At 45.4% G+C, this 66,091-nt stretch overlaps 2 protein-coding genes across 2 annotated transcripts in view; one reads left to right on the top strand and one right to left on the bottom strand.

Annotated features, from left to right (window-relative positions):
- LOC139386968 (Krueppel-like factor 9) overlaps positions 1 to 2,784 on the bottom strand; it is a 5,730-nt gene extending 2,946 nt beyond the window's left edge. Inside the window, exons 1-2 of the mRNA XM_071132882.1 lie at positions 1,982 to 2,784; positions 1 to 350 (exon numbers count right to left, since the gene is read on the bottom strand). The exon at positions 1 to 350 is cut by the window's left edge and continues 2,946 nt beyond it. Coding sequence (XP_070988983.1) covers positions 97 to 350; positions 1,982 to 2,471 — 744 coding nt within the window. The 5' untranslated portion in view covers positions 2,472 to 2,784 and the 3' untranslated portion in view covers positions 1 to 96. The remainder of the gene's footprint in view (positions 351 to 1,981) is intronic.
- A 2,945-nt stretch (positions 2,785 to 5,729) lies between these two features.
- Positions 5,730 to 65,681, top strand: LOC139387560 (uncharacterized). Its single transcript, XM_071133885.1, has 69 exons — positions 5,730 to 5,745; positions 6,218 to 6,384; positions 6,648 to 6,718; positions 7,218 to 7,383; positions 7,746 to 7,883; positions 8,335 to 8,512; positions 8,931 to 9,073; positions 13,918 to 14,021; positions 14,696 to 14,861; positions 15,176 to 15,349; positions 15,628 to 15,780; positions 16,485 to 16,629; positions 19,651 to 19,809; positions 21,674 to 21,792; positions 21,984 to 22,244; positions 22,477 to 22,632; positions 22,933 to 23,117; positions 23,342 to 23,524; positions 23,739 to 23,830; positions 24,121 to 24,290; positions 24,704 to 24,857; positions 25,183 to 25,262; positions 25,469 to 25,649; positions 25,756 to 25,911; positions 26,017 to 26,150; positions 26,440 to 26,598; positions 27,017 to 27,197; positions 27,306 to 27,517; positions 27,720 to 27,908; positions 28,436 to 28,578; positions 28,731 to 28,890; positions 32,435 to 32,518; positions 32,776 to 32,913; positions 36,402 to 36,518; positions 36,870 to 37,093; positions 37,440 to 37,642; positions 37,885 to 38,133; positions 38,421 to 38,650; positions 38,955 to 39,119; positions 39,325 to 40,473; positions 42,606 to 42,956; positions 45,225 to 45,575; positions 46,296 to 46,661; positions 48,003 to 48,119; positions 48,375 to 48,489; positions 49,305 to 49,459; positions 54,911 to 55,048; positions 55,506 to 55,668; positions 55,908 to 56,023; positions 56,393 to 56,539; positions 56,697 to 56,810; positions 57,061 to 57,186; positions 57,406 to 57,564; positions 57,709 to 57,867; positions 58,091 to 58,253; positions 58,470 to 58,663; positions 58,785 to 58,877; positions 59,089 to 59,293; positions 59,571 to 59,758; positions 59,903 to 60,000; positions 60,199 to 60,389; positions 60,676 to 60,881; positions 60,996 to 61,158; positions 62,485 to 62,594; positions 62,706 to 62,831; positions 63,423 to 63,590; positions 63,856 to 63,929; positions 65,361 to 65,470; positions 65,625 to 65,681. The coding sequence occupies exons 1-69, from the start codon at positions 5,730 to 5,732 to the stop codon at positions 65,633 to 65,635; spliced, it is 11,931 nt and encodes a 3,976-aa protein (XP_070989986.1). The 3' UTR covers positions 65,636 to 65,681.
- Positions 65,682 to 66,091: the final 410 nt, after the last annotated feature.

Below are 66,091 nucleotides of genomic sequence, written 5' to 3'. Positions count from 1 at the left end.
TGGACAGGCTGGGGCCTGGCTCGTGGATCTGATTGCCCTGTGACCCTTGCTGATCCCAGCCCTAGATGTGGGAGTGAACCCCCTGACCCCTCCACACTACTGGCCCATGGCGGGGCTGGACACCCCCTGGCTCCCGGAGGACGAGCTCTTACGGCCCAGCATGGACGGCTGGAAGTCGGGGTGGCGGCGGGCGTGCTTGATGAGATGGTCGCTTCGCATGAAGCGCTTGTCGCACAGTGGGCACAGGAAGCGCTTCTCGCCCGTGTGGGTGCGCATGTGGCGAGCCAGCTCGTCAGAGCGGGCAAATTTCTTCTCACAGTCGGACCAGGTGCAGGGAAAGGGTCGTTCACCTGGTGAAGGAAGACAGAAAGAGTCTAGGTCTACACCAAACTTTTGAATTAAAATACTGAGTCCAGTCAGACTGGGGGTCAAGCATTGCCCTGCTTGTGCCAATCACTAACACAAGCCATTAAGGTAGAAACACATATAGAGGTTGGTAGTAAGGTCAATTCTTGGGAGACCCTTATATACACATCAATTTAGGTTTAAAAAAGTTCACAATATTATCAGCACCCTTTTTAATGCAAGGAAATCAACCTATTTTGAAAAGAAAAACTTTAATCTATCGGGTCATGGTTCATATGGGTAGTGAAGAGTGACATTTAGAAAAGTGAATGCAAAATGTAGACCGCAATAGATATTGACACTCATATGGTAGGCTACCTCCAACATATGGTGGGCGGCCATAGAAGAGGCCTCCCTCAACACCTCCACATGTCTCCTAGGAATGGCTCTAACTGGGTTCAGAAATGTGAAACCTTCAAAAGGGCTGCCTTGTTTCGAAAGTGATTAACTTGACACAAAGTTGTGAAATACCTTTGAATTATCCACATTAAAAGTGTGAAAATGTTCATTTAAAGCAGGCATTCCCAAACTACCATTTTCCACAAATGGGTAATAGCCAGGCTAATAACCTATAGTAAAATGGTTTGAGGGGTGAGGACACTTTTTACGTTGACTATTAACGTTAGTTAAAATGATAACCCCAAGGTGAAGTCTGTAAGGCTATTTCGTGGCCCTAGAACAGTGCTGTAATCGAGTAATAGGAGTCAAACGAGGGGGTGTCAGGGGCTATATTCAAGACCGCAAAGAAGACCAGCGTTTCGCAACACGCCCAACTCGGTCTGTGCTAGGCGGGATCCCTACCCCTCAACCCACTCCCGTTTTGTGGGCGTTCCCTGACGACTTGTTCTTTTCAATACGATTTCCTCTTCTAATCCATCTGCGCCTGTTATTTCACTGACCCTGAACCTCAAGACCGTGCGGACACCTGATGCATGTACACAAAGTAACAGCGCTAAACATACAACTTTGACGTGGAAAAACGATAACAGCCGTGGGTGGTTTCCAACAAAGAAAACGGCGTTTTTCTACAAAGACCTGACTCTCACCTAAATGGCCACATTGACGCGAGGTGGGATTAAACGATTTGGCAGCTCGAGCTAAAAGAACCACGGTGCCTGCGCAAACGCCCCCGAACGCTACGTTTCTCTCTCTCTCTCGAACTCACTCGTCGTATGCAAATCTAGCCTAGATGTAACATGTTCGTCACTAGTCACTATGCTTTTTCGTCCAGCCCCATTCTTTTGTTCGTTTACTTCTTTGTTATGAGCCCTCTGGTTGGGGAGTTTTTCCCTCTTTCGGGGAGTATTGTACAAACTCGCGGGTAAACGACAACCACCCCAATGTACAGTATATATCCCTGTGACGAAAAACACCTTTCTTCAGGGGGAAAATGTGATATATATATATAATATATATGTAGAGAGGAGAGTGACACTAAAAGGAGGAGTGTTTAGTGAGTATGGCCAAACTAGAAGTTCTGGAACAACTTGGATGGTAAAGGGTTGTTTGTTCAGATTACATGCCCAAAACATTTTTATTTTATTTTTTACAGTTAGCGCTAGCTACATAATTGTACCTGTATGGGTTCTGATATGGGCTTTCAGATGAGACGATTTCCCATAAACTCTGTCACAGCCGTCGAAAGTGCACTGGTGTCGTTTTACTGGGGACCGAGGCGCTCCTCCTCCCCACTGTTGCTGAGTGGCATTGTACTGTCCAGGAATTGGAGTAGCAGAGGGGGTCATGGTAGGGGTAGTTGAGTCAGACAACGTGGTGTAGCCGCTCTCCCCACACGAGGAGTTGCTGCTTTCCGAGTAGGCCGACATGGGCCTGAACTTACTGTGGAGGTCCGTGAGGATCCCGGCCACCTTCATCATGTTGGCCCCCTCGAGTCTCATTGTCTCGCGCACCTCCCTGTCCTCGTTCGACCCTTCAGGCTCCCCAGGAAGAAGGGCCTGGGGAGGGGGCTGGGCTGCAACTGGGGTGGGTCGGTGTAAGACGGGACCGCTAGATATCGACACCAGACATTCGGCGGCGAAGTAATCGGAATAGTCCATCATCGACATAATGTTTTACCGTTGACTTTAGCAAGTCCTTTATCTTGTAAAATTCCGTCTTGTTTTCAGAGTCGTTTTCGAAGCGGACGAGCCAGAGATGTCGACCTCGTTTTTAGCAGACTAACTCGTTGGACCGACCTTTCTAGCTATCCCTATACCGTCACAAACTCTGATAAGTATGCTCGAAAACATCCAATTATATAAAACAAAATAAGAATATATACTGCCCAAACTTGCCCGTGCCTTCAGCCCACATGCGTGCTTTACATCGTCCGACGGTTCATTGTGTCTGCCTCTAGAAAGCCGGTCAAACCTACGCCCCCCTGTACAGAGCACCACGCACAAACTTACGTTACGGACTGACGTGAACGGCGGGCGTGGTTGAAGCAAACGACCGATACAAACAGCGTGGAGTGGTGGCTGAGTTGATGGGGGAGCCATAGCCAGTGGCGGACTGGAACATGAATTCGGCCCTGGCATTTTATCCACACCAGCCCACATCATTGGGCACACCGCCAACTCACCCCCACCATCAGATGTACATTATAAAATCCAACATAATGACTTAGGCTTTATTGCAAATTAGGGCTTGTCATATTCCCCTGAATCATCACCTACCCTTGGTGTTCAAATCAAATTTTATTGGTCACATTACATGTTTAGCAGGTGTTATTGCGGGTGTAGCGAAATGCTTGTGTTTCTAGCTCCAACTTTGAAGTAATATCTAACAATTCACAATAATACACACAATACACACAAACCTAAAAGGAAAATAATGGAATTAAGGAATATATAAATATTAGGATGAGCAATGTCGGAGTGGCATTGACAAAAATACAGTAGAATAGAAACCAGTATATACGTATGAGATGAGTAGAGCAAAAATATGTAAACATTAAAGTGACTAGTGTTCCATTATTAAAGTGGCCAGTGATTTCAAGTCTATGTATATAGGCAGCAGCCTCTAAGGTGCAGGGTTACGTAACCGGGTGAAAGCCGCCTAGTGATGGCTATTTAACAGTCTGATGGCCTTAAGATAGAAGCTGTTTTTCAATCTCTCTGTCCTAGCTTTGATGCACCTGTACTGACCTCGCCTTCTGGATGATAGCGGGGTGAACAGGCAGTGGCTCGGGTGGTTGTTGTCCTTGATTATATTTTTGGCCTTCCTGTGACATCGGGTGCTGTAGGTGTCCTGGAGGGCAGGCAGTTTGCCCCCGGTGATGCGTTGTGCAGACAGTTGCCATACCAGGCGGTGATACTGCCGACAAGATGCTCTCAATTTTAGGTGCCAAGACAAATTTCTTCAACCTCCTGAGGCCTTGGGAGCGGGCTGCGTCGTTGACACTGTGTTATCCTTGAAGCGGGCGAAGAAGGTATTTAGCTTGTCTGGGAGCAAGATGTCGGTGTACACGAAGTGGCTGGTTTTCTCTTTGTTATCCGTGATTGTCTGTAGACCCTGCCACATACATCTCATGTCTGAGCCGTTGAATTGCGACTCCACTTTGTCTCTGTTTGAGGGGTGCTGAGGAGAATTTATGTCTGTAATAAAGCCCTTTTGTGTGGAGAAATGTCATCTGATTGGCTGTGGCTGGCTCCCCAATGGGTGGGCCTGTCCCCTTCCAGGCCCACCCATGGCTGCGCCCCATTGCCCAGTCATGTGAAATCCATACATTAGGGCCTAATGAATTTATTTAAATGGACTGTTTTGCTTCTATGAACTGCAACTCAGTAAAATCATTGAAATTGTTGCAAGTTGTGTCTATATTTTTGTTCAGTGTACATAGAGTACATGAAAAAAAATATCTATGATATTTCAACAACCATGAAAATGTATGATGCTTTTTTTTCTTAATTCCATCCATCGTAGATCATCATTTATACCCTGTCAAAAATAATCAATGTTTTCGGTTCCTCTTTCAATTCATCTGAGAATGTCCCTATTCTATTTGAGGTCCATTACCTAAGAGATGAGGCAAGACAAGGACACTAGATGTCCCTCTACTTCAGCCAATGACATCCTCCATGTACTGTATACTGTAGCTTCACATAACCCAGTCACAGCCCATGTTCTCTGGCTGTCTGTTTGTGAAGCCATCTGTCACACAATAATTACTCACTAAAAGCAAATCTGACCTCAATAATAGTGGATATCATGCTGTAATAGACTTATAATAGGGCATATAGGCAATAAGATTAATCAGATAGACCTTTATGTACAGCCCCCCCATCCTAATGAACCCCATAATAAACATGGGCAACCCTTGCTTACTTACAATGTAATGCGTGGGTTATGAGGACAAAAGTGCATTGCTGTAAGACTTGGGTCACAGAGAAGAAGTCTACTGTATCGTATTTGCAACACTTTGACAACCAAGTTGCCATAACATCGTTGATTCTCTGGTGAGAAATGGATACAGTAGACTTTTTCTCTGTGACCCAAGTCTTACAGCAATGCACTTTTGTCCTCATAACCCACGCATTACATTGTAAGTAAGCAAGGGTTGCCCATGTTTATTATGGGGTTCATTAGGATGGGGGGGGGGGGGGGGGGGGGGGGCTGTACATAAAGGTCTATCCGATTAATCTTATTGCCTATATGCCCTATTATAAGTATATTACAGCATGATATCCACTATTATTGAGGTCAGATTTGCTTTTAGTGAGTAATTATTGTGTGACAGATATAAAACGTTTAAATCCCAAAGTGTGTTGTGCTTTTCTGTCTGGAACCCTTCTTTCGCCATATGGGGGTTTATATACCATAGAGAGGCTTTGCATTGAGTGGGGGCCCAATGTTATGTCAAGTGATTGGCTCAGTGGTGTGTTTGTAGCTCCAGGCTGGAAGGTATTTCCTGATTGGATGTTTTGAGCAGTGCGGGTCACTGTGGCAGCAGGGACAGGCACAAGCATAGGCATTCACTGGCTGTGTGAGAACAGTGACTGTTCTTCAGCCCAACTACTTACATGTGGAGTCTTGGAAGCCTGGGCTGCTGCAGTGACTTGAGACTGCTATGGCCGTGCCCCAGCTTGGATTACTATTTTCTCTTATCTTCACAGCTCTCATTTCACTACACAGTAAGCTCTCTATGGTTTGTGACTGGATTTGTGATTTGACTTATTCACATAGTTGGTTCTCGTTTCAGACAGGGATAACTGACCGTGCTTTTCAGGTGAATAATGGACAGTAACTGATGGTCCTTTTTGAAAGCGGAGAACATGAGCGAATTCATTAGAAGTTAGACATTGGTATGGAGTGAATTAAAAGTTATGTTGGAGATTGTCAGTGAGTTTTCAGGCTTGTTTGAAGGGTTTTGTGTGTAGATGTTGCGATTTTGATGTGTTTCTGCAGTAGGTAATTGCCTTCAGATGGATCTACAACTCTGCCGCCCAGAATGCATTGGTGAGAGCAAATAATTGAGTGATAATTCCCTATCTTATTCCAAGCTGAAGTAAATGTATATTTTCTGATATAGTCACAATGTTTTCCCCTTGATAAATATTACCGTGGTTTATTTATGCGTTCACAGAAACATATTACATTTTGTGAATTGAATTTTAGAGCTACCTCTGTTGAGATTCAGTATCTGTTTTCCATGATTGGACAATAGATCAAAAGTCTTATTAATAAATAATTATGTCATGATATGTAAACCTTTATAATATAAATAATTTATAATGGCTTATACATGAAAGTTATTTTAAAGTGTTACCAGATAATGATTATTCAAAATAGGTATATGATTTGCTGGTTACAGCTTCCTCATCCCCTGACAAGTCGTACCAGAGAGGGGTGAGATACACGTACAGGTACAGCTCGACGATAACCACGACTCTACAAGGCTCTACCTCAGGCAGAAATGGACTGGCTCTCGACTGTGTGGTGGACATTGACGTGATTTCCAAGTGTCACCTTATGATGCAGGTCAGATATGCAGAAAAGTTACGCCACTATGATTTTTGTTGTTGTTGAAAAAAGTCAATCTGCAAATCCACCAATGTAAAATCCTTTGAATTCACCTTAAAATGCTATTTTAAAATGTTTACATGTAAAAAAAAATAATAACTTTAGGAACTCCTGTTCCCCCTGGTTCCTCCCCATTTCCAGCGTTTAATATAATTTTAAAAAATGGGAAATTAATATGATATGTGACTTTTTAGTGATGTTCTTTTCTATGCTCCCTGTAGATCAGGAATCCACAGATAAAACGTCTTTCTCCCCAGAAGGAACATTCTGTGCAACGCCTAAAGAGTTTGAGGTAATCTAAAATGACAGCATCAATATTGCTTTCATTGTGCGTTTTGTGTGTGTTTTATGTGTGTTTTGTGTGTATTTTTATTTTTTTTACATGTGTGTGATCTTTCTTTCCCTTGCTCATGTGCGGGTTTCTCCCCGATTTTCATGTGTTTTGCTTATTCTTCGTACCTTTTGCATCTTAGACCAAATTAAAGTTGGCATATTACAAAAAAGTTGGCATATTACAATGTGCACATCGATCATTTCTTAAGTGTTTCTGCTATCAAATCATGATTGATAATGCAGGATTTGAGTTACTAAAGCACAAATGATCCACAACAATGCATGATTTGATAGCACAATAGTGCAGAAATGATACAAGCACACTAGTCCCAGATCATTCCAGATGGTTATTCCTGAGAATGTGATACTCTGCTCCGACAACACCATTCATGTGTCTAGGGGTCCTGGGGGTCTTGGGGTCCTGGGGGTCTCATCTGGTGTTTTGGTTACTATCCCAGGGAGTCGCTGGAGAGGAGTCGCCTCAAGTTCTCCCTCCAGGGGGGAAAGGTCACGGCCCTCTGTCCACAGGAGGGGGAGCAGCTGTGGACTCTGAACATCAAGAGAGCTCTACTGAGCATGCTCCAGACCTCCCGCACCGCCGAGAAGCAGGAATTAGTGAAGGAGGTGAGGGGGGAATGATCCGTCTCCCAATATGAGTAATAGCAGGATAGGTCATGCATGATAGGCCATGCATTTGCAGTAGGAGGACGACATATTGCAGTGGTGTCCAAAGTCTGTTCTGCACGGCTACTGTGGGTGCAGGTTTTTGTTCCAGCCCAGCACTAACCCAGTTAACTAAGTAATTATGATCTGCATTGAATACCATGATTCATTAATCATTTGGATCAAGTGTGTCACAGCTGGGCTGGAACAAAAGCCTGCACATCCTGTAGCTCTCCAGAACCAAGTTTGGACACCAGGTCTTCATATCATATTGTACATTGGACAATCCTCTGTCTTTTTTCCTTCCCGTGTCAATTCTTCAGACGGATCTGTACGGGACCTGCACGAGTATGTATGAGAGGAGAGGGCCTCTACTGGTGAAGACGAGGAACCTCAGGCAGTGTCAACAGGACCGACTGGCTTACTTCTGGCCCAATTCCACCCCTCTGAGAGAGGACACGGTGAGATCTTCTACCATCCTCTCCCCCCCTCAACATGGAACAGTCAATGGTTACCATAGTCACAACCACACTGATGTCTTTCTCTTGCATTGATATTGGGACATGCAGTGCATAATGAAATCCAGAAGTGCTAGGGACTGATGCCCATTTCTGTGACTTGGAAACCTTCTAGTCAAAGTTTGGTTCGTAAAGGATCTGTTAGATTGTCAGTAGGTTTCAGATGGATCTAAAAATTGGTAGCCTGAGTCCCAGATCGTTTTGTGCTGTCTTGCCAACTCCATTGCTGTCATGGCGTGACAAAGACAGCACAAACAGATATGGGACTCAGGCTGAACCATTTGTGTCAAATAAGCAAAATGCCGTACCTTCCACCAGTATCTTGTGTAACCTCAATCCAGTTAACACTTCCACTTTTACCAAGGGGTGTTCCTATCTCTTATGTCCACTTCAGACAGTGGACTCCAAACTCCAATGTACCCAGCGGCATGGGACTACAGTGATGGAGGAGGTCAACTGCACAGAGATCATCTCCATGGTACCATTGTCAGGGTCAACAGGAGTGGTGAAGACCCAGACCGTCTCTACCCTTACGCTGCTCAGAGCCCAGAAAGGCACACCCTCGGGAGTGGGTGTGTATGCTTCTGATTCCCTCCTCAGGACTGGCTGAGTATAGGCTATACTGTAGTATACCTGAACGACTGTGTCACTGTGTACCCGTCTGACATCAAGGTGTTGTATGTAGTGTGTGTCTGTGTACAAGCTAATGCTACCAAAATAAACAATTACTACTACACTTCTATTAGCTAGGAAGCAATCATATTGATGTTACTTTCAGCACACTACTACGACTACTACTGCTAGTACCACTATGGCTGTTGTAAACCTTAAATACATTCTCAATCATTCTTTGAGAATGTAATTATCTCAGCCATTCAAATTAAGAGGCTGAAAGGTCTAACTTTTATTCAAATGAATTTAACTTGGCCACTTAGGCCCCACTCTCTCAATAATATGATATTCATTTCAATGATATTGTCCCTCCCTCAGATACACTGGGTCCAGGTGTCCTGAGTGACCTCCAGTTTGTGGAGGAGGGGGCTGAAGGCCAAGTCCGAGGCAGGACGTCCTCCCCCCAAGAGGCCACGGACACCGTGAGGAAGCTGTGTGGTCTTACCTCTGACCAGCAACAGGTAGGACCCCAATTTTCCAAGACATCATAAGGGAGTAATTCACGCTTATGACTAGTCTTACAATGCATTATAGTCAATCAATCAGATTTATTTATAAAGCCCTTTTTAAATCAGCAGATGTCACAAAGTGCTTATACAGAAACCCTAGGCTAGGAAAAACATCCTAGAAAAGGCAGTAACTCAGGAAGAAACCTAGAGAGGAACCAGGCTCTGAGGGGTGGCCAGTCCTCTTCTGGCTGTGCCATTACGGTCAGATTGTTCTTCAAGATGTTCAAACAGTCATAGATGACCAGCAGGGTCAAACAATAATCACCTTGGTTGTAGAGCAGTGGTCACCAACCTTTTCTAAGTCAAGATCACTTTCGCAGTCAAAAAGCACGCTAAGATCTACTGCTCAGATTATTATTTTTTTACCATTAACCTCACAGAAACAGTTTTGTAGGAATGAGGTTTGGGCTGTAGTCGTAATACACATCACAGCATATTGGCTCTATGATTGGCCTGCCAATATTGTTAATCAGACCATATTATATTTCAAAACTCGAGCTTTGATAACAAAATAGATCAGTTGGTTCAGCACTTGTGAGGCACTGTGGAGCATGAATTGAAATCGTTTGCTTTGATATTTTGCTGGACTGATGGTACCTGCATCTGATGGCCGGCGAGGTCAAATCGCCACGTCAGTGATCTTCAGGTCAAAAAGTCGGAAGAGTTTCCGACTTGGAATTCCGAGTTGGATGACCGTTCAAAACGTTTTTTTCCTTGAAGATCGACCAGTTGGAATAAATGTCAGGAATGTCAGTCAGGAATAAATGTCAGTTGGCTTAGCAAGCGTTCAGAGGCTGAGACACCAGGTGCGGTAGAGAGAGAGGGAGAGGGAGAGAGAGGGTCGGGGTTCCATAGCTGCAGGCAGAACAGTTGAAACTGGAGCAGCAGCAATACAAGGTAGCACGTCTGGTGAACAGGTCGGGGTTCCATAGCCACAGGCAAAACAGAAGAAACTGAATCAGCAGCACGACCAAGTGGACTGGGGACGGAGAAAGCCAGGAGTCCTGAGGCATAGTCCTAGGGCTCAGGTCCTCCGGGAGGGGAGCGAGAGAGATAGAGAGAGAGATGGGAGAATTAGAGGGAGCATACTTAAGTTCACACAGGACACCATATAAGACAGGAGAATTTCACCAGATAGGACAGACTGACCCTGGGCCCAGGCTCATAGACTATTGGAGCATAGACACTGGAGGCTGAGACAGGGGTGGTCGGGGGACACTGTGGCCCTGTTCGACGATACACCTGGACAGGGCCAACCAGGCAGGATATAACCCCACCCACTTTGCCAAAGCACAGCCCCCACACCACTAAAGGGATATCAACAGACCACCAACTTACTACGCTGAGACAAGGCTGAGATTAGCCCACAAAGATCTCCTCCACCGCACGAGTCCGACGCGGCGCAAAAGCAGACAGGAAGATCACGTCAGTGACTCAATCCCTCCTAGGGACGGCATGGAAAAGCACTAGTGAAACAGGGTCTCAGAGGCAGAGAAACCCAGTGCAGAGAGGGGAGCCGGCCAGGCCAGGCAGAGACACCAAGGGCGGTTCGTCACTCCGGTGCCTTGCCATTCACCTTCACACCCCCGGGCCAGACTACACTCAATCATAGGACCTACTGAAGAGATGACTCTTCAGTAAAGACTTAAAGGTCGAGACCAAGTTTGCGTCTCTCACATGGATATGCAGACCATTCCATAAAAATTGAGCTCTATAGGAGAAAGCCCTGCCTCCAGCTTGTTTGCTTAGAAATTGTAGAGACAATAAGGAGGCCTGCGTCTTGTGAACGTAGCGTACGTGTATTTACAGCATGTACCACAGGACAAAATCGGAGAGATAGGAGCAAGTCCATCTAAGGCTTTGTAGGTTCGCAGTAAAACCTTGAAATCAGCCCTAGCCTTTACAGGAAGCCAGTGTAGAGAGGCTAGCATTGGAGTAAAATGATTGAAATGGTTCTAGTCAAGATTCTAGCACTTAATTGAAGTTAATTTAGTGCTTTATCCGGGTAGCCTGAGAATAGAGCATTGCTGTAGTCTAATCTAGAAGTGACAAAAGCCTGGATTAGCTTTTCTGCATTACTTTTGGACAAAAAGTTTCGGATTTTTCGCAATGTTACAAAGATAGAAAAATGCTGCCATTGAAATATTCTTGATATGTTCGTCAAAAGAGAGATCAGAGTCCAGAGTACCGCTGAGGTCCTTCACAGTTTTATTTGAGACGACTGTACAACCATCAGATTAATTGTCAGATCAAACAGCAGATCTCTAGGGACCTAGAACTAGCATCTCTGTTTTGTCAGAGTTTAAAAGCAAAACATTTTCCGCCATCCACTTCCTTATGTCTGAAACACAGGCTTCCAAGGGTAGGCAAATTTGGGGCTTCCCCATGTTTCATCAAAATGTACAGCTGTGTGTTGTCCGCATAGCAGTGAAAGTTGACATTGTTTTACCGAATGACATCACCAAGAGATAGAATAAGTAGTGAAAACAATAGTGGTCCTAAAACGGAACCCCGAAACGTACAATTGATTTGTCAGATGACAAACCATCCACAGAGACTAAATGATATCTTTCCGACGAACTGATATCTTTCCGACAGATAAGATCTAAACCAGGCAAGAACTTTTCCATGTAGAGTAGACCAATTAGGGTTTCTAATCTCTCCAAAAGAATGTGGTGATCGGTGGTGTCAAAAGCGGCACTAAGGCCTAGGAGCACGAGGACAGATGCAGAGCCTTGGTCTGACGCCATTAAAAGATAATTTACTACCTTCACGAGTGCAGTCTCAGTACTATGATGGGGTCTAAAACCAGACCAGAGTGTTTCGTATACATTATCTGTCTTCAGGAAGACAGTGAGTTGCTGTGCTTTTTCAACACCAAAAAATGGAGGAAAGGGAGATTCGATTTAGGTGATAGTTTGGTTTTTTCAGGAGAGGCTTTCTTACTGCCACTTTTAGTGAGTTTGGTACACATTCGGAGGATAGGGAGCCATTTATTGTGTTCAACATAGGATGGGCAAGCACAGGAAGTAGCAATTTCAGTAGTTTAGTTGGAATAAGGTCCAGTAGACAGCTGGAAGATTTAGATGCCATGACTATTTTCGTGAATGTGTCAAGAGATACAGGATTACAAAACTTGAGTGTCTCCATTGATCCTAGGTTCTCACAGTTCGGTGCAGACTCAGGACAAGTGAGTTTTGGAGAAATACGCAGATTCAAAGAGGAGTCCTTCATTTGCTTTCTAATGACCATGATCTTTTCGTTGAAGAAGTTTGTGAATTCATCACTGCTGAAGTGAAGGCCATCCTTACTTGTGGAATGCTGCTTTTATAGTTAGCTTTGCGACAGTATACATTTTGGGGGGGGATTGTTTTATTCTCCTCAATCAGGTTGGGAAAGTAGGCTGACCAAGCAGCCGTGAGGGCTCTTTGATTTTGCACGGTACTGTCTTTCCAAGCTAGTCGGGAAGACTTCCAGTTTGGCGGAGCGCCATTTTACGTTCCAATTTACGGATATTTTCTGTATACCAGTGAACTCATTTCTTGATTTTTGTTTTTAGAGGTGTAACTGCATCTAGGGTATTACGCAATGTTACATTTAGATCCTCGGTTAGGTGGTTAACTGATTTTTGTACTCTGAAGTCCTTGGGCAGGTGGAGGGAGTCTGTCAGGGCATCTAGGAGTCTTTTAGTTGTCCAAGAATTTATTTTGCGGCTTTTGATAAGTCTTGGTTGGGGTTTTGTGCAGATTATTTGTTGCGATTTCAAACGTAATAAGATGATGGTATGATAGTCCAGGATTATGAGGAAAAACATTTAGAACTAAACAACATCATAAATCATTATTATACCATTATTTGTCTTCATTGAGTAAAGATATATACGTTCCCCTGTAAGGAACCTATGAGCGATGGTTTCATACAACGTTTCATACAAACATCTGTATTTATTTACCACAAAGTCACTAATGCTTACGCCATATGTGGTGAGGCAAGAATGACAGCTGGTCCCAAAGATAGAAGGATACACTTGTTTTCATTGATTAAATACTCTCTTTACTTTAACATTTTGGGTTACATTTATCATAAAATTGTGGCAATGCCAACACTGTAGCGATGTAATAAACCAAATGTAATACATATAATTAAGTACTCCAAGGTCATATTTACCTGCATAAAGGTGAAAAATCCCTTCCCAAGGTCAGAGGTCTTTCCTTCAGTAGTGTGTTCGCTGCCAAACCAAATTTGGCTTGTTTGTGTTTGTGTGCTGTGGTTTGGCTCTCCCTGGGACCTTTCCCTCTTTTTCCTCAGCTCTTACACAGGAGCTCAGTCAAACCCAATCTGGCAATCGTCGTGACTACCTGTTTAGATAGGGGGGGGGGGGGGGGGGGGGGGGGGCATTTAAAAAGCATTTAAAAAGGGGCCAACCTGGCATCCTGTCAGCCCCTCTCTCTCTCTTTGAAATTATGATGACTTTTTGGCTGTCAGATGATTGATAAGGTTCTGTTTTGGGTCTGTCGCTGTCCCGCTCTTATGACATCATAACTCTGGCTGCAGCTTTCCAAATGTAGGCATGTTAATTGGAAGTTCCCTGTCGTATGGTCTTTCAGTTTCAAAAAGTTGTATTTTCACGAGATTTAGCACAAAGAAATTTAAAGGAAGGAGGGATTTTTGACATGTATTAGGATTAGGATGCTACATTTATGTCAATAATGCTCCAGACAATTCTTTAAGTTCAGGAAAAACATTATTATTCAGGAAAAACATTTCATATTTCATATTGTCTTCCCTGTATGTAGCTGTCGGAGCTGTTCCTGCACTTGGCCTTTCAACTGAGAGCCCTGTCCCTGCCTCAGCTCAGAACACTGTGGCACGACGCCTCCTTCAAGTGCCGTAACGACTGGTCAGTTCCCTTCAGCCACTGTTCTCTCCTAAATGTATCCTGGGTTGTGTTATGTAGGGCACACTATAAAAAAAAATGCTTTGCCGTGTAAAATGTACATATGTGTTCTTCATGGACAGTACCTCCCGTTTTCATTCTGTTTCAAAACGTTTCCTTCCTACTGAACACGGCCCTAAAATATACTGACTGGGCTGATTCTTGTCAAGCCTTGTACCAGAATTTAAATGTAAAAGAGGTAGAGGAACGCTTGTTTATGGTTCCCCTAATGAGAAAAATACACAGCTCTGGGGCAGGGTATGGACAGAGAGGAGTCTGTCTGTGGGACAGCAGCCATCTTTGCATCTATAGCTCCTCCCTGAAACAACTTGCTAGTCATCCCCAGGTTGATTGAAACTACAGGCAAAATCAAAACGGTGTCCTCTCTGCCATATTCTTCGCTGTAGCTGAGATGAGTTTTATTGTTCATTAGCCACGAAGCGCTTCCGTTATGACTCACCCAAAGACACTGGACATATCGTGTATATCGCTGAAATGACGCTTTTGATGAATCATTATTTAGAATGCTTTGACACATTGTTTTTTATAAGAGTCGTCCTGAAGTGGGACAATGTGACCGAATCGGTGCTGTCCATTCCCGGCAGTTGATTACTCTGTTGACTGTGCTGTCGTTGCAGGCAGCCTCTCTTGGACGGCCTACCAGCGTGTGGCTCAGAGGAATGCATCGCCCTCTTAACAGACCTCATCCGGGACGAGGAGATAGAGCAGGAGCGGGCCCACTCTTTTCTCACCACCATCGCCCTCATCCCTCACCCCTCACCACACATCGTCGGCTCCGTCAACGTACGTAGGTCTGAAGGGACGTTCTGTGGGGATATTGACTTTGGGTTGAACAAAAACACAGGTTTAGATGCTGTACCTATTTTATTCGCCATCTCAATTGAATTACATGGCTGAGAATGTTCAATGTAGGTCTACATATGATTCAAAATCCTCGCAGGAAACTCAACCGACACCTTTACTCCGCGACACTGTTGAGGTCACATCCAACCACGCATGCTTCGGCGTCACCCATTAAACACATAATCAGAGATAAACATACAAATACAATGGGTCCATAATATAAGGCTGTTGTTTTTCCCCTCCTTTTCTCTCAGGCGTTGCTGAAGACACCTGAGGTGTGGACCAAGGCCCTGTTGACTGGTTCTTCCCTGGTCCACCTGCTATGTCGGAGGAGCCAGTCTCCCTGCAGTCTCATCCCCCAGGTCCAGAGCTTCATACAGGCACTGAAAGACACCCTGGGAGAGGGCTGTGGAGGAGACAAAACAGAGGTACCTAGACACAGAATTAGATCCGACTCCATATACACAGATTATGATGGCGTGCTGGTATTGGAGTTTTTATCACCGTCTGGTGATTGTGCTGTATTTAAAATGTGATATTACAGTGTGTATTGTGTGGTTCATACTTGACCTGACTCCTGAACCTGAGCATCTCAATGGCTGCTGCTGCTGCTGATGATGATAAAGATAGCAGCAACAAGCAGGGTGATAATGATGATGATGATGATGATGATGATGATGATGTAAAGTGATGATTCCTCCTACAGCTGCTCTACGCATTGAAAGCAGTGGGAAATGCGGGCTTGGCTGCTTCAGCTCTCATCCCTCAGCTAAACCTCTGTATACAGAGCCATTCCACCCCTCTGGAGCTGAGACTCACTGCCCTACAAGCTTTCAGACGCATCCCCTGCAATGCTGACGTGAGTAGGATGGCAGATAATGGTCACGTTTCTAGGGATAACCTCTGGGATTGAACTGAACTTTAAAACAAAGAACTGTTTTCCCTCAGTTCAAGGTTTAGAAATAGGATTTTGTTTTCTTCTGGAGCCTGGTTTGTGTTTAATTGGAATAAGCTGAGAAACCGTGTCTCACGGAATAAAGCCTTGATTGATTTAATAATTTCAAGTAGCAGAGGTCCCATGGAAGGGATACGATACAGGACAATACGTTACTGTCCAAGAGGACGTTACAGTTCAAACATGATTTGACTTGAATACATTTGACTTGAATACATTTGACTTGAATACATTTGACTTGAATACATTTGACTTGAATACATTTGACTTGAATTGTGTGAAATATCCTGTTGTACTAAAACAAGTCAGTCGGTATACTGTTCATACCACAGGAGGTTGGTGGCACCTTAATTTGTGAGAATGGGCCCGTGGTAATGACTGGAGGGAAGTAAGTGGAATGGTATCAAATACATATTTTTTGTGTGTTTGGTGCCATTCCATTTGCGCCGTTCCGGACATTACTTTGAGCCGTCCTCCCCTCAGCAGCCTCCTGTGGTTCATTCTGTAATCAGAAGGATCTCTTCACGTGGATTCATGCTGACGTTGTGGGGATATTGAGGTGACCTTGGGGCGAGGGGTCTGTGACTGACAGCTCTTTGCTTCTCCAGAGGGGGTCTGTGCTGCGGCTCTACCGTGACCACCAGGAGGAGGTGGAGGTCAGGATCGCTGCATACCAGCAGATAATGCACTGCCCCGACCCCGAAGTGCTTCGAGCAGTGAAGACGACTCTGAGCCATGAGACCTCCAGCCAAGGTTTGGAAAAAAAGGGTTCCAAAAGGGTTCTTCGGCGCTCCCCCATAGGGACTTTTTGGTTCCACGTAGAACCCTTTAGGGTTCCATGTAGAATCCTCATACGATTCTATTTTAGGTCCTAGATTGCACCAGTGCTTAATTTGTAAATTGCAAGGTGCCGGAACAAAACGTGAGCCAGAGAGGAGAGTGACTTAGGAGACTCTGTGGTCCTGGAAAGTATGAAAAATAAATCCCCTTTATAATAAAGCATTGCATGGATTATCATTGCGTTTGCATACTAGCATAGAGGAGAAGCATAGAGGCGCTTGCAGAAGTTGCACACATGAGGAACATTTTTTTGTAGCCTATGTTCCGGGAAAACGGTTGCCTTTTATAAACGCATTTCATGCAATTCATTTCATGCGAGGTCCTCTGGTATCACGGCTCTTGCAGCATGAACTGACATGTTGTCCACCCAATCAAAGGATCAGACAATGAATCTAGTACTGAAAGCACAAGCTACAGCTAGCCCTGCAGTGCAGCAAATCTGTTGAGTAGTTGACTCAAAGAGAGAGAAAGACAATAGTTGAACCGTTTTGAATGAATTTCTTCAAAAATGAAGGTGAAGCGAGAGAGAGAGAGAGATAGCTATATATATATATATATATATTTTGTAATGGAAGTGAAAGTATATATATATATCCATTACAAAACAGATTGAAGTTTTGAAACTGCAGTATAAGTGAATGCTATGTTACCTAGTTGGCTCTGGCTATCCAACAGGAACTCTTCCAAGTCAAGGTAAGCTTTTGGCTTTATTAATTGATTGCCACTGGGGCCCGCCAGTGTAACTGCTACAATCATGCACTTGCATGACTGTAGCTAGTGGGTTTACTAATGCGTTCGTTCTAGTAGCTATGTGTACTGACGTTAGATAATATGGTGACAACAATGTAGGCTGTGTGTTATGATAGGAAGGTTTGGCTTGGAAAGTTTTTTTTCGCCTGGTCACAGATAGCTAATGTGTTGTGCACTGAAGTCCACAAGCGAAGGGAAAAAGTGAGAGGAGGAGAGCACGTAGATGCGAGAAGGAATTATACAGTGCTCAAAGTGATCATGCTGTTTGTATGTGGCTGCTATGAAAGTAAACAATGTTTGCGTGTGATCAGGGGTGTATTCATTCAGCAAATTCTGTTGAAAAACCTTTCTTTAACAGAAGCAAACTGAATGAAACAGGGTTAAACATACCTGAATTTGTCCGATAGAAACTCTCGTTGGACGAATAATTGGACTAATAGAAACTGTTGGACTAATAATTACACCATATGCACAAAAACCTTTCTTCTTTACCAAGATCATCTATCCACCTGACAGGAGTGGCATATCAAGAAGCTGATTAACCCTAAGGTCGATGTCAGTGCCCCCCCGTAAATCTAATTAACATGACAAAAACATATTTTTAGGCTAATAGCACTAAGGCCAAATAACATTTTTCATCAAACATTTTTTTTTTAGATCTTCTTTTGATATGGCTGTTGTTGTCTCCAGCACAAGGGCTCCCGCTGGAGAAGTGTGCTCTTCACAGAATTCCGGATTCAGCTGTACCGGGCAGATGGCAGACAGTGTAGTATGTATGGCGTCGTGTACGGCGTCGTGTATGGCGTTGTGTGGGTGAGCGGTTAGCTGATGTCAATATTGTCAACAGAGTACCCTATGGCAGGCATAAGCAGGCATAAGCCACGGACAATGAACACAATTGCCTTTTATTGATGGCAATTTGAATGCATAGAGATACCGGGGTGAGATCCCGAGGCCCAGTGTTGTGCCATTCATCCACCGTCGCTCATGTCTGTCAGAGCAGAGAGAGGGAGAGGGAGAGAGAGGGAGAGGGAGAGGGAGAGAGAGGGAGAGAGAGGGAGAGGGAGAGGGAGAGAGAGGGAGAGGGAGAGAGAGGGAGAGGGAGAGAGAGGGAGAGGGAGGGAGAGGGAGAGAGAGGGAGAGGGAGGGAGAGGGAGAGAGAGGGAGAGGGAGAGGGAGAGGGAGAGGGAGAGAGAGGGAGAGGGAGGGAGAGGGAGAGGGAGAGGGAGAGGGAGAGGGAGAGGGAGAGGGAGAGAGAGGGAGAGGGAGAGGGAGAGAGAGGGAGAGAGAGGGAGAGGGAGAGAGAGGGAGAGGGAGGGAGAGGGAGAGAGAGGGAGAGGGAGAGAGAGGGAGAGGGAGAGGGAGAGGGAGAGAGAGGGAGAGGGAGAGGGAGAGAGAGGGAGAGGGAGAGGGAGAGAGAGGGAGAGAGAGGGAGAGGGAGAGAGAGGGAGAGGGAGAGAGAGGGAGAGGGAGAGAGAGGGAGAGGGAGAGAGAGGGAGAGAGAGAGAGAGATCATAGAAAGTGAACCACGTTCTAGCTCTGTGAGAGATACAGGCGCGCTTCGCTCTCTCTCCACAGTAATGGCCACTCGTCGGTCTATATGGGCTACAATGTTGACCAAACCATAAACCCTGGGCGGGCCCAACACTAATCAATTCTTATAATATCAGGCACATTTTCACATTACATTTTTTAGGGAGCAGCCAAGAGAGGAGTCAACTTGAATGAACTCTGATTGCTTTTATTCAAATTGTTACATTGCAAAAAGTTAAGATAATTGTTCATGCCACAAGAGGTACCGGATTCTGGAAAATGGGTTCCTGAACTAAACAGTCCAAAACTGAGAGGTGCCAGATCCCGTTCTGGCAGGATGCTGCTCAAATTAAGTACTGGATAGCACATTTTTTTCTAAAAGTGTAGTCTAGGCCCTTCAGTTTTTGCAGATCTGTAAGGTGGAAGCAATATGTTAAAAGCTCCACCTCTACACTGCTTATACCTATCCAGACCCTTCAGAACCACAAACATTGATGGTTTAGGGCCAAAGAGCAGAGATAGGGAGCAAATTGGGATCAGTCATACAGGTTCACTACTCTGAGAGATTCCAAATGACTCCACCTACACATCCAACAAGTAAGATGTTATGCTGATTGATATATTGATGATTGCTCTGAATTTCATTCTCAGTGGGCTCTTTTGTGTGGAGTCACCTGACCCAGGTCCTGAGAACTGAGGACCCCATGAAGCAGGCCTTGATGGAGGCACTGCCTGATGACATCATTACCAAAGACTTTGAGGCTGAACCCTGGAAATACTCCTCTTATTCAGACTACACTGCAGACTCAGGTAATTTACATTAAGTTCCTTTTATACAGTGCCTTCAGAAAGTATTCACACCCTTGACTTTCTCCACATTTTGTTGTGTTACAGCCTGAATTTAAAATGTGTTAAATTGAGATTTTGTGTCACTGGCCTACAAACAATATCCCATAATGTCAAAGGGGAATTTTGTTTTTAGAAATATTTACAAATGAATAAAAAATGTAAAGCTGAAATGTCTTGAGTCAATAAGTATTCAACCTCTTTGCCTTGGCAAGCCTAAATACATCCAGGAGTACAATTTTGCAAGTCACAACAAGTCACATAATAAGTTGCATGGACTCACTCTGTGTGCAATAATAGTATTTAACATGATGAATGACTACCTCATCTCTGTAATCCACACATGCAATTATCTGTAAGGTGCCTCAGTTGAGCAGCGGATTTCAAACACAGATTCAACCACAAAGACCAGGGAGGTTTTCCAATGCCTCACAAAGAAGGGCACCTATTGGTAGATGGGTATAAAAAAAGCAGGCATTGGATATCCCGTTGAGCATGGTGAAGTTATTAACTACACTTGGGTATGGATGGTGTATCAATACACCCAGTCACTACAAAAGATATAGACGTCCTCCCTAACTCAGTTGTCGGAGAGGAAGGAAACCACTCAGGGATTTCACCATGAGGTCAATGGTGACTTTAAATACAGTTACAGAGTTTAATGGCTGTGATAGGAGAACATGGAGGATGGATCAACAACATTGTAGTTACTCCACAATACCAAACTAAATGGCAGAGTGACAAGAAGGAAGCCTGTACAGAATAAGAATATTCCAAAACATGCATCCTGTTTGCAACAAGGCACTAAAGTAAAACTGCAAAAAATATGGCGAACAAATTAACTTTATGTCCTGGATCCAAAGCGTTACGTTTGGGGCAAGTACAACACAATACTTCACTGAGTACCAATCTTCATATTTTCAACATAGTGGTGGCTGTATCATGTTATGGGTATGCTTGTCATGGGCAAGGACTAGGGAGTTATTTAGGATAAAAATAAATGGAATAGAGCTAAGCAAAGGCAAAATCCTAGTGGAAAACCTGGTTCAGTCTGCTTTCCAACAGACACTGGGAGACAAATTCACCTTTCAGAAAGACAATAACCTAAGACACAAGGCCAAATATACACTGGGGTTGCTTACCAAGACGGCATTGAATGTTCCTGAGTGGCCTAGTTACAGTTTTGACATAAATCAGCTTGAAAATCTATGGCAAGACATGAAAATGGTTGTCTAGCAATGATCAACAATCAATTTGACAGAGTTTGAAGAATGTTTTAAAGAATAATGTGAAAATATTGTATAATCCAGGTGTGCAAAGCTGTTAGAAATGTACCCAGAAAGACTCACAGCTGTAATCACTGCCAAAGGTGATTCTAACATGTATAGAGATAAAATAGAGATATTTCTCTATTTCATTTTCAATAAATTTGCAAAAATGTCTAAAAACATGATTTCACTTTGTGATTATGGGGCATTGTGTGTAGATGGGTGAGAATATTTATGTATATATATTTTTTTAAATCCATTTTGAATTCAGGCTGTAACACAACAAAATGTGAATTAGGTCGAGGGGTATGAATACATTCTGAAGGCACTGTGCCTGTGTGGTAACATCAACAACATTGGATGAATGTGCTAATATGGTTCACACATATGTTATAACGTACAGCAAGTTACCCGTGAAAGGGTAGCTTTGTCTTTTTAGGATAACCCTCTTCAGTAACTTGCAGTGATAGTTGTTTCAGAAGTGATTACATTTTGCACTTGGTTGTCCTTTGAAGAGCAAAAGAATACAGTAAGTGTTTTTGTGTGTGTGTGTGTCTCAGGATTTGGAGTTGCAAACATGGAGGGAGCCTTGGTTTTCTCTTCCAAGTCCTTTGTGCCGCGCTATGCCATGGCTAACCTGACCGTCTACATCCACGGAAGAGCTTTCAATCTGCTTGAGGTGAGTAGCTCGATCACATCTCATTGTTTTCATTCTGTGAGCAACTGAATGCGTTTTTGAGGGAATCTTCTGCTTTTCCTCAATGCTCGGAAGCGTTGAGTTACCGAGAGAGCACATCTGAGGACCAGGCGCTGTATGTGAATCAAATCAAATGGACAACGGGAAATCCAATTGCCTGCTCCCCTCCACAGGTCGATCTTCGTGTGGAAAACATTGAACCTCTTCTGAAACACATTTTTGGCCACAAATCAACTTCTCCTGATGAGGAGCCTACAACTCGGGAGGAAGAGGAGGATGGAAAGAAGTCTCCGAGGAAGGAGAGAAGACGAAGAAAAGCAGGGGAAGGAAATAAAGGACAGATAAAGGAGCGGAGAAGGAGAAAAGCTGGGGAAAGAGACAGCTCTGGTTGTTCACCTAGTAACTACGGTTACCTCAGCCAGGCCAGGACTATGGTGAGACTTTCACAGCAATGTTTAACCATTGCTACATTCATTAGCCTGTCTAAGCCTAGCTAGCCTATGTGCCAATTCTATTTTTGCACGTGTAAGTTAGAGAATTACATTAGGAGATGACCAACATCTGATGGTTTCATAGTGTAGCCTAAATAATGGGTCACTTCCCTCCGATTGTAGATGTAAATAGCTTTTCAATGACCATGGATGATGATTGATGTTTTTATTGTAGTTCTCAGGAGGGAGACTGGAGGAGGCCAGACCACGTTGTTGGCTTGGTGTCAAAGTGTTTGGGAATGAGTTGAGCGTGGTGACCTGTGCTGACCTCTACTCTCAGATAAAGGAGCTGTCACTCAGTATGGCTGGGCTTGCTGTCAGACTGCTGAAGGTATGTGATTGTGACCTCTGACCTCTGCGATAGTGGTGCTGTGGGACTCATACAGGATATGACTCCATATGATAATCTCAGAGGAATGTAGTTTGATGAAATCCTTTGTAATATCTTTCTAGTCTGTTACCTTTAAGCAAATCTCATACACATTAGTTTCATGTTTTCCTCTTCTTGGTATAATGTTGTATCGAGAAAGAATGGATGGGCTAATGTGAGTCTCTCTCTCTCTCTCTCTCTCTCTCTCTCTCTCTCTCTCTCTCTCTCTCTCTCTCTCCCCCCTCACCCCCGCCCAATCAGGGTCAGGAGGTGCAGCTCCACCACAGGGCAGTGTTGATGACAGAGGAGTTGGTCCTGCCCTCTCTGTCAGGCTTACCCATTAGACTGGGCATCAACATGACCTCCCTCCTCTCCCTGCACCTCAAGGGCAGTGCCAACTACAGAGACTGGTCCCACTTCTCACTGGCAGGTCACATCAAGGCCAAGTAAGTCGGTATCCATTTTGGATCTGACGGCCTCTTCATTTTCTTATCCCTGGTTCGTGTTTCACCAATGACTGTGTTTCAGCCAAACAGCGGTCACCACTTAGTGGCATACTAAGTATTTGAAATATTAATGTCATTTTTGTGAAGATCTCTGTACTTTTTGCACACTGTGGGAATGTCCCTCAGTTTCTTTCCCATATAATGGTATTTTTCTCTTCCCACAGTGCCTATGTGGGCCTGTCAGCCCGGATGGGGGTGGATGGGGGCCTGGGTCGGGCTGGGGTGGAGTGGGCCACAGAGCTCAGGACCTCCAGCAGTCTGGATGGGAGTGTGCATCTCCAGGAGGGCCACGGCCTGAGAGTGGCCCTCAACACACCTGAAGACCTCATGGATATAGTCTCTCTCAGGTGAGAGGAGCTTTGACTAGTGTCTCATACACTGCTGTTATTTTACATTTTCATTTTTAGACAAGCACACACATTATCTTCAGTAAATGTACCTTTTCTAGTTGTATTCGTTGGTTAGGTAACTAGGTTGGGGCCAAAAGCACATTCCATTTAGCCAATTGAAATTCCAATTCAATGACTTGATTGATTTTCAATGTCTCCCTGCGTGCCACAGCTCCAGAATGTACCATGTAAACGGAGACCACCGAGAGGAGATGAGAGGCTCCAAGAGTCGTGTGGAGAGGACCACCTGCACGCCAAAGACCTGTGAGTTCATCCCAGCAAAGCTCAAGGGCGGTATCTAAGGTCAAGTCTGGAAATGTCCAAGTCCTTACTGGAAATAATTGTGTGTAATTAGACTATTTGTGCAAAGATTCTAGTGTCATGCCGTATGTGGATGTAAAGTAAGTTCCTTTCGGATGAAATAACTAAACGATATTAGTTGATCTGAGACCAGTATTTATCGCCAATGCTTGCCTAGATTCTATCTTAAAGATGTCCAGTATTTTGTATATTGAAGTAAGAGGATGAGCAGCCATTTTGTAATTCTCTCCCAGGGTCTAAGATGGTGGGGTGGCAGCTGTGCTCCAATGTCTCCTACCCTTTATCCTCTACGGGGCTTACCTTCCTCCCTCCCGGCCCTGTGCACCTCTCCCTCAGGCTACTGAAGCTAGACAGAGGCCTTCATCAGTACCTACTAGAGGCAGCATACTCTCTGTTGACGCAGGTACTGTCAATCCAACCTATTAACCTGCTAAACGTCCTGCTAATTGTCCTGCTCTGTTAAAAGAGGCTATCTAATAACACTTTGTTAACCTTTGGCACGGGTGCCATGAAAATTACACAGACCTGTGTTCAAATAGTATTTGAGATTTCAATATGTGCTTTATTGAGCTTGCCTGGCACAAGGGAACAAATGGAGTAGTCCCAAAAGTAGAAACCTAGCCTATCTGACCCACTCAAATGCAAAATATTATTTGAACCCAGGTCTGCAATTACTATACATTATTACACCACATTATTACACCACATTATTACACCATATTATTCCAACACATTATTACCACAAATTATAGCATATGTAATGGAAAGGCAATTAATATAAGTGATGAATGATCATGTTGTTCCTCTATGTTTCAGAGTGGCTCCTGGCTCCCCAGAGAGGCCTCCCTCCACCTCCTCCTGGCCACCCCCCAGTCCTCCATCCCCAGGGACATGTCTCTGGACTTGGCCCTCAGCCCCCACAGGCTGCTCCTCAAGATGACACACCCACTTAAGACCCTCACCATCCAGGGTAGAGAACTAGATTCAGCGTATTTAAACAGAATATTGCTATTTCATCCTCTTCCAGGGTCAACCGTAGGGAACTAGTTCAGACCTGAGTTTAAGTAGTATTTGAAATATTTCAAGTACTTCAGCTTTGCTTGTTTGGCACAATCAAACTCGTAGAATGGTCGCAAAAGTGCAAATTATACCCATCTGGCAGGCTCAAGCAAACGATTAAAGTATGCAAAACATTTCCATTTCTATTTGAACCCAGTTCTGAACTAGATACAATGATATTAAACTGACTTGACTTGCGATTGCAAAACTTGACACCAATGGGGTTGTTTTGTCAGGGCAACTTGACCAAGTGAGGAACATATGGACCGGTCAACTTGAGCTTCTGATAGACAACGTTCATCAGTATTACATCATGGTAAGGAGGAGGCTGGGAGATTTTGTTGTCTTGTGGCGCATCCTGAATCAACCATTAAAATTTTTCAAGTTTCAATTTTTAATGTAATGGGCACGAGTGCAGTGAAATGCCTTGCAAGCTCTAAACCCAACAGTGCAGGTATCAAAGTAAACAATGCGGTTGTCACTATCAATGTTTATATCACATGGTACATTTGGTTTCCACAGGGACTGATTGACTCCCAGACCCTGCTCTCAGAGCAAAGGCTGCGTTATCATCTAGAGGCCAAAGTGGGTGCGGAAAGCCTTCCCATGATCCTCTCTGCTAATGTCACTCGTGGACTGGGCAGAAAGACCAGCCTGTCTGCCACTCTGAAGAATGTGTTCAGAGAAGCTGCCTCCTTCTCAGGTTATAGACTATTGAATACTTGATCCAATACTGTCTATTGACTGTTTTATAAGCCTGTTACTGTAAAGTCATAGTAAAGCCATCATTATTGGTTGGCTATCCACAGTGGTTTTGGAGAGGAGACTGGATGATGGGCGGAGACAGTACTCAGTGGAGGCGGAGCTCCTTCTGCCTGGAGTGGTGGGCAGCAGGATTCTAGGGCTGATGGAGCAGAAAGGCCCACTGTGGAGCTCTGCACTGAGGCTCAAATATGGCCTGCGAGGTGAGTGGTACTTTGCCACGCAGCCTCTCTAAGGCACACGGTGGAGCTCCGCTCTGAAGCCACTATCTGTCACTTTGGGGTTTGCTGAACTTTGACCTTCCACAGAGGACTCCCGACACTTGCGTCAGGAGTGCCACACGTCCCAGAGCCTGAGGAGTGAGAGAGAGCCCAACCAGACGTACCGCATGAGGGCTGAACACGAGTTCTACTGCTCTACCACAGCCCACATCAACCACAAGGTAACCATTGGTAACCACAAGGACATGTTTAATATCATACCGTGTTTTAGGTTTGTTCGAATTGTTACCTCATAGGCTTACAGTACCTGGTTGGGCAGGACTCAAATGTTTAGGCGCTTTCATTCACTATCTGTTGTTAATGGTGTTGCAAACATTATGCTCTGACCGAGCTATTGGAGCCATGCACCATCTACTCACTAGTTACTCAAGTTGTCAAAGGATAGGAATAGAATAGACTAGAATATAATCCTTTCCTCTCACCACTCATCCCATCCCTCTATTCTTCCAGGTACAGCTGAGACACGAGGAGAGTCCCAGCCACACCAAGTCCAATGTGGATGTGAGCTATGGGAAACACTGGGACGAGATCAACAACAAGCACCGCCTCCTCCTCAGCCAGTCCTTCAGGAACCAGTCCAGACACAACCTTACCAGCTATGCCCTGGAGGTACACACCACAGGTTTATCTCTATTGATCTACTATCTAGTACGTCTAGTTCTATGACCGTGGTATAGGATCTTGTGATATGATATCTTCAGGTTTACCATAATGAATACAGCAAGTAACATACTGCATTGTTTGCGCCCTGGAGATAGAAATAGTGATAATAGAAGCTGTGCTATCTCTATCTATCGTATCTATCATCTCTTTTTCTCTACCTCCAATATTAATCATCAGGGGACAATTTAACGCAATTAATGACAATTGAGAGTTTCTGCCATCTAGAGTAGTCGAGTGATAAATGCCTCATGTTTTTGGTGTGTTTGTACTTTGAGATTATGAGCTGCTTGTCCTTGTCCTTGGGCAATAACAAACAAAAATGTAATTCACCACTATACAATATGCCACCCAACCTTTCCTCCAGTTCAGTCTGCAGGTCCCTGACAAGCGGCTGAACTACAAGACCCAGCTCATGCACTCTCACCTGAGGCAGAGGGGGGCCGAGAGCAGCACCCACCTCAAAGTGAACTACAACGACCAGATGCCTCTGGTGGCTGGACTACACTGGAAAGACACCTCCAAAGACATGTTCAGAAATTGGGAAGGTAATGAAAGATCGAAGGGCATTATTTGCTGTCGTATGCAATGTCGTGTGTGTGTGTGTCTCTATGCGTGGCCATCCGCACGTGTAACTGTGAGTGTGCTGTCTCCAGGTATGTTCAACATGGACACTCCCTGGCTCTACATGTACACCACGCACAAGCTGAGTCAGCCCCAGCGTCACACCTACCAGTTGACCTCTGAACTCACTGCCCGCAAATGGCTGACTGTCCGTAGCCTCGTGCTGGAGGGCTATTACAGAGACAGAAGCAAGGACAGAGAGGCCCGTCTACACCTCTACGCACCCGCTGTCACATACCTCAAAGTATGAAGCTTCCTGCTAGTCTTTGACATTTTCAACAATGGCATTTATATCAAAGCAAGGGATACCTTACTGGACTGGCTACATCTCTAGACACAGTCATCAAGTTTGGGGCATACCTGTATTCACCAGTTCTTGTGGGAAAAGGTTCCATGTAGAACCCATACCCTAAGAGCGATTTTGTGCCGGTTCTGTTGTGTTCCAGGCAGTTGGCTGGGTTATGGTGGCTAAACAGGGTCTGAAGGCCTCCTGCACCATCAGCTCTGTGTGGAGCCCTGCCCTGAGGGCAGACCTCTCCCTGGAGAACAGCAAGCAGGGCAGGACCCTGCAGCTGGCCTCCAGCTATGGCAAACACAACCTCAGCCTCACCGCAGGACTCACTACCCTGGACAAGGTAGGCGGAGAGGATGAAGTGTGAGGATTAGCATGTCCTAAAATGTGCACCGTGCGTACAGTAAGTGAGTAAAGCTCGATAGTGTCATGCTAATTTGTTTTTGGCAGTTATCAACCATTCATATTTTTTGGGCAATGATTTGTTGATTTATGGTTGACGATTCAGGAGGGCAAAGGAGGCTGGTGGGCGGAGCTATAGGAGGACGGGCTCATTGTAGTGGCTGGAATGGAATGGTATCAAACACATCAAACATATGGAAACCACATTTGACCCCGCCCCCTTTATTTCATTCCAGACATTACAATGAGGACGTCCTCCTATAGCTCCTCCCACCAGCCTCCACTGAATGAGGGGTGAGGCTTGAGGCTCAGGGTGTCCTAAAAGGAACACCGTATCACAGGGATTGAGTTAGCTAGCGTCCTACAAGAAGAATTGACCGTCATCAACCACTCATCTTTTTTGGCAATCTTTTTTTCAGCTACAGTTGTTTTTTTTGCATGTCTAACATAGCATATGACTCATTGCAGAATTTAAGGAAGAGGATGGTGATGATGAAGATGATCTTATCAGAGCCCAAAAGCCCCTCTATGGAGTTGGAGTTAGAGGGTGGAGTGGAGGAGCTCAGGAAGGACAAACAGATTTATCAGAAGAGAGCGTTGCTACTCCTTCGGTATGTATTCACTTACTGGTGCTCTTTATGACTGTGATTGAATATAACTTGATGATAAGAATGGTGATGAGGATGAAGAATGATGGTTAAATTGCATTGTAAATCCTGACAAAAAAATAAAGTTATAATTCCCCCTCCCATCCCGTTAACAGACAGCCGTTCCAGAACTTTCTACAGAGCTTCCTTCTCCAGGAGACTTTCACCGTCGACCTCCACAAGGGCCTTTACATCCTGGAATCCAAAGCCCATCTCTATAGCAACAGAGACATCATTCATACTCTCACCCTGGGATACCAGCAACCCAGTCCTTTTGTGAGTCCAGGACCACTTGTGTTTCTGGGCCCATATTCACAAAGGTCTCAGAGTAGGAGTGCTGATCAAGGATCAGGTCCTACTAATGTCAATGTAATAATATGGTCGTTCCTGAATTTGTAGTTATTTAAATGTATTTAGGTACACCTTCCCATTCTAAATCAACCAATATTAATATTAATGACTTTAAATAATTTGGACCTTTATGATAACATTGTGTCACCAGTAAGAGTAGTAACACAAATGATGGTAACACCCATGAGAAATGTTAGGTTATTGAGGATTTTCTTAAGTGGAGGCCACAGATGGTCAAATGTAAGTGTAACAGTATAGCTTCCGTCCCTCTCCTCGCCTCAACCTGGGCTTGAACCAGGGACCCTCTGCACACATCAACTGACACCCACGAAGCATCATTACCCATCGCGCCACAAAAGCCACGGCCCTTGCAGAGCAAGGGGAACAACTACTTCAAGGCCTCAGAGCGAGTGACGTCACCGATTGAAACGCTATTAGCGCGCACCACCGCTAACTAGCTAGCCATTTCACATCAGTTACATAAGGTCATTAACCTTTTTGAAAATGATTTACTAAAGTGACATGATTAATCATTTTGCTCACATTGTTATTTCCCTTCATTTAAATTGAGCAACACGAAAGTGACACTTTGGATTTAGACACCAAATGATCAATGGAATCCTCAATTTGAAGACATACTAAAAGGGTGTGATTAGCTAATCATTTTATTGAACATATACCCCTCCCCCGATAACAGTTTTCCACTGGAGGGAATGCTCGAGGTACTTGTATATCACTGTAATAAGTGATTTTCAAGGCGTTGACACCGATGACATAAAACTGAGGGACAGACATTATACTAGTAAAAAATAAGTATTTTAATAGCCTTCTTTGTTTCTATTGATTTATACAATATATTAAATCATTTTGTTCACTTTCTAGCCTTCAAAGTAATAAACACGGTCAGGTCCAAAATTATTGGCACTCATGATAAAGATGAGCAGAAGAGACTGTATAAAATAAATCATACAAATACTGAGGTATATTGTATGTAAAAAAAAAAAAAATTGTATCGAGGACTTTTTAATAACTGACCGCCCACAGAGGGTCCCCATGAATGGGGCCCTCGCTGATGAACTGACCCTGAACACAGGGGTGTGTTCCAGGGGTGTGTCCTTTCACCGTTGTTGTTCTCTATCTACACTAACGAGATGAAGAGCAGAGGAAACAATGTAAGCCTTTTTAAGTACGCGGATGACATGGCTCTGGTAGGAATCTTTTTAAAAGATGCTACGTCAGATGGGGACTAAACAGACCAACAACGTTCCAGAATGGTGCCCGGTCAAGTTTCCTCCCCATCATCGTGGAAAAGACAAAGGCGCTGATCATCAATGGCAACAACTGTCCGCAACCGCTCTCTCTGAACGACCAACCAGTAGAGGTGGTTGAGTGTTTTAAATACCTAGGGACATAACATGATAACAGGCTGAGTTTTACAGAGAATGCAGAGTGTATATTTTAAAAAGCAAGGCAAAGTCTGTTCTTAATCAGGAAATTAAAAGGGTTTGGGGTCAACCAGGATGTTCTGGAGAGGGTGTACAGCAGCTTGGTGGGGAGCATCCTCATCCTCAATATGACAGTCTGGTAATCTGAGTGTGAGGAGCAAAAGCAAACTGACCAGAATAGTAAGCACAGCCGGCAAAGTAATTGGTCGACCACAGGCACATTTGAGCATTCTGTTCCACGAGGCAACCAAAAAGAAGACACTGGCCCTCTACACCCTCAGTTGGAGAGGCCTCTATCTGGCCGGCGCTTCAGAATGCCCATGGCCAAGAATAACGTGTTAAAACATTCATTCATTCCTTGTGCTGTTGGACTACTAAATGCAAGGTAAATTGTATCGGTATATGTACTAATCCATCTAGTGCAGTTGAGACTGTGTTCGTTTGTGAGTGAATGTATTAATGTCCTCTATGTTGTTAGAGTATGCAACATGATGGACTGACTGGTTTAAATGTGTATGATGTGAGAAGGTATGTGTATGGGATTATTTTAATGGAAGGTGATGCCAAAACAATATGTCCTTCCTGGATAGACAATGACGTTTTATTCTATTCTATTATTTTATACTAATATAATTGCTCAGACAAAGAGATAATATATTTTTAAAGATAGGGGTCAAAATTATTGGCTCCCCTGTTTCAATATCTTTCAATACCTCAACTTGCGAGGATAACAGCACTGAGCCTTTTTTCTTAGATGTTTTATGAGATGAGAGAACACATTGGGGAGGGTTCTTGTACCGTTCTTCCATACAGAATTTCTCCAGATCCTTGATGTCCTTCGTTTGTGCTTACAGTCTACCCTCTTTAATTCGAACCGCATGTTTTCAATGGAGGGTCATGTCCGGAGACTTGCTGAAATGTTGATCATGTGGTCAGTTAACTTACGGCTGGCTTAGTTTCAGCCTCCTGACAGAGGCAACTTGTCCTGGTACTGGGTAAAGTTCATAATGCCGTTGACCTTAGCAAGGGCCCCAGGACCAGTGGATGGCCCCAGGACCAGTGGATGCAAAATATTGAAACAGGTGTGCCAATAATCTTGACCCCTATCTTTTTGAGAATTTTGTTCTATTACTTGTTAAATAAAATATATTTCTCTGAGCAATTGTATTAGCATAAAATAATAGAATTTCCCCTCTTTTGGGGGGAATACAATGCAGCTGTAAGGATCGACGCTGGTAGAGACGAGAAGCAGGTACAGGGAGTGAACATATAATTATCAACGGACATGGAACAGGACAGGATAGCGTCTGGCCATCAACACATAATGACATTAATGCAGATACAGGGAACAGACGGGGGAGCAGACAGTTATAGACAGGACAATCGACAAAGGGAAGGAGTCCATGTGAGTCCAAAGAGCGCTGCTGCGCGTAATGATGGTGACAGGTGCGCGTAATGAAGGGCAGCCCGGTGCCCTCCAGCGCCAGAGAGGGAGAGCGGGAGCAGGCGTGACAGGCGCTCAGTATTTGTATTATTTATTTTATACAAACTTTCTTGCTCATCTTTATCAAATGTGCAAATAATTGACTGACTGACTGTAGATATCTCTAAATCCCCAAAATATCACTGTAACTCTACACATTACTACTGGGACAAGCCAATTTGCCTACCCTAACAACTGCATAAACATAAAGTGTTGCAGTATAACCAACTTGGATTATTGTCATTGGTAAACAGTTCAATACAAACAGAAACATGTATGATGTGTAACTATTTGCTATTTTAAAGTGTTTTTTCATGGTTGCAAAGGCAAGGCAAGGCAAAATGCCGGCGCAATTCAAGAACGACCCTTACTCATTATGATCTAAAAATCTAAACGGATTCTGGATCAGCACCCCTAGTCTGAGACGCTCTTTGAATACAAGCCCTGAATTGCTATAGGAAAGGTTAATACAACAGTCATTAGTCAATCTTTCTCAGTGATGTTGTCTTCTATTGGTATCTTCTATTTGTATCTTCTGCAGGTGTGTTCCTCCTTGACCCACCCGTTCAGCTATGACGTCATCCCTCCAGACTCTGAAGTGTGTGTCACAATGTTTAGCAATCAGGTAGGGTGATTGATACCCATCACATTTCATGATATCAACACAAAACCTCTGGTACAGTCTGTTTTGATAAAAACAATGGTACGTTAAATGACTAAATTGAATTTCAGTCTAACAAAACAGGCTTGTAGCAGAGCACATGTGGAGAATGAGTTGGTAGCACTGTACTTGAGTCCAATTTTATGTCTGCTATACCCATAGAGATCCTGTGGGTGAAAAAGTTCTCTATAAAATCCTATGGCCGCCATATTTCTCTACAGACGCAGAGAGAAGTGCGAGGGAGTGTTCGGATCGGGAAGAAGGACAGGCTGACGTTCCTTGGACAAATTCAGTTGAACCCCTCAAATTTACCTCAGCACAGGGTCAAAGTTCGAGCCAACCTCACCCACCTACTCCAGGTAAGGCAGATTCTATCAGAGGGACATTAAATAATATAAAGAGTATAATATATAATTATAAAATAATATACAGTACCAGTCAAAGTTTGGACACACCTACTCATTCAAGAGGTTTTCTTCATTTTTACTATTTTATATATTGTAGAATAATAGTGAAGACATCAACACTATGAAATAACACATATGGAATCAGGTAGTAACCAAAAAAGTGTTAAACAAATCAAAATATATTTTAGATTCTTCAAATTAGCCCCCCTTTGCCTTGATGACAGCTTGGTTACTGCATGATTCCATATGTGTTATTTCATAGTGTTGATGCCTTCACTATTATTCTACAATGTAGATAATAGTAAAAAAATAAAGAAAAACCCTTGAATGAGTAGGTGTGTCCAAATGTTTGACTGGTACTGTGTTCCATTGAGCAGTGTTATTAATGGCTCTATTTTAACAAACCTAACGCAATGGTAATATCTAAGTGCAGGCGATTGCGTTATGGGTTCAGGGGTGTGTCAGACATATTTTTCATTTTTCACAATTATTGCCGCACTTGTTGGCGCGAAAAGGCTAGGTTTTGATGAATAAAGAAGTTGTTGGGGTGTCCAGGCTTGGCCACTCACTGGCCAATCAGAACGTGCTCCATTGCCAGATATGTGGTTGCTTCAACTGTCTTTTTATGTATTGCCGTGAATCAACTCCAATTCCAATTTTAGTCTGTTATAGTTTGTTAAATAGCTTACAGAAACGAAAGAACAAAATGTAGACCTATCTTTGCGAAATAGGTTAGCTTGAACCCATTTGCAGTCCACAATGCTCTGAGTAAATGCATGGCTTCAATAGCATTCACACTGAAATAGGGGCAAGGCCTACTGTAAATTGCATTATGGCTGAGCATGGACATGCCAAACATGGTCAATAAGCAAGATTAAAGTAATTATTGATAAGCCCTAAAAAGAGAATGAATCATTCTAATGAAATGCTAAACAACAACAACAACTTGGCTATGTCACACCCTATTTTTATTATTGGGGGAGGGTAGTTTAATATTCCAGATAGATTGTGATACATTTCCAATCACTCATATGTGTTTTGTAAAGAAAAAATAAACAAATATATATACAGTACCAGTCAAAAGTTTGGACACACTTACTCATTCAAGGGTTTTTCTTTATTTTTACTATGCTCTACATTGTAGAATAATAAATGAAGACATCAAAACGATAAAATAGCACACCAATAAAGTGTTAAACAAATCAAAATAGATTTTAGATTCTTCAAAGTAGCCACCCTTTGCCTTGATGACAGCTTTGCACACGCTTGGCATTCTCTCAACCAGCTTCACCTGGAATGCCTTGCCAACAGTCTTGAAGGAGTTCCCACATATGCTGAGCACTTGTTGCCTGCCTGTTCTTCACCCTGTGGTCCAACTCATCCCAAACCATCTCAATTGGGTTGAGGTCGGGTGATTGTGGAGGCCAGGCCATCTGATGCAGCACTCCATCACACTCCTTCTTGGTCAAATAGCCCTTACACAGCCTGGATGTGTATTGGGTCATTGTCCTGTTGAAGAAAAAATGATAGTCCCACTAAGCTCAAACTAGATGGGATGGTGTATTTCTGCGGAATGCTGTGGTAGCCATGCTGGTAAAGTGTGCCTTGAATTCTAAATAAATCACAGACAGTGTCACCAGCAAAGCCGCCCCACACATCGCACCTCCTCCTCCATGATTCACAGTGGGAACCACACATACAGAGATCATCCGTTCACCTACTCTGCGTCTCACGAAGACACAGCGGTTGGAACCAAAAATCTAAAATATGAACTCATTAGACCAAAGGACAGATTTCCACTGTTCTAATGTCCATTGTTCGTGTTTCTTGGCCAAAGCAAAAATCTTCTTCTTTTTGGTGTCCTTAAGTAGTGGTTTCTTTGCAGCAGTTCGACCACCTGAAATATTTCCACCCCACCAGTTTTCACATGACGAAATTGCAAACTAATGTCTTTTGACACGAGTGCCGCCTTAACACCAGCCCAAAATAGAGCCCTATACAGAGCATTCTGAAAGTATTCAGACCCCTTGACCTTTTCCACATTTTGTGTTACGTTACAGCCTTATTCTTAAATCTACACACAATACCCTATAACTACATTTTTGCAAATGTATAAAAAAAAATGCAAATATCACATTATTCAGACCCTTTACTCAGTATTTTGTTGAAGCACCTTTGGCAGCGATTACAGCCTTGAGTCTTCTTGGGTATGACGCTACAAGCTTGACACACCTGTATTTAGGGAGTTTCTCCCATTCTTCTCTGCAGATCCTCTCAAGCTCTGTCAGGTTGGATGGGGAGCGTCGTTGCACAGCTATTTTTCAGGTCTCTGGCTGGGCCACAAAAGGACATTCAGAGACTTGTCCCGAAGCCACTGTCTAGGCTGTGTGTTTTGGGTCATTGTTCTGTTGGAAGGTGAACCTTTGCCCCAGTCTGAGGTCCTCACCCTTCTGGAGCAAGTTTCCATCAATGACCTCTCTGTAGTTTACTCCATTCACCGTTCATCTTTCTCTCGATCCAGACCCTGCTGCTAAAAAACTTCCCAACAGCATGATGCTGCTGCCACCACCATGTTTCCCCGTAGGGATGGTGCCAGGTTTCCTCCAGACATGACATTTGGCATTCAGGCTAATTAATTCAATCTTGGTTTCATCAGACCAGAAAATATTTTTTTCTTATGGTCTGAGAGTCCTTTAGGTACCTCTTGCTTGGCAAACTCCAATCGGGCTGTCATGTGCCTTTTACTGAGGAATGGCTACCGCCTGGCCACTCTACCAGAAAAGGGGACGTTAAATGCGGCAGAATTGTTTTGGTACCCTTCCCCCGATCTGTGCCTCAACACAATCCTGTCTCGGAGCTCAACAGACAATTGCGTCAACCTCATGGCTTGGTTTTTGCTCTGACATGCACTGTCAACTGTGGGACCTTATATAGACAGGTGTGTGCCTTTCCAAATCATGTCCAATCAATTGAATTTACCACAGGATGCACCTGATCTCAATTTTGAGTTTCATAGCAAAGGGTCTGAATACTTATAAGGTATTTCTGTTTTTTTATTTTTAAATCATTTGCAAAAGTGTCTAAAAATCGGTTTTCGCTTTGTCATTATGGGTTATTGTGTGTAGATTGATGAGGATGTTTATTTATTGAAATAATTTTAGAATTAGGCTGTAACGTAAAAACATTTGGAAAAGGGGAAGGGGTCTGAATACTTTCCGAATGCACTGTTTGTGTTGACATTACCAGAAAGGAAGTGTGGAGTTTCATCCCAATAGTGTGAAAAGACTTCTTCATCTTGTCACGTGTGCAGTGATGTGATAAAAACGATAGGGGAATATGATGGATGTCCACTGGGAATTTGATTTCACCTTTCCAAGGAAGGGAGACAAGGAGAGGAAAAAACTATTGTGATGGACCCATGACTTTCTTAGCTATTTCAGTTGAAGCTCCCTTCGTCGGCCATACTGGAAGGAGATGTGTCCTGGACTCCTAACAATAACAGTGTGTTTGATTACCTAGTGAGAGGCAAAGTAGGAATCAACCGACAGGAGTGTCAGGTAAGAGTAACTATTCATTCACAACTTAAATAAAAAATATTGCTTATTTATGATTACAGCACTTATCAATCATTAACAATGTGGGTTTTTTTCTCCATCAGTTTTCTGTTCATCTGAATGGCTCATCAGACAGAATTGGTCTGTATTCCTCGCTCACACATCCCTTCCAATCCAAGATCCTTAAAACATTGGAGGTGGGTTGCTAATGTGCTTTTTCAAAGGTTGACAATTGAATCCCTTAATTGACGAGGTATATAAAATTTTAAAAAACATGTCGCTTTTTAGTTTTTTGGTCAGCGTATCTCGTGGTTTCTAATGGGTTTAGTAACTTTACTCTTTTGTATTCTCCAGGCCCGGCTCACTGCATACACATCTATGGTGGACGGCAGAGTGAGCAGCTCTCTGTGTGTGAGGGCTGATGGGAAGGACAGAGCCCTGCTGGAGGCCCAGCTCTCCCACTCCCTACATAGAGACACCAGAGCCCTGAGTCTACATCTGACCCTGCTCCAGACTTTACTACCTACTACAGCCACGCAGCTGCACCTCAACATGTCTGCCAACATGTCCTCAGATAGGTGAGTGCATTCTCACTAAATCAAATCAAATGTTATTGGCCACATACACATGGTTAACAGATGTTACTGCAGGTAACATCGGAGCTTGTGCTTCTAGCTCGGACAGTGCAGTAATATCTAACAATATATACCCAATACACACAAATCTAAGTATAGGAATGGAATTAAGAATATTTAAATACTAGTCTATCAAGTGGCTACATACAGTGTGTACTTAGGACAGGTCTGTCTGTCTTAGCCACAGTTTTGCTGTATCCCTCCCCATGCGTTCTCACTCTGTATCCTAATTGTAATCGTTCATAGTACCTCCATACCTTCTCATCTCTCCCTGTCTATCTCCTTCCAGACTCTCCATGCATGGTGCCTATGACCAGGGAGGGGAGGTCCTGCAGGCCCAGGTGGCTGGCTCATTGGAGCACTCCCCTGGTTCCCCGTGGCTCCGGATGGCTGTCAACGGCGGCCTGAGGCACTCCTTACCCAGCCTCACTGCTCTGCCTCCTGCCCTGAGTCTGGAAGGAGCCCTGGGGCAGTCAGACTGGCTCACTGAAGGTATGGATCTATTTGACTTAAGAAGTGATTGAGACTCATTCATCTGGTCTTGTCTTGAGAAGTGCCATGGCGAACCCAGGTTTGTGTATTTTCCATGTTAATGCTGTATAAATGGTGAAACACACACACACGCACGCACACACGCACACACACACACACACACACACACACACACACACACACACACACACACACACACAAATGTGTTATTCAGTACTATGAAGTGTACATGTGTGTTGCAGGGCAGCTGAGAGTGACAGTGAGTAAGGCTGTGTACAGTGTGGAGCTGAGTCATCAACAGGACCAAGGAGACACCTGGGAGGAAGAGGATGGCATGCTGGGGAAAGAGCCTGACGCGGCCAGTGATTGGTTGTGCGCTCGGGCAGGGGAGGAGTCTCTGTGTGTGAATGTGAGCCGCCGATTGGGCAGTCAGCCGAGGGGTGGAGTCAACGCACAGCTCGCTCACTCCTCCAGCTGGCTCCACACTGCAGGTGACCCCCTCCATCTGTCACATACTATAGTTACTTTGAGTCTCTACTCCCCCATTCCCTCTTCCCTCTCCTCAGATGTCCTCCTTCTATGCTCCTTTCTCCTCCACACTTTCTGTCTCCTTAGATATCCTCAATAAATATGATAATATGAAACCGTAATCTGTTGTAAAAAATAATGTGTCACATGCCCTGTTTATCATAAGTCTTACATACCCTTTCAAGTAATGTTAAATTACAGAAATCCGCACACATACATTGTGTACCATTGTCTTTCATCAATGTTTTAGGTATACCAGGTAACAGCAGTGCCCAGGTGAGCTGGACCCAGGAGGAGGGCAGGCTCTCAGTGCTGGCAGAACTACAGACCGGAGCTCATGGCCTGAAGGCTGAGTTTGAGAGGGCCAGGACTGGCGGGGCCTCCCCACGATGGGAGCTCCAAACCAGGGTACAGCACCAAAGCAAGGCCCTGGTCCAAAGAGGCCTGCCTAGCTCCATCCAGGCTACAGGGCACTATCAGGTGCAGCTTCATCCTCTTCTTCCTCATCCTTTCTCTTCTTTCTCGCTACTCTATTGTTGTTAAGAATGCTGCGTTGAACTTGATTTTGGACATACTCCTGGAGATAACCTATCAAGATATCGAAGAAGATGTATCAACGATGCTTCAAGCTAAGGCTTTTATAAATATAAGAATAGAAATTAATTTGATTGTCAGGTTTCAAGTCATGAAAGACATTCATAATTCAGTCTTTACTTCTATGTATTGCAGTATTTTCAGTTGAATATTTACTGAGCAAAATTATTTTCATGACCTCTGACTGTAGGAGGAGACAGAGCGTTTGAGTGCAGGGCTGACCATAGCAGTTGACGAACAGAAGAAGGTGGACGTCCTAGTGGAAGCCGGCAAGGGGAACACCGCCGCCAACCTGACTGTGTCTCTATTGCACCACCTGAGGCAACTCAAAGGAATGATACCTACATCATTGCAGGTGACTAACACATTTGTACATTGGAAAATCGCTCAAAAACACATTTACAACAAGACTCTGATATCACAGTTGTTTTCACTCCAAAGAAGAATAGGAACCGTGTCCAACTCATGTGCCATACTGTCTGTGTTAAATTCCTCCATCTTCTCCCACTGCTCCCCCTTTAATAAACAAACTGTGTCGACGGGGGTCTCTGTTTTCACAGATGAGCTGCACGGGGTACGCCACCAACGGTGCCGCTAATGACCGCCTCTCGGCCCAGTGCTCCGGAAGCGTCGCCGGTCGACCTGTGGAGGTACGCGCCTTTCGCTCCGAGAGACCACACAGCAGCAGGCTCTGCTACGGCCTAGCGTTAGCCTACCCTAGCATCACCGCACAGGCCAAAGGCTGCTACAGCCCCATGGGTCAGGCCGAGCTCAGGGCTAACCTCACCCACTCCTCCCGGCTACTGCAGCTCTCCCTGGGGCTACCCTCCCACTCTAGCCTCAGGCTTCTGCTCCGGCCTGGGCCTAAGCGATGGGGCCTGGGGTTCGGGTCGGTGGTTGGCCCCTGGAGGGTGGACCTTAGTGAGGAGCTGAGGCAGGAGGCGGCAGGGCTCTATGCATGGCACGGCCTGGTTGAGTATGGGACTCCTCATGTCACACACAAGACCGAGGTTAGAGGTCGTGTTAGGGCAGAGCGGTGGTGTTACCTCTGGGTGGAAGTGAGCGGGGTGTGTGACTCGGTCAGATCCAGCCTGGTGGTGTCGACACAGTGCGGGGGAGAGGTGCGGGTGGCCTGGGTGCGGATCACTGAAGGGGAAGGGGCACTAGCACCAAGCAGGACATCTATGACCATAATAGGAAGCGCTGTGAAAGACGGCCTCAGGGGTACTGTGGATCTTGAAAACAACCAGGATTCTCTCCACTGCCTGTTATCCTTGCTACTGAGAGAAAGCCAGGCTGAGCTGGGCTGGACCCTCCACCACCAATGGGCCACTCTCTCCGCCTCCTCCATCCCAGAAAGTGTTGACCTGCACGGGTCAGCCCAGCTCCGACGCGCCTCCCTCTCCGGGAACGCCCGGGTTTCCTTGGACGCCCACTCGGCCAACCTGGACGTCACGGCAACTTGGGAGCCCCTCGGCCAATCCCCAAACGCCGCCCTCAGGGCCGTCCTCCAACATGACCTTGCCACCCTAAAGCATGCTGGAATACCAGAGGGCGCCACCCTGAGCGTGTTTGCGGGGTCCACTCAGGCACAGGTGGAGCTGGAGAGTGATACGTGTTCCATGCTGACCCACTGGACTAGTCTACATAGAGGGGAACACAGAAGGACATGGACCCTGGTTGTCCGTCAGCGCTGTAACCTACTTAAGGTAGAGACATAGAAATATAATTACTAGAACGGGGATACCCATTCTAATCAATGTCATTCTATTTCTATGAGTAGAGCGGTGGAAACATGGCGGGAACAGGAAATCAATCAATCAAATTGATTTTTACAAGTGACCTCAAACATGTTTCCCAGCAACAGAAAGCAGGAAGTGAGGAATCTTCACCAGAAAGATGAGCCTCCGCGTTCCTTTACAGCATGGCATATCGCTGACACATGGGGTAATGCTGTCTCACATTTAGAACCCAGGTCCAATCAAATCAAATCACATTTTATTTGTCACATGCGCCCGAATACAGCAGGTGTAGGTAGACCAAACTGTGAAATGCTTATTTACAAACCCTTAACCAACAATGCAGTTCAAGAAATAGTTAAGAAAATACTTACTGAATAAACTAAAGTAAAAATCTAATCAAAAGTAACACAATAAGATAACGATAATGAGGCTATATACAGGTGTGTGATGTTGATGATGATGTGTCAGCTCATATGTATCTTTTATAATTATTTGATTTCAGCACAAAAACTCACACAAAATTAGACAGCCTGTATGCTATTGCAAATTTGACTGTCTTATTTAGCCATGAAGTGCTTTGAAAGGCTGGTAATGGCTCACATCAACACCATTATCCCAGAAACCCAAGACCCACTCAAATTGCATACCGCCCCAACAGATCCACAGATGATGCAATCTCTATTGCACTCCACACTGCCCTTTCCCACCTGGACAAAAGGAACACCTACGTGAGAATGCTATTCATTGACTACAGCTCAGCGTTCAACACCATAGTACCCTCAAAGCTCATCACTAAACTAAGGATCCTGGGACTAAACACCTCCCTCTGCAATTGGATCCTGGACTTCCTGACGGGCCGCCCCCAGGTGGTGAGGATAGGTAGCAACACATCTGCCACGCTCATCCTCAACACTGGAGCCCCCTAGGGGTGTGTGCTCAGTCCCCTCCTGTACTCCCTGTTCACCCACGACTGCATGGCCAGGCACAACTCCAACACCATCATTAAGTTTGCAGACGACACAACAGTGGTAGGCCTGATCACCGACAACGACGAGACAGCCTATAGGGAGGAGGTCAGAGACCTTGCCGGGTGGTGCCAGAATAACAACCTATCCCTCAACGTAACCAAGACTAAGGAGATGATTGTGGACTACAGGAAAAGGAGGACCGAGCACGCCCCCATTCTCATCGACGGGGCTGTAGTGGAGCAGGTTGAGAGCTTCAAGTTCCTTGGTGTCCACATCACCAACAAACTAGATTGGTCCTAACACAAGAAGACAGTCGTGAAGAGGGCACGACAAAGCCTATTTCCCCTCAGGAAACTAAAAAGATTTGGCATAGGTCCTCAGATCCTCAAAAGGTTCTACAGCTGCAACATCGAGAGCATCCTGACTGGTTGCATCACTGCCTGGTACGGCAATTGCTCTGCCTCGAACCGCAAGGCACTACAGAGGGTTGTGCGTACGGCCCAGTATATCACAGGGGCCAAGCTTCCTGCCATCCAGGACCTCTACACCAGGCGGTTTCAGAGGAAGGCCCTAAAAATTGTCAAATACCCACCACAGTCATAGACTGTTCTCTCTACTACCGCATGGCAAGCGGTACCGGAGTGCCAAGTCTAGGACAAAAAGGCTTCTCAACAGTATTTAACCCCCAAGCCCTACGATTCCTGAACAGGTAATCAAATGGCTACCCGGACTATTTGCATTGTGTGCCCCCTCCCCGACCCCTCTTTTACACTGCTGCTACTCTCTGTTTATCATATACGCATAGTCACTTTAACCATATCTACATGCACATACTACCTCAATCAGTCTGACTAACCGGTGCCTGTATATGGCCGCACTACTGTTGTAGCCTCGCTACTGTATATAGCCTCGCTACTGTTATTTTTCACTGGTCTTTTTACTGTTGTTTTTATTTCTTTACTTACCTATTGTTCACTTAATACCTTTTTTGCACTGTTGGTTAGAGCCTGTAAGTCAGCATTTCACTGTAAGGTGACAGGTACCTGTTGTATTCGGCGCACATGACAAATAAACTTTGATTTGATTTGATGTATTGGTTGTTGTTGCTGACTTTTGGTTTCCCCTCCACAGACTCTCCTCCCTCCGTACTTCTCAGTGAACGGCTCCTTGGTCCGCTCCGGCTGCACCACGCGCCTGGACACACACCTCCACACCGGGGGAGAGGAGAGGGGGGCCGCCAGCCTGGCCTTATCCTCCTGCCTCCCCCAGCTCAGCCTCAGGAGCTCCATCCGTCACTCCCTGGCGGGGCTCCATGCCCTGGGCCTCCCCCCTCGCAGTGCCCTGGTCCTGGGTATCTCGACTGGTGAACGCCCTGGGGTAGGGGTGGAGCTGGAGCTGGGGCAGTGCCGGATCAGGGCTGATTCGGGGGAGAATAAGGCTAACTGGGTCGTCAATGTGACCCACTACTGCCCAGAACTACAGGTAAAGAACACACTGGCCAGGAGAGCACAAACAAATCTGATTCCGCTTACCGATCAGTGGAATCTGATGTGTTAGTGCTGGGCTAAGTTCCATTGTGAGTGCCTGCATGTTTCTGCCTTGGCCAGCTTTTGGGGAAATGGGAAGCCTAGTCAGTTGCACAACGGAATGCATTCATCCAAAATGTGTCTTCCGCATTTAACCCAACCCCTCTGAATCAGAGAGGTGCGGGGGGCTGCCTTAATCAACATACGCCAGGAGCAGTTGATATTGGGGGTTAACTACATTACAAGAACAGAACAGCGGATTTCTTCCACTTTGCCGGCTCTGGTATTTGAACCAGCAACCATTCTTTTACTGGCTCGACGTTCTTAACCACTCAGCTACCTACTGCAGAGTCGAGTTCAATTCCATTTGAATTCCAATCAATTCAGTAAGTAAACCAAATTCCAATTCCACATTTCCCCAATTGAAGAGAATTGGAATTGGAATCTCAGTGCGCTTCCGGAATTGACTGGAATTTCAATGGAATTGACGCCAACCCTGCTGCATCAACAAAGTCTTTCGCTCTGTCTACCGCAAATATTACAGTTTCAACCACGCCCTACAATAACATTGTCTAAGCTATTAATCACCACTGTGGTACAGCCTGATATCTGAGTTATGACTACTTTGATTGTGCTAGCTGGAACCCCAGCTAAGAGATGGTTTTGATGATAATAGGGGGTTGCCTATATATTATCAACACACCCGTCTCCTTTGAAGAACTTCAGAAGGAGTCTTCATCAAAGGCAAACCTCGGGGCTGATTTTTAACTGGGTGTCGCTGTGATAGAACACCAAGGGTGCACCCCAAATGGCACCCTAACAGGGTCAAAAGTTGTGCACTACAGAGGGAATACTGGTTAACAATAGTGTCCTGAATAGGTTGTCATTTGGGACGTAGCCCATAGGATGGTTTGCGAGACCATATGTGTTCTGTCTGGATCAGTGCCCAGTGGTGTTTGTACTAGCAGCGGGAGCTCCTTGTCTCTAATTGTGAGCAGTGTGTGTATTTGTGCGTGTGCGTGTGCGTGTGTGTGTGTGTGTGTGTGTGTGTGTGTGTGTGTGTGTGTGTGTGTGTGTGTGTGTGTGTGTGTGTGCGTGTGCGTGTGCGTGTGTGTGTGTGTGATTGACAGAGCTTTGTGGATGCAGCTGGACAGAGGAGGGCTTCGCTTTGTTTACCGTCGAGGGATGGGGAGAGTAGAGAGAGGGAGAGAAAGGAGGAGTGAAAGTGAAGGGAGAGGGGGAGTGAGAGTGAAGATGGAGAGGGAGTGAGAGTGAAGATAGAGGGGGAGTGAGAGTGAAGATAGAGGGGGAGTGAGAGTGAAGATAGAGGGGGAGTGAGAGAGGAAGTGAGAGTGAAGATAGAGGGGGAGTGAGAGTGAAGATAGAGGGGGAGTGAAAGTGAAGATAGAGGGGGAGTGAGAGTGAAGATAGAGGGGGGGGAGCAAGAGAGGAAGTGAGAGTGAAGATAGAGGGGGAGTGAGAGTGAAGATAGAGGGGGAGTGAAAGTGAAGATAGAGGGGGAGTGAGAGTGAAGATAGTGAGAGTGGGAGCGAGTGAGAGTGAAGGAAGTGAGAGTGAAGATAGAGGGGGAGTGAGAGTGAAGATAGAGGGGGAGCGAGAGAGGAAGTGAGAGTGAAGATAGAGGGGGAGTGAGAGTGAAGATAGAGGGGGAGTGAAAGTGAAGATAGAGGGGGAGTGAGAGTGAAGATAGAGGGGGAGCGAGAGAGGAAGTGAGAGTGAAGATAGAGGGGGAGTGAGAGTGAAGATAGAGGGGGAGTGAAAGTGAAGATAGAGGGGGAGTGAGAGTGAAGATAGAGGGGGAGTGAGAGTGAAGGAAGTGAGAGTGAAGATAGAGGGGGAGTGAGAGTGAAGATAGAGGGGGAGCGAGAGAGGAAGTGAGAGTGAAGATAGAGGGGGAGTGAGAGTGAAGGGAGAGGGGAAGTGAGAGTGAAGGGAGAGGGGTTGCCTTGAGTTGACAATATGGATAGAAAGGTTTTGTGTCGTTAGAATAATTGAAAACTGCAGTTTTTTTGGAAGTGTGCATTCATGATAGTGCTTTTATAGTGTTGGGATGTGTGGTTAGAGATAGGGTTTGTGTGTATGTACTTCGAGGGACTGCCTATGTGTGTTTTACAGCATGTGTGTATGTGCGAGCGCATGCACATGCCTGTGTGTCTACATGCACATGAGCCACGCATGCCCATGTATGTACATTTCTCCACAGAGCACAGGACTCCCTGCATCCCTGGCCTTCCAGGGCCTCCTCTCATTGGTCTCTTGCCAGCTGGCCGTTCACTGTACTCTAAAGATGGACAACCGTGATCTTACTCTGGAGCTGGGCCAGTCCTGCAGTCCGGCAGCACACCTCTCTGGCTCCCTGACACACTCCTTCCCTGGGCTCCGGACCAGGGGCCTCCCCCTGAAGACCAGCATAGAGGCTTGGGCCCCTGAGGGCCCCGGACAGACTGGGGCCCTGTTGATTAAAGCTGGCTCGTGTCATATCAGAGCTAATGGAGACATGGGGTCTAATGGACGGACACAGTGGGCTACGGAGTCAGATTGTCCGTTGCTACAGGTAGGCTATCCTCTTTTTTTCAACTATTGAAATGCAACACGTTATACAGAGATTATCCTCATTGCAGGCCTATGACTTCAACAGTGAAACCCGAGAGACTGAAAAACAGCTTCTATCTCAAGGCCGTCAGACTGCTAAACGGCAGTCACTAACTCAGAGAGGCTGAGAATGCTGCCTACATAGGGACTATCGCTGGCCACTTTAATAAATGTGTCTCTAGTCACTTTAAACAATGCCACTTTAAGAAGGTTAACATATCTTACATTACTCAAATCATATGTATACACTGTACCTTATACCATCTATTGCACCTTGCTTATATATACATATTTATATGTACATATTCTTATTCCATCCCTTTAGATTTGTGTGCATTAGGTAGTTGTTGGGGAATTGTTAGATTACTTGTTAGATATTATTGCACTGTTGGAACTAGAAGCACAAACATTTCGCTACACACGCACTAGCATCTGCCAACCATATGTATGTGACCAATACAATTTGATTTGATGTGGAAAGTTTGTAGTTTTCATATCCAACTTACTGTATGTAGCCTAATCTAGTTAGCCCGGTCCCATATCTGTTTGTGCTGCACAGCCAACACCTACAAACAGATCTGGGACAGCAAGTAAGTCTCTCTCTTACTGAATATCCATGCCTGAAGAAAGCCATGCAGTTAAATCACAAAATCACACTCCTATCCACCTTTTATTTCCCCAGGGTCTTGACCTCCCCTCCCAGGTCCACCTGAATGGCTCTGTGGGAACAGATGACCACAACATCTGGGTGGCCATTTTGGATGCCAGTGTGGAGGGGCAACAGAGGGGTTCCCTGAGGCTGACCGCAGGGGCCAGGTCTGGGCTGAGGCTAGAGGGACACCTCATTCACAACCTCACGGCCCTTGAGGGGATACCGGGCCAGAGTAGGATAGTGGTGACCGGTAGTGGTAGGGCAGACTCACAGGGCTACGAAACAGAGGTGGAGCTACAGCTGGGGGAATGTGCTGTGAGAGGCTCAGCGACAGTGATGACAAGGGACAACCTGAAGGGGGCAGTGGTGTACCACAACAACTGCACTGCACTACAGGTACCGGCACATTTTGATGAAAGTATTCTATTCTATCCACTACCAACACCTTTGACACTGTCTCGCACTGGGTACTGATTTCCCCTAAGCACAGAATTAGGATCATCTTCCCGTCCCTATGTCGTAACCTGAACTATTTGGGTGAAAAGTGCGAAACTGAACTTAGATCAGCTCTTAGGTGCAACTTAATCATACACTGCTATGTTAATAACTACTAACTCTTCATCCATTTTCAACCAATGTTTGATTTGCCGGTCTATAATGTTATATACCAAATATTTTATAGGAATGGGGTAGTCCAGTTAAGATGAAAGTTTCTTGGTCCTTGGTCATCACCCAGACACTCCTAGACACCCATGTCTCCATGGCGATGGATGAAAAGAAACTACAGGCTTTGATGGCACTGAAAACAACAAAGGTAGGCTACTGTTTTTTCCATACATTTCATAATTACAAACAGTGTTTCGAACGGCCTCTTCCGAACAATGCATGCTCATTGACTGATAAACATAGAGATGAATGAATACATTTCAAGTACTGTGTCTACCTCTGTTTGTGTCTGCCAGGGTTGGCAGGAAGCATCAGCCCATCTCAACCACTCTGTGCCCCTGCTAGAAAGGGTGGGTCTCCCCGCCAATTCTGCCATGACGACCCGCTCAGAGAGCCATGGCAACGGCTCCTACCACGGGCTCCTCCACTGCATCGTGGGAGGCCAACAGGTCACCTGATTAACAGCAGCTGTTTAGAGAGGAAACCACAGAATTAAACACTTATTTAGGGCCCTGTGCTTTGCGCAATCGTGTGACATATCAATATTTTATCCTGCATTTGAAGCCTTATCCAAAAATGCGAATTCCACCCCAAAAATATAGCAATTGTCTGAGGATGGTACTGGACCAAAAGGGAACAGTTAGATGAAAAAGCTTGAAATAAAGGTTCAAATCCAGGCATGGCACATCACTGCGCAAAATGCAGGGCCCTAAGTATGATGTTGTATCTCTATGGAGAAAACTGCCCTGTTGTAAACTAGGGGGTGAGCGGGGTGCATCCCAATAGTCTAAAGTCGCTTCCTTTCCTAGACTCCTCTCCTTCATCTGCACTGGTCTGTAAACACATTGCATCTTCTTCTTTTTTATACCACAGCGTACATCAGGGAAAGAATGCAAAAGAAGCAATTTTACACTATTGAGATGTACCCTAAGATGCGTCCTTCTTTGCAGTCATCATGAATGTAATAGTGAATGCAATATCATGATTATCCACCATATTCATTTTATCCAATTTCACGTGTCTTTAGTATGTGTATATGTCCGTATTTATGGTAAACACTTTTATTTTTAGTTCATTGAGGAGATGACCGTAGAGAGGAGTCAAGGGATGGTGAGGGTGAAGAGCATTGTCAATCACACGATGGAACTTCTGAAGAACTGGGGACTGCCAGAGAACAACAGTATCCAGGTTAGAGACGTCAGACTGCTGATCCAAGCCAAACCAACCTGAGCCGAGCTGTACTGGGTTGACCATAGTTGCTGGAACCAGGCTGGAAAGGACAATGTGAAAAAAACAAACAATATCCAAGCCAGCACAGTACGGTTCAGGTTGGCATGATAATGTGAAAAGCGGGTTTAGATTCCTTGGCTTATATATCGATCTGTTTCTCTACTATATCTTATTAGATAAGTATTCAGTATGATGCCTTTGCTGTGCCTCCAGCTAGAGCTTGGTTCTGGGCAGGTGAGGAACCTGACCATTCAGTCCCAATTTGGAGCTCAGCTAGCAGGACTGGGGCTTCAGCTGAAGGACAGTCCATTGGCTACTGAACTGAGAGGCAACCTGTGGCACAGTTGGCTTTGGCTTGAAGAGAGAGGTTTTCCACAGACGATGGAGGTAAAGAGCTATGCCCAGTCTGAATATCTTTGGCGATATCTTCAGTGAATTGAGTGCGTTTGGCTGTGTGGGTGTTCCTGCAGTACATTTCAATTATCTTCTACTTTACTGATTAGGGGTGAGTTTCCCGAAAACAAACAATGAACTTCATGCTTAATGATTTTCGGGAAACTTGGCCCTGAAAACAAGTGCAGATGAAGGAAAGAAGACAAGGATCCTTGGTCTGATGATCTATCCTTGGTGTAATCCAACCCGCTTTCTCTTGCTCCCCACCCCACCGTCTTTCCTCCCCTTCCCTCTGCCCTTTTCCTCTCCTCCTCCTCCTCCCTCTCTCCCAGGCCCTATGCTCCACACACAGGGTGCTGTCTCAGCTGAGGTCCAGGGCTCACCTCTCCGTGGATGGTCACAGGCTGCTGGGCTCTGGCCTGAACATCAGTTTAGCCGATGGACATCTAGCCATGCTGCTCTCTCTGACCCCTCCCTCATCACCGCGTACAGACTTGCCATATAGTCTGGACACCGCCCTGACCGCCCAATTCACAGGTTAGCACACTAACCCAGCTAACGTCACGGAATGACAGAAAGTGGCCCTATTTGTAACGTGCGCTATCGGTCAAACGTGTCCTATGAATAACGTTCTGTCTTAACCAATCTGTGACATGTCTGGAATCTCCTTGAAGTTCAGTATGCACACAGTTATGCCTTTTCTCCACTAGCCTACTTCTCCTTAGTGCCCTAATTCATTCCCCTCCATAGGGCCCATGAGGAGTGTGTCAGTGGACCTGCACTCTAAGGGGAGACGGGTGCGTGTTGTTGGGGATGTGAGGGGCTGGAGAACCTATGGAGGGTCCAGGGAGGCCAGAGCCACAATACAACACAGCTTACAGGGTCAGACCAGCCCTATTCTACAGGTAGGCTGGCTGACACACACACACACACAAAATGCTTCCCTAACAGACGTACTGGTAAGGTAGACTGACGTGTGTGTGTGTGTGTGTGTGTGTGTGTGTGTGTGTGTGTGTGTGTGTGTGTGTGTGTGTGTGTGTGTGTGTGTGTGTGTGTGTGTGTGTGTGTGTGTGTGTGTGTGTGTGTGTGTGTGTAGGTGGAGGCCTGGGGAAGACTGACTGACTCTCAGCTCAGGTGCTCTGTAGCTGTGAACCCTGAGCTCAGCTCCTCTGTGGCCCTCATCATTCAGGGCCATCATCTACCAGACAGGTATGATGACACACACACACACACGGACACACAAACACAAAGCAACATGCGCTTGGTTGATGTTTGTGCTCGTGTCTAGTAAGGAGCTGATGGTGAAGGTGGTCCAGAATATCCCACAGTTGCTGCTCTATCTGCCCACTCAACTCAACGCCAGATCTCAGGTGTGTGGTACTGTGTGTGTGTGTGTGTGTGTGTGTGTGTGTGTGTGTGTGTGTGTGTGTGTGTTCTTTAATTCTCACACCTGCTGCTGCCATTTTCACCGCCGTCATGCTAGCTAGAGAGAGATTGCGTTTAGACAGTTCTGTGGTGCAACTCCAGCTAAAATCGAAACATTTCTGTAAGGCATACGCTCAGAAATAAGGGTTTGATCAAAGAGGAAACTGTAAAAGAGTTGGTTCTTTCGGAGTGTGTCTCGACTCCCCGCTGCACATTGTAGATGGTTGACATTTGTTTGCAAGGATGAGACCTCTTCATCAGAAACCATGTCATGTTGATTTCACCAGCGACCGTTTTAATGATTTAAATAGAGTTGAGGGGTCCTCAGCAGAAATCCTTTACTCAAGGAAGACACTTGTCCATTGAGATGTCCTGCTGGCGCATCAGGAAATGGAATGGTAAGATTTTGCCATTTTTATCATTGTTAAGAACGTCTGATAAATGACTAAAATGTCAATGTAAAATTCTTAATAGTATTTGGAAATAATCCTCATTGAGTGTTGTTGATGGTAGGAGGCTGTTGTAGACCTAATCTTCTTCTTTTGTTTTTTAGATGAAAAGCACATATGTTGGATGCTACACTTGAAGTCCCAGAAATGACTGTTTGCCTATGACCTGACCCCCTTGTACGATCCATTTGTATGATCATCTGGACAGAGCAATTTGTATAGAGGTCCAGTTCAAATGCTTATCCTAAGCAATCCAACCCATTTGTTTAGCAGTTGCTCAAATGACACCTGTTGGCAGGCTATTGTTACTTGATGTGAGTGCCTACTCTGAATGGATGGCCCTTTGACCCCAGCCCAGGCATCAGCAGGGAGATGGATGCTCTTACAACAGAGCAAGACTGGAATGATTCCACATACTGGTTGTACTAGGCAGTCTACTTTATTCATTAAGACATGGTGTCATAATTATATTTGGAGGAAAAAAACGGTGATTTGATGTATACAAACACAGAAATAAGGGTTGACATAATCTATATACAGTAGAACAACGTTAACGTACAGTATTCACATGTATTTCTTTGCTCTTTCAAGCCTGCTTTGGCAAATGTCTGCCGGAGAGCCACAGCTACACCAGGCTGGACAAGTGTTGCAGACAGCTTGTTAGTACCCACATTAGGGTGAAGCTAGCATAGCTAGGAGAGTACCGCTTGTACAGTCAAAACCCCTGTGAGCAGCGCGATTTATGTTGAATACACCGATGCATCAGGCTGTAAAATCAGTAATGGGAAACTGCGTATATGGAGTGTGGAAGTTGGCGTTGCGAAAATAGTGGCAGGATCACCACAAGTGTGTGTACGAAAAGCGAATCAGCTAATTGGGCAGATTTGTTGCCACTGAAGACCGTTTTGCGTGACTGACTGGGCTGCACGACAAGTCGATAAACCGGTGTGAATGACTGAGCTCGTGCCGACCTGAGCTTCCCACTGGGCAGGTGTATCACGGTGTCGCTGGCGGTAACATGATCTAACATGGCAACCAGAGCACTGCTGTTCTATGGATGTGCCTGCCGACCTGAGGTGTTTCCCACTGGGCAACTTTATCACGGACTTGCCGTTGGTAACATTAGCTAACATGGCAACGAGAGCACTGGTGTTGCTTAGAGGTTCTTCCTATTGGGCAGCTTTATCACGGTGTCGCCGTTGGTAAATAAAATGTATTCCCCCCACCCAGTATTTTATTTCAAGTAGAATAGCAGCCTACACAGGAAATAAATAACATTGATAACCATCTAGAGGTCACCTTGATAGTCTACTCAATGGGGAGGGCATGAACAGACACAACACCGAGACACAGTGTCCTTCGCTCCCGCTTGCCAATAACTGTTGTTCCGCAACGGGGTGGAAATGAGATACCTAGTGTATCCAATATCAGGGTGACAGTCACAGTAAGCACACGCATACAAGCATCATTACTTTTAATAACAAATAAATAATAGTCTGTTTAGTTTTGTGAAAATGTACAATTATTTGTAACAATGAAATACGACTGACTCATCCTCTGGCTTGAAAACAGAAGTGCAAAATAACTCGTAGTTGCATAGCAAAAAACAAACCACTCAATCAAAACTGTCCAACCAATAACGGAGCGCTGATGTTAGACCCATCGCTGTTGATCAACCCACTTCTTTCGACACGCCCACTTTGAGACACACTCCAAGCATGCACTTATCCATACTTGTCATTTCATAAAGTAGGCTCAACTGTTGACTTATTTATACTCGTGTGTGTGTGTGTGTCCTAGTGTTATTTAGTGATAATTTATAGGGTGCGGCATGAATTTATTTTAGAGGGGGAATGAAGTACATGAGAATGGACGGGGAGGATGGGGGTGGGTCCAGAGGGGGCTGGTTGGGATCATTTTTCATTTTTCAAACACCTGAAACAGCTTTTTGCCGCAATCCAGACTCATAATCATTGTGCCTAATTTTATGTAAAAAATCTGTCTATTTTCAGCATAGGTTATCTAAGCATACCTCTTGACCTGTTAAATTGTCATTTTAAATAACAATGCACATTGATTCTTTAAGAACTTTTATGCCTTAGGCATTTAGTACAACTGCCACAATGGTATATAGTATCATAACCCAAGAATTAAAGCCATTTTTGTATTTTCTAAAGTCTAGTAACCTTGCTGGCAGGCATGCCAGCTGAGATAGTTAGATAAACTACTCTAAGATCAGACTCATTAGCTGAGATTGCACCAATTAGATGCCAGTAGCAATCACACCTACCATATTTGGCGGTCCATTGAAGCTGGCCGGTTCTGCTCACACATCCTGCTGGTGCTTGTTGCTACTGCTAGTATGCGTTTGCTTCTTTAGCTCCCACTACCAACCCAGACTCCACCTGTTAGGTTCTGTTTTCCTGCTGGGGGATTGGTATAGCTTACCGTACTCACTGCTTGTAGGTCATTTTATATATTGACGCTTTGCTTGGGCAGTGAGCTACCCCGAAGGAGCAGAGCCTATATTGCCAAGACTTGCATGATTCATTCTTTAATAAATGGTTCAACATATTTATACGTGGTGTCTCCTGTCTTAACTTGGCTTGGTAGTTGGTTATGAGGTTGCGATATTGGGAACCTATAAAGCCGGCGAGATAAAGCCAAGTTCATAAAATTGCTAGGTGGCTAGTATTACAGAGAAACAACAAAACATTTTCATTTTATTTTTTCATCATCAAGGAATCAATAGGCTACATAGCTCGATCAAAATACTGTACCTCCTGCGAGTCCTGCTCATCACCAGCAGATACAATTCAATCAAGTGCTGTGTGTGCCACTCGATACCTACTCTCTGATATTGTCTGCACGCACTACAGTATCTAGCGTCCTGCTTAGCAAACACTATATATACAAAAGTATGTGGACACCCCTTCAAATGAGTGGATTCGGCTATTTCAGGCACACCCGTTGCTGACATAAAATCGAGCACTCAGCCATGCAATCTCCATAGACAAACATTAACAATAGAATGGCATTACTGTAGAGCTTAGTGACTTTCAACATTGCAAACCTCAAACCTCATAGGATGCCACCTTTCCAACAAGTCAGTTGATTCATATTTCTGCCCTGCTAGAGCTGCCCAGGTCAACTGTAAGTGCTGTTATTGTGAAGTGGAAATGTCTAGGAGCAACAATGGCTCAGCCACGAAGTGGTAGGCCACACAAGCTCACAGAACGGGACCGCTGAGTGCGTAGCGTGTAAAAATAATCTGTTTTCGCTTGCAACACTCCCCACCGAGATCCAAACTGCCTCTGGAAACAATGTCAGCACAAGAACTGTTCGTTGGGAGCTTAATGAAATGGATTTCCATGGCCAAGCAGCCACACACAAGCCTAAGATCACTATGCGCAATGCCAAGCTTCGGCTGGGGTAGTGTAAAGCTCTCCGCCATTTGACTCTGGAGCAGTGGAAACGCATTCTCTGGAGTAAGGAATCACGCTTCACCATCTGGCAGTCTGACAGACAAATCTGGGTTTGGCGGATGCCAGGAGAACGCTACCTGCCCCAATGCATAGTGTTAACTGTAAAGTTTGGTGGACAATAAATAATGTTCTGGGTCTATTTTTCATGGTTCGGGCTAGGCCCCTTCCAGCGAAGGGAAATCTTAACGCTACAGCATACAATAACAATCGAGACAATTCTGTGCTTTCAACTTTGTAGCAACAGTTTGGGGAAGGCCCTTTCCTGTTTCAGTATAAAAATGCCTCTTTGCATAAAGTGAAGTCCATACAGAAATGGTTTGTCGAGATCAGTGTGGAAGAACTTGACTGGCCTGCACAGAGCCCTGACCTCAACCCCATCGAACACCTTTGGTATGAATTGGAACGTCGACTGTGACCAAGGCCTAATCGCAAATCAGTACCCGACCTCACTAATGCTCTTGTGGCTGAATGGAAGCAAGTCCCCACAACAATGTTCCAGCATCTAGTGGAAAGCCTTCCCAGAAGAGAGGCTGTTATAGCAGCAAAGGGGGGACCAACTCCATATTAATGCCCATGATTTTGGAATGAGATGTACGACAAGCAGGTGTCCACATACTCTTGGTAATGTCGTGTATCTTTGCTCCTCAGTGCACTTTGGAAGGAACCACTTACTAGGGGGAATAGGGGGGTTAGGGTAAGGGTTTAGGGTAGAAAAGTCCCAAGGAATCTGGATAGCACTGTCCTTAAACACTTGGGATCCTGCAAATGTTTAGTAACAATATGATACAGCACACGCTGGCTCGTGGGTGGGTTGGTCTGGGAGGAGGGTGTGTGTGTGTGTGTGTGTGGCAACGCACTGCCTTTGGTGCACAGCACGTTGGCCGTTCCTGCTGGGACTTGTAGCATAGCGTGTCGCGGGCGGCATGGAAGGCCCGCGGGGCCTTGTGTTTGACAAATGTGGCTTAGTCTAACAGAGTTCTCCTGTTTCTGTGTTCAGTTGAATCAGTCAGGCTCCAGTGTCAGGGGGATGGTGGAGGTGCAGTCGGGCAAGAGGAAGCTGTGGGCTCTGGGGGAGCTGGCTGTCACTGAGGGCGGCTACCGTCAAGCCCTGGAGCTTAACCAAACCTACCCACAGGTAGGCAATCATTCACTGTACTAGCGGTCTCCTAGTTATGAGTTCACTCACTAAACACATTGGCCACTAAACACATTGGCCAAGTCCAAAAACAAACCTATTCGGTGCTATATAGGTGTAAGCTTTTTTTGTTGGAAGACTAGGTTCCTTCAGATATCTAGTTCCTTCAGATCCGCAAACAATGTAATTACACAGTGAAATATTTCAAAATGATAAAGTTATGTATTCTGAATAAGCGTTCCTACCGTGCCACCATCACAGCTGTCGTACTAATACTTTGCAATGTACTTATTACCAGGGTCGAGGTCAGTTTTTATTTCAATTCAGTCAATTCAGGAGGTTAAACTGAAATTCAAATTTACCTCAGTGTAAATGGGACAGACGAAATTGGAATCGGAATTTCAGTTTAATTCCTCAATTGATACGTTTTTGACCATGCGATTGGTTGTGTTGTTAGCTGAAGCCCCTGCCCAGGAACATTGCAGTGAGGATGTCGTACGAGGCAAGGAACTGGAGCCACCAGCTGCAGCATTGGGCTGTGTGGGGCAGTCAGGAGTTCAACATGGCCGGCCTCTACTCTGCCCCTCCAGGACTGCAGCAGGGAGACCGCACACTCAAAGGTACTACACACTATGGGCCAGTTTCCCAGACATGTATAACCAGCTCATAATGCCTTATAACCATGTTATAACAATACTTGACTAAATACCAGCCATTTTGAGTCTGTTGGAATATACATATAAATAATAACATCATGCCTCATTATAAGACATCATCTAGGCTCCTATATACTTATAAGAACTTAGAAAACATTATACCTGCGCTCTTTACCTTACGTGACGTGTTTCCTTGTCCTCAGTTCAGATTGCGTCTGTGCGTCACGGGTGCAGTCTGGATGTGGCGTTAGAGCGTTCCCTCCACGGTAGACTGGGCAGTGTTGTGCTGGGCTGGAACAGACAAGGAAGACAGGAGGAGGTGAGACTGGTTGCACTACCGAGCTATGAGCTGAGAGTCAACCATGTATTGGGATCGTTGGAATGAATCAATGTGTAAATGAATGAATAAATACTGGACGAATGAGTGAGTGAGCGAATGAGTGAAAGAGTATACTGTTTGATCCCCAGTAGGGTTTTTTTCAAGCTGCAGGAGAACCCTCCGACTGGGACTCTTGAAATAACAGGGCATTTTTGGAAAGCTTTGGGAATTCTGCAACCTTAATCCCCAGAGAGGATGCCCGAAGGAGACAATCACATCCTAAGTGCCTGTGTAGGATGATTGTAGTACTTTTGTTTTGTCTTTCTGGAATGTGCTACTGTGGACCTGATGGTGTCTGTGTTTGTTCAGGTTCGAGCTATCTCCTTGTGGAGGGGTCAGGGGGAGAGTAGTGAGACAACATTGGAGCTGAGACAGCCATTCACCCTAACACTCTCCCAACTCTACCTCCACACGATCTCACGTGCCTCGGCCACGGAGCAAAGAAGCAACCATCAGGTACCGGCAAGATACACACGTGCACACACCACACACACGCATCAATTTCATTGATTTATGACGCGCGCGTGTGTGTGTCTCTCTCTTTCTTTTCTCTCTCTCTCTCTCTCTCTCTCTCTCTCTCTCTCTCTCTCTCTCTCTCTCTCTGCGAGCTCAGACCCATGTCTCCTGGGACAGTGGCTCTCCTGTGAATGTTTCCCTCACCCTCAGCCAGCAGTGGCTGGACAGCTCCAGCAGGGGGCAGGCCTGTGCCCGCTTCTCTCCCGCGCAGGTACAACCATAGACATACAATATCATGTCCTATTTAAGTCCGTGGGTACAAATTCCCACTCTAGTACCCATCTATTGTTGACGGTTCCCGCGGGTTAATAAAGGTGAAACAGGGATGCATTTCCCAAAACGCTAAGATTGGTAGGCAGTGGACGAACAACAATCGACTTTAAGAGGATCTTAATGCTACATCTTTTTCAAACCTTTCCTCTGGAGCTCACCTGGAGTGTGTGCGCGTGTGTGACCTACAGGAAGTGGTCCCTTCCCTGGTGGCTGTTGAGGGATGTGTCTCAATGGCCAAGGAAGGGAACTCCTACTCCCAGAATGCTGAGCTGAAGTGGGGCGACAAGAGCCTCAGGCAAAGCATGAACTACCAGGTACTGAATTCAGGTCATTATTGTAAAAGATCACGTGTTCTCCGTCACTTTCCCGGTTAAAATAAAGGCACGCCATTTATTTTTATCAGGTGATCAGTGCCCGAGAAATCGCTAATCTGGATCACATGGTTATCTGGGACGCAAATCATCGATGCCTCATGTTCCATTGAAAGGGTTAATGGTGTAGTCTATAGAGTGTGTGTTGTGTGTTTCTGCCAGTGGAGTGCCACAGGACTACACACCCTCCAGCTGGAGGCTGGAGCAGAGAACGTGTCTCCCGCCCCCTGTCCCTCACACACCCTGCTGGCCCAGTTCCACACCAACCTCAGAGACAGGATGGAGCACCACATACAGGTGGGCCTCTGTCCCCCGCAACTGGTGAGTATGTCATCGTGTTAGGTTATCGTCGACCTAACTTCATTATTATACTGTTATACAGAGACAGAGTAAGCACTTAGTACAACCAGTCAGCTTTGTGTGTGTGTGTGTGTGTGTATCTGTGTGTGTCTATCTATATGTCAGTCTCTTGGCTGGTCTGGGTACCACAGAGTGAACATAGGGACAGAGCTGCTGTACACCAAGACCCGTCTCTCTCTGGCGGGACAGCCACACTGCAGCCTCACCCTGGCTCTCACCAACTCCTCTACCGCACACAGCACCAACATATCACTGGTAACTGAGGTGAGCACTGCCATCATTGCAATAAATGTACATTATGGGCATTGTATGTCTATTATACGGTAATATGCATGACTGTACTATAGCAAGGGCATGGGGCAAGGTCATGTGTTCATACCATTGGAGGTTATAGCCATCTGTGTCTGCACCGTGTAAAGTGTTTACCTTTTTGCCTGTGTGTGTGTGTGTGTGTGTCTGTCCGTCTATCCGCCTGTCTGTGCTGTAGTCTAAGGTGGGTAACTGGAGTGTGAAGGTAGGGGGCAGTGCCCTCTCCTCCCTGCTGGGTCCTGGGCTTCAGATCCACGTCAGACTCGACCGCAGTGAGCAGGTGTGGCTGAGGGGGGCGCTAGAGGGACGCTGTCTACATGCCACAGCTGGATATGGAAACGGTATATATAGTAGGCTTGAAGATTGAGGACAAAATAAGTTGTGGCTGGTAATATAGGGCTTGCCCGTTGCATAGCTTTCATCTCAATAGATCATGTCATGATCTAAGATTTTACTTTACTTTGGTGTTCATAATTGTGTCTTTGGTGTGTGTGTGTGTGTGTGTGTGTGTGTGTGTGTGTGTGTGTGTGTGTGTGTGTGTGTGTGTGTGTGTGTAGGTATAGGACCAGATCAGGACCTCACAGTGGCACTGTGTCTGGAGGGTCGACGGAAGTTAGGCCTAACCCTTGAAGTACTGAGACGAGAGGACGGGACTCTGCTTGAGTCACTCACGTCCGTCTCCGTGGGCACAGCCAATCAGAGCCTGTGGTTACGGGCCAGGGGATGTGCAGAGAGCCTATTGGCAGTGGAGGTAAGATATTTACACCCAATAGAAAGCGACCGTTGATCTGTCTCATGAAAACACGAGACATCCCGTCAGACTTCCTGAAACCAGTTTCTTGATTATCCCACTATTTCAATGCCATCTCCAGGCTCAGGTCCACCATTTGGGCTCTCAGATGAGAAGGAAGATCTTGGAGAGAGTGCAGACGTTACAGCACCTCCTGACAGAATTCGGGCAGCAGGTTTGCTTTGGAAATTCATTTACCTCCGTGGTATATGACTTACTTGAATACTTAAATACACAGTCCCTTACTTAAATGCCCTAATGGTATTATTAAGTAGCTCAGGAAAAGAGCATCTGTCAAAATCAAATGTTAATACTCCATAGATTAATCCACAAATGTTTCTTAACAGCTTTCTGACAATTATGCCCTGTAATCCTCCTGCTACTAGTCTAAGGACATTGAATTGCTTCAGGAGCTGAGCGGCGCAGCCTTACGTTTTACCCAGAGAACAGAGGCCCTGCTGGGGCAGAGAGAGGGAGGAGCGTGGGGCTCTTGGAGGGCCAGCCGACTACGCCACGCTCTGACTCACAGTCTGCCACGCCTCCTCCTCCTATTACAGCACGCCTCTCAGCTTGGACAGCATGAGCTCAGGAGTGAGTGACCTTTGACCTATTGTTAGGAGTCTAACCCTGTCATAAACGTATCTTTACCTAACCACTAGGGTTTATGTTATCAGTCTGGTAATGTCACTCTTGTTTATGAAGTTTATGGAGGTTCAGTGTCTCTGAGTGAGTGAGTGAGTGAGTGAGTGAGTGAGTGAGTGAGTGAGTGAGTGAGTGAATGAGTGTTTGTGTCTGTGTGTGTGCATAAGCGTGTACAGTACATACCTACACCTTCTAACTTTGCCACCTCCATTATCTCCATTCCCAGGACCACTGTCCACTATAGCCGGGGCGTACCATGATGTGACAGGCCAGAAGGTAGACTCTGTATGGAGGGAGGCTGTGTCCATGTGGACTGACAGACTGGTGGAGCTCCTACCCCCCCTACTGGAGAACCCTCATCTTAGACCAGTAGCCCAGTTCACCCTCACTACCGTCAGCACTATCCTGGATGTGGTGAGTTTATGGTGGAGAGAGACACCATACTAGATAAGGGGGAATAATCGATTGGTATGGCAGCCATTTTGGAGAAAATTGTGTGGTTGTAGGAGTAATGAAGGAGTGTATTTCTGGCAATTTACGCTTGCATATTTGTACCAGGTGAGCCATCAGACTGGCCACTGGGCAGAGTTGAGGTTGGCAGTAGCCTTGGCGGGGGTCAGAAGACGATTGGCCTCTGTGTACAAACTCTCCGCAAGGTATGAACTCTACCCAAGCTTCTATTTCTGTTTGTTTAACTGTATTATTTTTGTATTCAATTAAAGAATACCCTTAAACATTTCCTGGACTGGGTTTATCATGTACTTGTGCTACACGGAACATGACTGTTGCATGTTTCTGTTGAGACAGGCAGAAGACACAGAAAGTATCTCTTTCATTCTATTCTACTCCCCTAGTGACTGCTCTGTGTCCGTAACTATACCCCTGCCCCTGGCGCGGGCCCCTTGGTCCAGGATGGAGAAGTTCGGGGTGGTAGAGGTCCTTCTGGAGGAGTGGCTCCTCAGGCCCTTGCAGGCCCTCACCTCCCTCAGGCCCACCGCCGAGCTCTACCGCCTGAAACGGAAGATCACGGACAGCCCCTTCTGCCGTGAGTTAGGCCGCCATTTTGAATAGGGATTGGAGCCGTGGGCTCTTTCTCAATGTATATTCCCATGCATTCTCTCGCCTCATCTTCTTGCCAACCTTGGACCTTCTCCTGCAATAGCGTTGAGAAAGAGATGAGGAGACGGACGCGAGGGATTGAAGAAAGATTAGTTGAGAATTTGTGTATTTATTGGGTCGCTGTTTTAATACCTCTAAAATGCATCATTGGTCTCATCCATCCTTTGTGATATTGGCTGATCCCTCTCTCCGTCCCTCCCTCCTTCCACCAGATGAAGCTCTGTTGGTGGCCAACCAGTTTGTGGTGTCGTTCGACGGCCACCTATATGAGCTGCCAGGCCCGTGTCCAGTCATCCTAGCCCACGATATCACTCAGGATGACTCCTTCACTGTGCTGCTAGGTTCAGACTCCAGATCACAGCACACTCTGTTGGTGCGGATGAATAACAGCACTGTTGCCATCCACCACAATGGAGAGGTACAGTACTTTAAAATAAACTGTTTTTACACTGTTCTCTATACAGTATTTCAAATAATTACATTTTTGAAAGGATGATTTGATAAAACATGTATTATTTTTCTATTATTGCAGGTGAAATTAAATTGTCATGTCACACAGACATCCTACAGTGATAATGGACTGGTCATCAGGAAAGAGGGGAATGTTGTCGAGGTGTCCAATCAGAATGGAGCGCGGGTGTCATGTGACCCATCGCTCGACCTGTGCAGCCTGACTCTGGATGGCTGGCTACATGGTATGACCGTGATTCAAATTCAAAAGAAGACATTTGCGCACCATTAACCTTTTGTTACGTACGCCTCTAGGAAGAGGGAACGCAAAACCCCGCTACAACTCAACTCCCTGTGGAGTGAAAGAGGTATGGGACTGTAGGTGCGAGTAAGGATGACAGAAGGCAGAGAATTGACCGTTTACTAGGAATTTATTCCGTCACGCGGTAATGTTGGGGAAAAGGGGCTGAACAGAACCAAAGCAAGGAAAGTAAATGTCAAAGCCCCCTCTCGTATCTAACCTGCCTACCCACTACTTACCTAACCTACCCTCTCCTACCTTACCTGCCTACCCACTACTTACCTAACCTACCCTCTCCTACCTTACCTGCCTACCCACTACTTACCTAACCTACCCTCTCCTACCTTATCTGCCTACCCACTACTTACCTAACCTACCCTCTCCTACCTTACCTGCCTACCCACTACTTACCTAACCTACCCTCTCCTACCTTATCTGCCTACCCACTACTTACCTAACCTACCCTCTCCTACCTTACCTGCCTACCCACTACTTACCTAACCTACCCTCTCCTACCTTACCTGCCTACCCACTACTTACCTAACCTACCCTCTCCTACCTTACCTGCCTACCCACTACTTACCTAACCTACCCTCTCCTACCTTACCTGCCTACCCACTACTTACCTAACCTACCCTCTCCTACCTTACCTGCCTACCTTCTACTTACCTAACCTACCCTCTCCTACCTTCCCTGCCTACCCACTACTTACCTAACTAGCACCACCTGATGCACTAACCAAAATACAGGGGTTGGTCCGCCCAGGTCTTACCTAGTGTGCCTAGACAGTGTATATACTACGGGTATATGTATGCCCGCGGGCCTCTTGCCTAAGCACTCCCTAGGTGTCTTCCCCTTCCTCCCTGGGAACAAACGAAACAGAATATTACAAACTTTTTCTCAACAAAAACTGAGAAAAACTAACTCAGGACATTAAAGAAGCTCTGAGCAACAAACTAACGCAGAACTTAACAATCAGCTCTCTCAGCAACAACTAACACAGGGTCAGCTCTCCAATCATCAATGGGGGGCGACCAATCAGCTGCTTGGGGAGAATTTCAGGAAGCCATTTCCTGAAACACACACTCACAAATACACAAACTACAACACAGAAACTGGGGAACGTAACACCTTTTGATAACAATAATGACTGTTTTGGTTTACTGAGAATCCCATGTCATATTTATTCCGGTGTATGGTAGTAGTATTTAGTTCAAGCAGAAGTAATTAGTTGTAAAACGTTGTTCATTGTCTTTGATTGTCTATGCAGGTGTGTCCACTGGTGTCCTAGGGACCAATGACAATGAAGCAGGAAATGACTTCCCTCTTCCTGATGGCTCACAGGCTGACAACATGGCTGACTTTATGCACAGCTGGCAGGTAGGACAAGACACATTTGACACATTATGGCTTTACAGTTATAGCAGCCTACATAAATAATAAAATGTATGAATGTGCTTTTCATTCTCACTCATGTGTTTGTGCTGACAGATCAGTCCTGAGTGTGGCAGTGTACCACAGATAGCAGAGCCCTGTTCTAAGACGACTGCCGATACTCTGAGCTGTGACTTTCTCTTCTCTGCCCGTGACTCTCCGCTGGGCTCCTGCTTCAGAGTGGTGAGGACAGCTTTACACAAACACTTTAATCAGACAGGGTCCGGGTGAAGGTGGGCACTGCTGCCCTGTAGAGGTGGACCTGGTCGTAAAGGCTGTTCAAGTCCTGGGTGGAGTGGTGGGCCAGGTATTTGGTTTTGAGGCACAGTCACAGGAAATACTTGTTTACCCGCTGTTTGGTAGCAGGGTGGAAGTATTTTCGTGGTAGCAAGGTGGAGATAACCACTTGTGCGTTGGGGAAAGTAGAATAAGCTTTTTTAATCACTCCCTTCAGTGCTGTGGCCACCCTTTCTTGCTGTGCTCTCAGGTTGTTTGTGCCTGTGTGTATTATTATGTGGCTGGGTGACCCTAGTTGGTCCTCAGACAGAAGGTCTAGGGTGCGCTGGGTGAACCTAGTTGGTCCTCAGACAGAAGGTCTAGGGCGCGCTGGGTGAACCTAGTTGGTCCTCAGACAGAAGGTCTAGGGCGCACTGGGTGTTTGGACACCAGAGTTTAGACACTGTTTATTTTCTTGTATATATTTCCTGTTTGAGTCTATAAGGAGTACAATCTGTGGCTTGTGAATGTCCTCTGTGGGTGGGGGGGTGTTGTCAGGAGCGGCTATCAGGGTGGCTGACGGGGGTGGGGGGCTGCTCAGATGGGGTGGGATCCCCTGGGCTTGGGGTTCTTCATTTGTCTGTCCTGCTGCGATGTCGACGCTATGGTCAGGGTCTGGGGGTGGACTGTTCTGCTGTGGTGTCGAGACTTTCGTCGGGAGCTGAGGTGGGCTGTTCTGCAGGCTTCTCTGCGGTGGTGGCCACCTCTCTAATGGGTTGTTCTCTGTCACACGCCATCCCACCTCACCCTCTCCTCCAGCACTCTGATCCTTTCATCTAGTGTTCTGTTCTTCTCCTGCTCTTTCTCCTGTTGATGTTTTCTCACCACAGTCCAGAGTGCAGATATGTCTCTCTCCGGGTCTGGTTGAGGGGGTGTTGTTGAGCTGGAGGAATTTTTGTGCTGACTGAAGTGTGTTCACCTCCTGTTCCAGCTCCACCTGCCTTACCCCCAGCTGAGTGAATTTATCCTTCATTTCAATGAGGGGGTAGTACTCTGTGCTGGAAGGTTGACATTCTGCTTGAGGTTGCTCGTCTGTGGGGTTGTTTAATGAAGAGGTCTGGTCTGACACGCTCGGGGTATCTTTCTCAAGAGATCCTGTTGAGCTATCTCTTTGATAATGTGAAAGTCCAGCTGAAAGTGTTTGGGGTTTCCCTGTACCATTACTGTTCCAGATTTGTACACGTTCACATTTTTTGACTCCGAGTCCTCGTTGTCTAGTATCCTGAGTTTCCACCCATCGGAAACACCCGCCCTCTTAACAGATGGGTAGTGTGTTAATATAGTACTGTATATAGTATATAGTGCCATGACAGGGGATGGTCTGTGTGGAAGATGAATTTGCTTATGTTCCAATTTTTATAACAGTCAGCAAAAAGTGTCTCTTGATTTTCCATAAGGAGCTTCATTTTGTACTCTTTTCGTGCCTTATAATATTTTTATTTTTTTACAATTTGAGGGTACTGTATTTGAATTACCTCTAAAAACCAGGAGGCGGCTTCAAAGCTCTCTGCATTTTGTTGGTGTAGACTGTGACTCTTCTGCCATTGTTGGGCTCAAGGGCTTTGACACCTCTCATTTCACACGTCAGTTTATTTTATTTTACCTTTATTTAACTAGGCAAGTCAGTTAAGAACAAATTCTTATTTTCAATGACGGCCAGTGGGTTAACTGCCTGTTCAGGGGCAGAACGACAGATTTGTACCTTGTCAGCTCGGGGGTTTGAACTTGCAACGTTCCGGTTACTAGTCCAACGCTCTAACCACTAGACTACCCTGCCGCCCCATCAGTGCTAATTGAAGTTGTATCTTTTTGTCCTAGCAAGCTTGGTAGCCTTAACGTAGCATTCAGTCCTTATAAAGTAAAACATGTCATTGTAATGTATTTGTCTTGGCTTTTAAAAATGAAAGAAAAACAAATAGCTTCAGATTGAACATTACTTACTCAGTTCCAGGTTGGATGGTGTTTTCAGGTTTCTGTTTGTTTGCCAGAACATTTGCTGTATAGATTTGGAATAATAATCCTTCGTAGTAGGAATGCTTCCAGGTAATTCCGTCCAATTCAGGCTGTAGGTTTGAAGTTTTGATTTGGAGTGAAGGTTACGTTGTATAGGGTAACATCCTGTATATGACCCTGCCGAAGAATCCAAGTTTATATATATTTTAAAACATGCTAAAAAATGCGGGAGCTCATCTGCTCTTTCTCTCTCTCTCTCTCTCTCTCTCTCTCTCTCGCTCTCTCTCTCTCTCTCTCTCTCTCTCTCTCTCTCTCTCTCTCTCTCTCTCTCTCTCTCTCTCTCTCTCTCTCTCTCTCTCTCTCTCTCTCTCTCTCTCTCTCTCTCTCTCTCTCTCTCTCTCTCTCTCTCTCTCTCTCTCTCTCTCTCTCTCTCTCTCTCTCTCAGGTGGACCCAGACCAGTTCTTATCGGTGTGTGAGAGAAGCCATTGTGGCTCTGTCTCGGGCCACTCCGGAGCATCCTGTAAGCTAGCTGCTGCTTTTGTATACCTCTGCCAGAGAAACTACGTCCCCTTAGAGCTCCCTGTCCAATGCAGTAAGTATGACGTACAGCTAACTCCATAGAGTTGCAGTGACGAGGGATTGGAGTAACCTGGCAACCACGGTCTTATGACAATACATAACATACATAATAACCTTATATTGCGAAATGCTATTCTTAGCTTGTGTTTCTTTTCTCTTTTTTTCAGTTCGAGTATGAGGCACTTCCATAATGTTACGATTGAGTTTAGGAATCATTGCACGCGCCATAGAACACCAGAATATGTGTGAGGCTCCACACCTCCGCTTAGGCAACAAAATAATAACAACGGCAGTGGGGCAGACGCCACTGCGGCATCCATCTTTAACAGTACTGCAGTTATGTTTGTTGCTTTTTGTAGGGTGTCCAGAGTGGGTGAAAATGCACTTGTGATGAAATTTCACTTCTTTATGTCATAAAAATGCATTTTACCAAGACAAATATGATTATTCATGTTCTGAATCGTTCAGTGGATTCTTTCTCTAACATATCATTATATCCCAAAAGTCAGATTTTGTAACCTAATACATCTGACATAGCGATGCACGTTTCTCTTAACATCTTTTGAGGATGTAACATTTTGTGGGCGTCGTCTTCAAAGTTGTCTACGCGACGTCACAAAAAAATAAATGAGCA

The sequence above is a fragment of the Oncorhynchus clarkii genome, chromosome 28, assembly GCF_045791955.1.
Source record: "Oncorhynchus clarkii lewisi isolate Uvic-CL-2024 chromosome 28, UVic_Ocla_1.0, whole genome shotgun sequence".
In the NCBI taxonomy this organism is placed as follows: domain Eukaryota; kingdom Metazoa; phylum Chordata; class Actinopteri; order Salmoniformes; family Salmonidae; genus Oncorhynchus; species Oncorhynchus clarkii.
This window is presented reverse-complemented; position numbering and strand designations above follow the sequence as displayed.

What these genes read in the sequence shown, in the direction of transcription:
- LOC139387560 (XM_071133885.1), top strand. An exon ending in GTGGAGGAGACAAAACAGAG is followed by an intron (nt 15,350 to 15,627) that starts GTACCTAGACAC and finishes TTCCTCCTACAG; the next exon opens with CTGCTCTACGCATTGAAAGC. An exon ending in CCCGCTTCTCTCCCGCGCAG is followed by an intron (nt 56,811 to 57,060) that starts GTACAACCATAG and finishes TGTGACCTACAG; the next exon opens with GAAGTGGTCCCTTCCCTGGT.